This window comes from Eumetopias jubatus, unplaced genomic scaffold (genome assembly GCF_037043125.1).
Source record: "Eumetopias jubatus isolate StellerSeaLion01/CBP00866 unplaced genomic scaffold, mEumJub1_p1.0 scaffold_2, whole genome shotgun sequence".
Classification (NCBI taxonomy): Eukaryota; Metazoa; Chordata; class Mammalia; order Carnivora; family Otariidae; genus Eumetopias; species Eumetopias jubatus.
This window is the reverse complement of record NW_028274808.1, coordinates 102,733,150-102,790,676: the sequence shown is the minus strand read 5'-3', so window position 1 is coordinate 102,790,676 and position 57,527 is coordinate 102,733,150. Positions and strand designations below refer to the sequence as shown.

At 39.1% G+C, this 57,527-nt stretch overlaps 1 protein-coding gene and 1 pseudogene across 1 annotated transcript; one reads left to right on the top strand and one right to left on the bottom strand.

Annotated features, from left to right (window-relative positions):
• Nucleotides 1-20,205: 20,205 nt before the first annotated feature.
• On the top strand, nucleotides 20,206-20,861 carry LOC114208227 (V-type proton ATPase subunit e 1 pseudogene; annotated as a pseudogene).
• Nucleotides 20,862-22,564: 1,703 nt separating this feature from the next.
• Nucleotides 22,565-35,572, bottom strand: NDNF (neuron derived neurotrophic factor). Its single transcript, XM_028102354.1, has 3 exons — nucleotides 35,385-35,572; nucleotides 25,930-26,054; nucleotides 22,565-24,032 (listed from the first exon to the last, which is right to left on the bottom strand). Exons 1-3 carry the CDS (start codon nucleotides 35,570-35,572, stop codon nucleotides 22,639-22,641), a joined length of 1,707 nt encoding a protein of 568 aa, XP_027958155.1. The 3' UTR covers nucleotides 22,565-22,638.
• Nucleotides 35,573-57,527: the final 21,955 nt, after the last annotated feature.

Below are 57,527 nucleotides of genomic sequence, written 5' to 3'. Positions count from 1 at the left end.
AAGAGTTTGTAATAATTATGTAATATATGTAATATACATATATAAGATTGGGGGTTGTTGGAAAGCTTTCCTTAGTTTAAAAAAAGTGCGATCGTGTTTGGTTTCCCAAAGAAAATGCTGAGTGTGATCTCAGCAGAATTTAGCATTCTGTGCCTACAATGTCCACCTAGCCTTAAAAGTCCCACATGCCTTTTGGTAACTGATCTAGAAAATTCTTAAATTATACAGTTGACTCGTTTTTTTTTTTTTTTTCTTTTTGGGGTAATGGCTAAATGTGGCCTGTTTCTGGTCTTTTGCTATTAAGATAAGGATGCCATAAATACCCTTGAATATTTCACACGTGTACCAGTCTATTTAGAAATGGTAATGTCTTCAGAAATAGCTGGATCTGGGGAAGATGAATGCTGGAAGAGCCAACTTCTCTGCCCATCCCGGGCTTCCTTCTTTTAGGCAGGCTCTTCCCACGTCGCCTAGAGTGGCTCTGCAGGCACAACTCCCCAAGTTTAAATGCTGGCTCTCCCATTTACCAGTTGTGTGATTGTGGAAGTTACTATATTTCTCTGTTGCAGTTTCCTCATTTTAAAAATGGAAGTAAAAATAATCACCATTTTATATGATTATTTGGGGGATTAAATGAGATTATACATGCAAATTATTAATACATGTTTTATTAGGGTTCCTGGATCATAGTAAACACTGGATAAATATTAGCTATTATTATTGCTGTTTTTTTAAATGCTTATTGAACCAATCAAAGGCTAAATGCTCTGATGGAGAAAAATCAACCCAGCTAAACTATATGGATTAAGAATAGCAAAATTTCTCAAAAGAGGTGCTAGAAAGAATAAAACGGTTATATAAATACACATATATTTACATACATATGCCTAATACATCCTATCATAAAGTACAACATAAAACTAAAATCTAGGCACCTGGGTGACAGAGTTGGTTAAGTGTCCGACTCTTGGTTTTGGCTCAGGTCATGATCTCGGGATCCTGAGATCGAGCCCAGTGTCAGGCTCTGTGCTCAGTGCAGAGTCTACTTGTGATGATCTCCTCTCTCTCTCTCCAAAATAAATATTTAAAAAAAAACCCTAAAATCTGAATAAATGTGCATAGAGAATGAAAACAAATTGTCAGAAATGTAATAGTGCTTATGTTTGAATGGCTGGATATTGTTTTTTTTTTTAAACTCCTATTATGTTTTCAAAAATGTCCATGACAAATATGTACTGATTTTATAATAACATAACCAATAATCCATTCAACAAAATCTGTTGGGAGTTCCTATTGGCTAGGCTCTCATCTGGGTGTAGGGAGGTGGGCAAGAAACGAAACTCCCTGCCCAGTGGAGCTCACATCTAAAGACAACAGCACCGTTACAAATTAAAAGAGAAGCAGACCTGGATTTGAGGATAGAATTGCGGCACAGTCTTAGCTCTGCTACTTGCAGCTGTATGACCCTCAGGAAGTCACTTAACGTCTCTGAGCCCCACTATCCTCAACTAAAAGGCAGGGATAAAAGACCTATGTAACAAGGTTACACTGTACCAATATATAGGGTGTGACTAGTGTGGGGTCTTCTACACTTGTACAGTGAATACTGTCAAATTTTTTTATGACAAAATGTGTCTTTACGAAGTACTAAATGGTGCAACATTTAAATCCTTTTTATTGGACTCGCTTAGTAGTGTGAACAGCTATCTGAATGTAAAGTTGCATCTTTAATTACGCTGGATGAAGAAACTGGGTTTTAAACTATCCAAAGTCTCTTTTATTACTTAAGACTGGAAACATGAAAGAATCTCTGGGTAAAGCTCATAGCCAAAGTTTTTATTATCTAGGAAAACTGTCAGCTTTTTTTACCACTCCTGAAACACATTTCCTAATTCTGCCTAATTTGCTAAAGTTTTTATGAACTCTTCTTCATTTAGATATTGCTGCATATATAAAATGTCGCTTTTTTGCTCTGCCATTTCCTTTTCATCAAATATTATTTTTAGTGATTTCATGCAAGTAAAGCGTGCATAGAATCATTTATATTATGAATCAGAACTTTATTATTAAGTCACCTACAGCCAGTGAGCCCCGCCCCCCACCCCCTACGTGGGGCCCAGGGGATTTGACTCCTTGCCTTGACTCCTTGCCTCCCAGCGCCGCTTGGCAGGCGGGTTAGGGCTGGTTCTGTAGGCGGCCAGACAGCGAGACCTGCCAACAGCCTATACCTTTCTGTGGGTAGAGGCTCCCCGGGCTCGAGCACTGCCCCAGTGCTGTAGGAAATGAAACCGGCATAGTTACATTGTTGGATGACATCCGTGCTGTTTTCCCATAGAAATCATTACGATTTCTGTGGTTGAATTTTTTTTCAAAGGTGGCTTAATTGAATTTGTCTTTTCTCTTTCTCTTGGTCCCAGTTGCATCGTGCCCCACATGCTTCCCTTCCAACAATCAGGCTCTGGAATTCGAGAGCAGAGCAATAAAACATTTCCCTCTCAGCTTCTCCTTTCGGGTTAGATTTATACCTTCATTTAGAAGGAAAGAAGAGGATATCTTCTGTAGTGTAAACTTTTTATACTTACTTTTTCAAGCAGCCCATGCCATGAGTTATTGCTAAGATTCTAATTTCACCCACTAGTCTTGCTTGAAATCCCCCCAATCTAGATCTTAGAGACAGGAAAAACAAAACCAACAACAAAAGCTTCCAGAGGTGCTCCCCACTGGTGCCGGGAACCAGTGTGGGCTCCTGCCAGGACTATGATAGCTGGAGAGACGCCGAAGGCCCGCCGCAGAGAGCTCTGCGCGGGCTGCACCGCGCTCTGCTCTTCCTGCTCTGCAAGGGCTGGCCTCTCCGGAAGGCCTTTGCGTTAGTCCACATGTGACAAAACCCAGCAGCGGCATCCTCTCCTCTCCCCGCTGAAGCCACCCTTCTTTTGTGCTGTTTGTGGCTCGTTCTTACTTGAAAGGACGGAGGGATGTAGAGTCTCTGGTTCTGCACCAGCTCTGGCATTTATGAGTCCCCGTTGCCTTTGGCTCTGACAAGCCACGTGTTTAGTTCCACCCAGAAGCCTGCAAACAACTGGTACCTCGTAAGTTTCACACGGTTGTTACTTCTGATTACCGCCCCTCTGCACCTGGGTTAGTAGGAACTGGTCAGGACTCATTTACCGAAAGAAAATAGACTGATTAGACCTGGAATGCCACGGAAGTGCGGCTAAGAGAATAACTGATTATGGCACATTGGTAAATACTATTTCTACAGTAAAGCTCCAATGTGAGTATTTCGAATGCGCGATGTTATTGCAAGTTGGAAAAGTGGAGAGGAGTGGAAGTATGTGTGTATATATATATATATATCCCTGACCATCACTTTTCCCACCGAACTCTGAAGTTTATGCTTGCATGGAGTTTTGATGGTTAAACATCCTTCTGAAAAATAATAATGACTATCAGGTTAAAGTTTGCTAACTCGTTTTGAAATTGCGCCTGTGAGTGGAGGAGTCAAACAAAGGAAATATTGTAGAAAAAAAAAAGCCTTTGAAGACAAATCAAGGAACAGCCTCTGTAACTTGCTGTGTGACCCTGGGCAACCTGCTTAACCCTCGGAGACTATTTCTTTGACTTTAAACTGAGGATGTTCCACTAGATTAGCTGAGAGAGCCCCTCCAACATTAATTATCTATAGGAGTCTCTATCTCTTGTTTTATGACTTGCTAGAAATTACTTGGTGTGGAGGGGCAGGAGTGTTTCCATTCTGTTTCTGAATTCTTGACAAGGTATATTATTCATGTCTCATCATTTGAGCCCGTCCATAACACTGTAGATTTACAGCCCTTGTCTCAAGGCACCCATGTTACCTATATTGCAAATGTGGAGGGTCACAGAATGCTTTTAATAAGTTAGGACTGAAACAGCAGGACCATTACATAAGCTTCTCAGAACAGGGACGGGTTAAAGAAGCTAATCACAGAAGCTCAAAGTCATAACATTAAGCAGACCCCAAAGAGGGGCATTTACCCCCTTTTGCAATGTCATTTTTAGGTGGCCCTCGGTAAAGTGTAATGGTTGGACAGTACATTTAAATGGTAGGGTTGGCCAGGTCCCCATGCATAGGTTATTATTAACACATACTTTTCTCTTCTTCTATAGAAGTGATAAATTTTCCACAGTTGTTTTGTGATGGAGGCCATGGGAAGTCATTGGATTTTTACAGTTTCAAAATGGAAGTGTTTTCCGAGACTCTGCTAGCTGTGTTTTCTGGGGACTCCATTCTGGTTTATAAGTAGGCAAAAGAAGTGTGAGAGGAAAGTGTAGTAGAACTAACGTCAACACAAAGAAAAAATCTGAAGGCTAACGTTTAGTTTCAATGCAATTTTCTCTTTTGATCCTGATGTCTGCAATGGTGTCAGCAACCTCGAGCTTATTTATGGCTCCTTGGTATAATCTAGCTATGTGTGAAAGCCTGGTACCAGCCTTCCCTAAATGCCTTGGTGATAAAGGTCAGTCCAGAGCAGAGGTATGAGGGGAAGCAACTATCTTTACTCTGTTCTGTTTGACCTAGCAATAACACATCTGGCCGAAGTTAGAAGTGGGTTTCTACAATAGATGAACATTTAGAGGCAGATATATAGATGTGTATCTTATAGATTAATACATATATACTTAAATAGGCATTCAAATATGCCCTGGTAAGTTGAATTTGGAAAGAGAAGGCTGAGGTCCAAAGTAATAAAAATTCAAAGAAATGCAATGCCCCAAAACATTGTATTAAATACAATTTTTAATTGTATCTTTGGGTCTGCAATCAACGCTAATGCTCAAAACCAAGAGAAGAAAGTCAACAGCACAGAGGGAGTTTCCACATTCTTGAGTTTCTGGAACTTAGATTTTATACCTTCCAGAAAACTGACTCCCTTAAAATTTTGACTTAACATTTGTAAAATTTTCTTAAACAATACAGCCTCTACCTAAACCTGAAGATCGAGTATGAAATACAGCTGAAATAACACCCCTAAAGGTTGTTTTGTTTAGTAGCATCTTTCTTTTATCAATTGGAAATGAGGAAGAGATATTTGTTTGGGTTTCTAAATTCCATGTGCTCTGTTAAAACAACATTGCAGCCAAAAGACCCTAATGAAAGTTTCCCTGTGACAAGCCTAAACAATGATCCAAGAGGAATGAAAAACCAAACTAATGAGAAAATGATGTAAAAGGCCAGCTTTCTGCTCTCCCCACAAGGATTTTAATTACAGAGAAATCAACAGCTGTGCCAGGGGTAACACGGGAGTGCTGGCCATGCAAAATAACACCTTGGAGTGGAATGAATTTGAAGTAAATGGGCTGGAAATATTGGCTCTCCAAGCAATCAACAACAACATATGAGGGGAAACATGGAGTCTTTAATTTGGTGAAGTGTGCTGATCGCAGACTTCTCTGTAGCAGCTGACTCTGATGAGTGCTCACATACTCGTGATCCCTGATTAATGGGAAAATAATCTTTTGCTTAAACTGTCCATCACAGAGCTGGGAGAGTACAATGATGTTCAGGATCTTACAAGCCCTTGTATACTTTCTCCACTTATAAAAGTGAACGTTCCCTTGACTTTATGACTCATTGTAGAAATATATTATTCTTTATCGTCATTGACTTTTTGGGCAGCTCAGCTTAGGCAGAATATTTTAAATAAAAGTTTTCCCTCAGTTTAGAGGGCTTATATCTTTCCCCCTTGCTGTTTCTTTCTATAGGAAGGTTATAGTGAACTTAGGTAAATTACCTAAAACATGTTCTTATTAATCAGCCCACTAATGAGATGGACAGATATGCCAGTGAGTGTCTGAAATACTGTTGCGTCAACCAAAAATGTCATGGGATTTTTCAAATGGGTTCAACATAGTAAAATAATGCAAAATCCAAAGAAAAAGAGAAGTTGTTTTCAGCTTTTGTGACTAGAGAGTAACCCTGACCTTTTATTTTTACTTTAATTTTTTACATGACTACTGGAATACCCCTCATTTACTTGAAGGTTCTATTATACGTTGCAAAATGCAGGAGAATCACTCCAGTTGAGGGAACTGATTCAGCACTTTAGTTCACCAGTGCGGGGCATGGCAAGGTGTGGCCCCACTCACTCTGCACCTTCTTCTCTTGGGGTAGGCATCTGACCCTTTGTGGGGACACTGCCCAGTCCCTCAGGGTTCTCTGCTCAGGAAGGCAGCTCTGGGAAGTGGAAAGGGCCTGTGCATTCAAGTCAGAATGACTCCGAAGCTCAGCCTTATGATCTGGGCAGTTTGCTTCACCTTTCAGAGCTGCGGTTTGCTTAACAAAGCCACTTGTCCAAGGTGACCTTGTTAGTAGATGAAGGAGCTGGTATTTGAATTTAAAGCTGTCTGACGTTAGACTTGTGCTAATTTAAGCTTTATTTTCTTGGTGAAGAGGCATAGCTCACATGTAGTCAATATAGACGGGTTTAAGCATATATGGGTTTCACTAGAAGGCTTTACTTCCTTCCTGAATGCTTTGCAAAATTCTGGCTGCTACTCAAACCATAGCAAACTGGCTCCCAGCTCCCACACCTCTGGGCTCTGACTGAGCGCTCTGTGGCTGTGCCCTCCTCTGCCCCCCGAGACCCAGGCTCTGCTGTGTGCTGTGACCAAGAGAACAAGGCCAAGGTGGAGAACTTCCACATTTTCACATGTATGCACATGTCAGAGTCCAGGCCAAGGTCTCTCAGCCCCTGAAAAACAGGGCAACATTCTGTCAGTTCCTTTTACCTCCTTCTCTTGTTTTATTTCAATTATATCTTAATGATTGAGACGACTTATAAAGAACTGGATGCTTTCTTCTCCCTTTCCTCTCCATGCTAAAATATTTAGGACTCAGAAAATATTTGGGCTGGACTTTGGCTCTCTTGGCTGAACATTGCTACTGCTGGAGCCAGGAGTAAGCTCAGTGGGTATCTGCCTCAACTCGGTTGTCAAAAAGAATAGTTGAGTGTTGGCTAGACTACACTTTCTGGGAAGGCAGTGATGGTATCTGGTTTTTCCCTATTATATACCAAATACCTAGCAGGGTGTCTAGTCCATAGATGGCACTCAATAAATATTTGCTGAATGAGTGAATGAGTAAAAAAAAACAAACAAACCAGTGACTTTAGTTTTACAATGGTTTATATATTCATTTACTCATTCAGCAAGTATTCAGTAATCCGAATACAGTGGATACATCCATTTAGGAACTTAGGGATATATGTACACCTAGAACATTCTGGTGGATTCACTAGAAAACTATATTTTTCAATACTTGACCATGTTGGAATCATTTTTAAGGTTTTTCTAAGGTTAAGAGGCAACATTTACTTCTTTTAATATATTCCACTTTTTCTTTTATTTTTTTTAAAGATTTTATTTATTTATTTGACAGAGAGAGACAGCAAGAGAGGGAACACAAGCAGGGGCAGAGGGAGAGGGAGAAGCAGACTCCCCGCTGAGCAGGGAGCCCAATGCGGAGTTTGATCCCAGCACCCTGGGATCAGGACCTGAGCTGAAGGCAGACGCTTAACAACTAAGCCACCCAGGCACCCCAATATATTCCACTTTTTTTTTTAAAGATTTTATTTATTTATTTGACAGAGAGATACACAGTGAGAGAGGGAACACAAGCAGGGGGAGTGGGAGAGGGAGAAGCAGGCCTCCCGCAGAGCAAGGAGCCCAATGCAGGGCTCGATCTCAGGACCCTGGAATCATGACCCGAGCCGAAGGCAGATGCTTAACAACTGAGCCACCCAGGTGCCTCATCTATTCCACTTTTTAAAACAATTTTAGATTTACTGAAAAATTGTGAAGATAGTACAGAGGATTCCTATACACCTTCCACCCAATTGTCTTATTATTAGCATCATATATTACTATAGCACATTTGTAACTATTAATGAACCAATACTGATGCATTATTATTAACCAAAGCCCATACTTCACTGATATTTCCTTAGTTTTTACTTAATGTCCTTAGGCTCCTCCTAGCTGTGACCATTTCTCAGATTTTTCTTGTTTTTGATGATCTTGACAGTTTTGAGGAGTACTGGTAAGGCATTTTGTAGAAGGTCCCTCAGTCAGAATTTCTCTGATGAATTTCTCATGATTAGCTTGGGGCTATGGGTTTTTGGGACCCGGGAAGACTATGGAAGATGATGTCAGGTTACTTGCTATCAAGATCAGTATCACTGTCGATGTTGACCTTAATAACTCGAACCTGAAATTCATATATTGAAAACCTAATAGTTAAGCTGACGGTATTAGGAGGTGGGGCCTTTGGAAGGTGACTAGCTCTTGGGGGAAGAGCCCACATGAATGGAACTAGTGTCCTTATAAAAGAGACCCAGTATGTTAGCTCATCCCTTCCACCATGTAGGGACACATGGAGAAGTTGGCAGTCGGCAACCCCTCCTAGGGCCTTCACCAGAACCTGACCATAATGGCACCCAGATCTTGTGCTTGTAGCCTTCAGAACTGTGAGAATTAAATTTCTGTTGTTTATACACTACCCAGAATGGTGCTTTGTTATAGTAGTCCAAATAGACTAAGACAGAAACCAAGATCTGGGTGTCAGCTGTGCTTATTGCTACTGGGGTATCATTGCTTCTAGGCCCTCTCAGCTGACAAAGCATGGAAATAGATGTGTGTATGGTCATCTGTGTATCTATATTGATAAATTTTTCCCAGCTGTCTTAATTTAAACATGAGTTTATAATGGCATCTCCAACTCTATTCCATTACCACATGGATCACTCTAGCCTCCTTGTCTTCTTGCTTATTGGTAAACTCCCATTCCAACTCCCAGTCTTTCTATCTGCCATACATTTTATCTAATTGTACAATTCCAGTATACAAGCATAGCAGTGTTAGAATTAACACTTAGCCTAATGGGAAACAACTTTATCAACTGAACTATAGTGCTCACGTAGTTTCTTTTGCTCTCAGTCTTATACACATTTTCCAAAGTAGCTTAGGTCAGCAACTTTCCCCCCATTCCCTACAGTGGGATTGTTTCATACATCTGTAATACAATTAGATTCTCTGGTCAAAATCTGTATTCCATTCTGGGATTCCCTGACCTCTTAAATGATTTCTTAAAATTTGCATGCGTTTAAGTAAGGTATACTGGTAGAATATAACGAAGTAAAGATAAATAAGCAAAGTGATCAACTCACGTGATTTAAAAAACCGTATAAAAGCAAAGAAAGAAAAAGGAAGAAAGAAATGGAGTTAACATTAGAAATTAACATAACATAAAACCCAGCGGAGGTGGTCCAAGATGGTGGCAGAGGAAGATACTGAACTCACTTCCTCCCACAGACACACCAAATCAACAGTTACATATGAAATAATTCCCTGAAAAAGACTTGAAAACTAGCTGAACAGCTCCTTCACAACAAATGATAAAAGAGCCACATCAAGATGGCCAGAGAAGCAGAGAAGCTGTCTCACAAAAAACCCACCCCAATGCTGTGACCTATGATCGGGAGGAATCTCACACATCTGGAGCTTCTTCCTGAGGAGTGAGGGGTTTGTGCCTTACCTGAGACATCCATACCCTCGGGTCCTGCAAAGGAGGGACGAACCCCCAAAATGTCTGGCTCTGAGAACCAATAGAGCTCACATCTAGTAGACCCAAAGAGAACCAAGGGCTGTTGGGAACCGAAATCCTTCTCAGTTAGAGCCAGGCGGAAGGGTGATGGGGGTGGGCAAAATGCATGAAGGGGGTCAAGAGGTACAAACTTCCAGTTATAAAATAAATAAATTGTGGGGATGTAATATACCAAAAGGAATGAAAGAAAGAAACAGTTTAGAAAATTTAGAAGATTAAAAAATTTAGAAGCTTCTGCTTTCTTTGAGAAAAATAAAACAATAAATAAGCTCATGAGAAGCTTTTAAGAAAATAATAAGACATAAGTAATTTGAAAATAATAAAGTAAACTATATAGAGAGAGAATATTTAAAGACTGTAACATAATACTATGAACAGCTTTGGAGCAGGGTATTTGAAAATGTAATGACAAGTTCTATAGGAAAATATGAGTTAAAATTTTGATTGAAGAGGGAATAGGAAAACTGAGTAGAATACTATTAGTAAATAAACAGAATAAGTAGTCATAAGGTTCCAAAGGATAATAGAACCAGATGGTTCCCAGGTGTGTTTTATCAAATATTCAAGAAACCAAGAACCCCTAATATTATTCAAATTGTTTCTGAGGATAAAGAGAAAAGGAAAGCTCCCCGATTAATTTTGTGAGGCAACGATAACTTTTGTAAGAAAACCAGACAAAGGCAGTAGGAGAAAGAAAAATTAGAACGCATTCTCATTCTGGAACACAAGAGTATAAATCCAAGACAAATATTTTATGGTTATTATATTCTATACATGCTTTTTGTAAATAACTTCATATCCTCTGTGTATTTACATAAGATACATATAATTTTTTGTAAATACATATAAATCAGATGTACAATGAACCAGATGTTGGCATAAACTGTGTATTTTATCTTACCCAAAATGCAGATGTAGTAATAATTTTTATTATACACTCTTTAAAAATACTTTTCAATTCTTAGTTTAGTCCAGTATAGGTCCCTTGAGAGTAGTTTCATTTTACTTTTTTATGGTCGCTTTGTTTAATCAGAATTTGGAATGAGCATGAAATAGGAATATTAAAGCTATTTGCTCAAGCTCTTGTTAGAGAAGAGTGTGTTACCCTAAATAAGGAGGTAACTGAGGCAAGCTCGAATGACCAAAAATTGAGCTTACTTGGGAACAGCAAAGGAATTGCAATTCAGGAAATGCAAAGTGCAGTAACCTGTAAGGAGGCCATTGAAGATCTGAGGTGTGTTGTACTTACGGGCGAGGACTGCAGAGAACAGGAAGTCCAGCCAATTCTGGTCAGTAAGTTCATTGGCTTGAGAATGGGGAGAGATCCTTGTCAGATGTTTGGTGGTCAGGATATAAGTTTTGGTTTTCTGTGGGAAATCAGTCTCTCAGTTCTTAAGTTTCATTTTCCTTAGGGTACATCCTCAAGGTTTCCCATTTCACATCCTCTGGTTCCATTTTAGATTGAAATCTTTTCACAGGTGGCTTTCTATTTAACTCCCAGGTGACGGAGACGCTGTTGGCTCTCTTTCGTGCCTGCCTTATCAGTCCCCACCCTGAATGCTCCAAGAGCAGCAGACAAGGAGAAAGCCCCGAGGTGACTTGGCTGTGGTTGTCATTTGCACCCATGGCAGAACTGTTTGGCAGTAATGGTGGAAAGATAAGAGACTTCGCTTCCTCACTATTCCTTCCCCAAGTAGGAAACTGATTTTAGCTCAAGACACGTACAGAGTGAAGAGTCCTTTGAAAGGACTCCTTTCCTTGCTCTTATTGGACTAAGTGGGTTGGGGGGGGGGAGAGGTTTGTGAGAGCGATAGTCAAAGAGAAGCCAGAGGGTAACCTGCTTTTAACCCAACCTCTATGTCACATGGATTCGGGGACAATGTAGGTCGTCATTTTTACTTGCCAAATGTCAACTTGATTAGCGTGGAACAGAAACACGGATCATCCCAAACAATGTTTAATATAAATGTTAACATGAAAATCCCTTAACCTGGGCTTCAGAACATTTCCTTGGAACTCACATTTGAGTATATTTCTCTGTTTCTTAGAATTATGTGTGCGTTCACCCCTAAGCAAAATTCCATATTGTGGGGGTGAATACTCCCGCAAAGATGCTGATGAGGCGTAAGATGAAGACAAGTTCTGAGAGTTTTTACTTATGTTAAAGAAAGTTATTCTGACATCTGTTAAAAGGGTAAGACAGACTTTATTCAAGACTGTTATGATAGGTCTTAGAGACTACTGCAGTGGGGTTTTGCAGTTGGAGAGAGAGATCGAGCTAGAGTCCAGATATAACAAAGAGAAGTAGGGATTCACAGCCAAGTGGCAGGGTGGGGAAGGGGTCTGTGGATGGAAAAGGACGATAAGAGGATGGTTATTCTGGCTCAACTGACCGAATAGGACTCTTGCTGCAGGCAAGCCAAGACGATAAGATATTATCTGGGGGGTGGTGAAGAATGAAGTTTGGTGAGATATCAAGAGTATCAGATATCTGGGGTGGGGGATTCTAGCAGGATTCTTTTTTTTTTTTTTTTTTTTTGAGAGATAGAGATAGAACATGAGCGGGAAGGGTTGGGAGAAGCAGACTTCCCGTGGAGCAGGGAGCCCTATGCGGGGCCCGATCCCATGACCCTGGGATCACGACCAGAGCTGAAGGCAGGCACTTAACAACTGAGCCACCCAGGTGCCCCTCTAGCAGGATTCTCGCTAAAACTGGCCAATGCAGAACCTACCAGGAGGACCCTTAAGTCCAGGCCTTGACGGCTTTAGATGACAAGCCTCGGGAGTTAGGTCAAAGAGAGTCATTGTCACTTGTTGGGAGAGAAAGCTCATGTGTCACAGTGGACACAGGGGAGGTAGGTGCTGATTCAGCACTGAATTTGAGGATGGTTTCATATGTAACTGAGGTAGGTCAGCATAAACACCTGGTGTTTATGCTGATAACAGACTTCACACATCTGAGGGCCATGTCAGGGAAGAAGCAACGTTTTAAAAAAAAAGAATGAGTGGTCCTCTCTGGCATGGGCAGCATACAAATGGCTAACAGACACATGAAAAAATGTTCATCATCATTAATCATCAGGGAAATTCAAATTAAAACCACATTGAAATACCACCTTACACCAGTTAGAATTGCAAAAATTGACAAGGGAAGAAACAACAAACATTGGAGAGGTTGTGGAGAAAGGGGAACCCTTTTACACTGTTGGTGGGAATGAAAGTTGGTACAGCCAATTTGGAAAACAGTGTGGATGTTCCTCAAAAAGTTAAAAATAGAGCTACCCTATGACCCAGCAATTGCACTACTGGGTATTTACCCCAAAGACACAGATGTAGTGAAAAGAAGGGCCATATGCACCCCAATATTCATAGCAGCAATGTCCGCAATAGCCAAACTGTGGAAAGAGCCGAGATGCCCTTCAACAGACGAATGGATAAAGAAGATGTGGTCCATATATACAATGGAATATGACTCAGCCATCAGAAAGGATGAATACCCAACTTTTGCATCAACATGGATGGGACTGGAGGAGATTATGCTAAGTGAAAAAAGTCAAGCAGAGAAAGTCAGTTATCATATGGTTTCACTTATTTGTGGAACATAAGGAATAGTATGGAGGACATTAGAAGAAGGAAGGGAGAAATGAAGGGGGGAATCGGAGGGAGAGACGAACCATGAAAGACTATGGACTCTGAGAAACAAACTGAGGGTTCTAGAGGGGAGGGGGGTGGGGGATGGGTTAGCCCGGTGATGGGTATTAAAGAGGGTATATACTGCATAGAGCACTGGGTGTTATGCACAAACAATGAATCATGGAACACTACATCAAAAACTAATGATGTAATGTATGGTGACTAACATACCATAATAGAAAAAAAAAAAAGAATGAGATCAAGCTGACATGGAATGAGGGCCAAAGTATCAAGTTTGATGGTAAAAGCCAGTTACAAAACTGTATATTTAGTATAATTCCATATTTGAGAAAAATGAATAATAAAAATAAATATTAGTTTATGTACAGGGAAGGAGAAAGCATTGGCATGTGAACAGAATTGTTAGAAAGTAGTTTTCTTTGGGGAGTGAAGATTCAAGTTTCATGTTACGTGTTTTAGTCATGTTGAAGGGTTTTTTAATACCAAATGTTGCCTTAGGAACTAGGAGAAAATATTTTTAAAGTGGGGGAGGGGCAAGAGAGGCAACAGGGCCCTTATCCCTCCTTAGATTTGTCCAGGAAAAAGAGCACTACTAAAGAAGCCAGCCACATCAGCTAACTTACTAGCCCCAAGCGCGATACCTGAATCTTGTTATCAGCTCCTTCCTTCCCCATGCAGGGCACAGAGTTCACCAGCTTTCTGTCTGGGACTCAGGCAAAACAGCTATGTGAGCTTCTTAAATGCGAAATACATAGGAAGAATTTGTATGGGAGTAAAGATGTAAGAAAGTGTATCAGAAGAATATTAATAGCAAGTACCCAATGCACCAACAAAGCAAATCCTTAGTAGAATGAACACAAGACCAACATACTTTAAAAGTAAACGTGTGCCAGTGGATGCCATAGAAACCAAAAGGAAGGAACAAGAGTCATCCCTTCCAGCATTGGCTTTATCTATAACCCTGGATTTGACACTGGGCTCTAACCCTTATTAGCTGTATGATGTTGGGGGAGCACCTTAACTTCTCTGACATTTGGTTTGTTTCTTCATCAGTAAAATGTGGACAATAATAGTATCCACCTCATAAGGCTGTCCTGTGAATTAATGCCATAATGCCTCAGCTCAGGGCTTCTTCTATAATGAAGGCCCAGTAAGTTTCTGCCATTAATAAAACAATAACAAAAGAAGGCAAATATGTATAAAGGCAAAATTGAAACAAACTAAAAACAACCACAGACACCTGTTTATATGCTAAAACACAAAAGCGTTAAGTAAAGGTTTATTGGCATCATATTACTGACACACATTATATCATATGTAAGTATTACAGCAAATTCTGCATAATAAGGTCTATAAGCAAATACCGAGCAAGGTTGTTGTGGTATAGTATAAGACATCATTAAAGCGGAAAAACTCTGCCCAGTAAGAGGAATTTGGCAGTGTTTTGTGAATTATTTCTCTTCTGTCTCTAGCTCTCTGTATTTATCTATGTCAAAGATCATTTGTTTCTGAATGTCCAGGCCAAGCTTTAAATGTATTTTCACTTTTCCCCATTTTTATCAATCTACTCCTCATGTATTCTATTCTGATAAAATTTTGGTTCACTAATGAGCACTAGAGCTGGCAACCACACAAGTGGGAGGAGAAAGGTGCACGACTTTGGAGCCAGATGTATCCACTTTGTATCCACTTGGTGACCTTGAGCACATTCTGCAATTCCTTCCTTCTTTAGGTTACTTGTCTGTTCCGTGAGACTACAATAATGTCTTCATCTCAGAGTTGTTAGGATTAAATAACTGTATTTCCTGTGCCTGGCACTCAGTATGTGCTTAAAGGTTGTTCGTTTCCCTGCTTTTCCAAAAGGAATCTTAGACATCATCAGTCTTCTCATTTTACAAGTGAAAAAGCTCAAGTCCACAGAAGATAAAAAACAAAACAAAACAAAAAAAACCCCCACACACCCAAAGTCCTGTTTCTACTACACTCTTGCACTGTCCTTTCTCCTAGAAGCTTGTTTAACTTCAATGGAGAAGAGAAAACTCACTGGAATCAAAAAGTATTCTTTTCCTCTTTTTAATATAGGTAAGCCACCAAGAAATTTTTAAAGTGGGAGTACGTTTTATGAAAGGTAATAAGTAGACTAAGAACTGTCTTAAATCCATAGAGACATTAAAAACAGAAGTTCTGTGCTTCCAAGATTTCCATAGCAGAGCATAAGTATTCTGTATGCTTTGGCACCAAAACCCCCTGAACTGAGTATTTATCTGCACATTTCAGCTCAGGCCTCCCGGAATGCTTGCCCGTGGAATTGGCAAAGGAACGGCCGTTCAGCATTTAGAGCAGTCAAGTTTGCTCAGCACACAGCTGTATTTGAAGCACGGCTCTATGCCATTAGTCCATGGACCTTGCACAAAACACAAGCAATTTAAATGTCAATGTTGTGATCTTACCCTGCTGTCGAATCTTTGTCATCTTGTTCCATGCCTGAAGAGATCACCCGTGGATAACCTGAGAGAACCCATTATCATGTACATGATGGAAAAAAGCAAAAATTCGGCAACCTGTAATTTAGATCTTGGACTCTTTCTTTGAGAAAGAATGGCAAGCTTTCTTCAGCAGGAAGGAGATATTCAATACTACCATTTAAAAATAGCCTGCCAAAAGAGTTTGTTATTTCTTTAAAAACTGTTCTTAAAGTGCCCTTTTACCATAATAAAACTGGTTACATTTTATCTGGTTCTTTAAAAAGTATATCCATACTTGTTTGTCTCTCTCACTTGTCTCTCATACCTCTTGTCTCAGGTATCTTTCTTACTCCATCCAGAAAGAGCAGGACATATTAAATGTAGCTGCTGTGATACACGGGAACACAGCCATTGGAAATGGGCCATATTTGTGACTATACCAGTTGCTCTTAGCAAACTGCTCATGTGGCAAACTAGATCTGTTGTTAGAACCATTACATGGCTAAGCCACAAGCTGGTCACTTTGCTCTGTGGATCTGCAGATGAGCATGAAATGGGTCAGACACACAGAGAGGCCTGTGCGATATTTCTGTGGCTCTTGAGGGTAACAAGCTGCTTCTAAAAACTGCTGTTGTGCTGGCATTGTGGGACCTTTCCAGCCTGAATGTAAAAGTAGCTATTACATTAATCTTATTTAATAGGTCTGAGTTCTTAAATTTAATGGGAAGGGATGAGACCGAAGTCTAACCTCTAACCCCGCTGTGTATTAATGTACTTGGTGCTGTTTGCTATGAACAGTTTTTCTCAGAAGCAAAACCCTGTCAGTTATAATTAAGAATGGACATTTGGGGTTTTGTCAAGTATATCTTTTTAAAACAACTGCATATGGGGGACCTGCGGGGCTCAGTCGGTTCAGCGTCTGACTCTTGGTTTTGGCTCAGGTCATGATCTCAGGGTTGTGGGATCGAGCCCCGCATCGGGATCCGCGCTCAGCGCAGTCTGCTTGAGGTTTCTCTCTCTCTTCCTCTGCCTCTCCCCCCCACTTGCACTCTGTCTCTCCCTCTAGAATAAATAAAATCTTTAAAAAACTCATTTAAAAAACTGTGTATATTATTCTGTGCTGCCTTATTTACACAAGTTGGATGGGTTATACCGAGAGCTAACTATAGATAAGAAATAGATAGATTTGCTTATTTCCAAATTGTGGCAACATTAATCTTGGCAGGTATTTACACAAAAAGAGAGAGAACCAAAACATGTTGAAATTGCTGCTTAAAACTCAGTTTCTGACAATAATATCGGACTCAGAATCAAATAATATCAGACTCATCACATCTCTTATTATAAAATGATATTTTTTCCCCAGATCTTTCTGTCTAGATCTCATTACCCAGTGAGAACTGATCTGCTCCGACTTCTCTGTATTATACCTTTGTCTCAATTCAAATATTATTTCAAATTCTGAAGTCTTGGGACACAACCACATCCTGGGAGGGTGTTTGATGTGTCCTTGGCTCGTGGTCTCTAAACTTTACATTTCTGACAATTTTCAAGAAAACCTGAAGCTTACCTGAAATTCTCCCCTGTAGCCTAATGGGATGATGAGTTACATTCATCCTTATTTCTGTTTTTTTAATGAGTCTTTTCCTAGGACTCAGTGCTCCTTCTTGAACTACTTTCCTCCCCCTCTAACACTCGTGGGGTAGCTGATGCCATTGTATCTTCAGTAGTATCTGAAAAATGACAAGATGGCAATATAACTGTGCCTAAAGGCCGTGCACTCTTCAATCTTGGAACCAATCATTTGTCTGTGATGGCCATCAATAGCCTTCTATTTATTTTACACTTGGAAAACATATCTAAAAATATCTTTGAAAGAGGTAAAGGGTGGATATGAAAAGCCATTCTAAGTAACTTTATCTCTAAAGTTTGATTACTAAATTTGTTTCTCAAAGATTGGGAAGGGGGAATGTGAATAAACAGAACTGAAAATCTTTCCCAAATGACATGGTCAACACTTCCGAGGAAATGAGAATGTCAATCAGTGGATACAATTTTAATAGAGTGGATGGTGATCTAGGTCAAATTTTCCAGGTTAATTTTGCACATAAAACAGAATCCAAAATCTTAATAAAGTTAAGCTACAGGAGATCTCTTACTGTCCTTGTTCTCTCAGACCCCTTAGAGAAAGAAATTAGACAAAACCCTAATTTTCTCCATGCTCCATTTCATCTCCCTGCTCTCCTCTCTCCCACTTTCCATCTTCAAAACAACAACAAAGGCCCAAATCCCAAACCACTGTATATTTTTCCGGCTAAAATGCTCTGGGAAGAACACAATGATGAGTGTGCCCTGATGCTTCCCAGGTCCTATGGACAGATACAAACGGAGGACAGCTGAAGTCTGGCCATGGTCACTTCTCTTGGTGCTGGTGAGAGGACCTGAAGTCAAGTTCCCAGACGATTTTATCTCTATCACACCATATCGAAGTGGGGAAGGAAGTGGTTGGAGATGCTCCAAATGACCTTGTTTTTCAAGTTAGATGCTAACGTGTTTTGTTTTGCTTTGAAGCCAGCCACGGAATAGAGACAAAGAAGTATACTCTGGATGAGTCACTGCATGCTTTCTGAAGTAAAGAAATGCTTAGAATTAAGTCCTAGGGTGAACGTTAAAACGGGAGTATAGGAATCTGGGCTCTCGTCTTATTGGGCCTCAATTTTTTCATCTGTAAAATGAGGTAGTAGAAATAGATGATCTCTAAGAGGGGTTGGTAAAGTATTGGAAGAGATCCTGATTAGTTTCGGGTCCATCAAACCCTTGAATTGTATACAAAACTAAGTGCGTGTGTGTGTGTGTCTCTGTGTGTGTATGTGTGTGTGTGTGTGTGTGTTTTCACGGAATGCATCTGGACCTCCCAATCTATTAAGAATCGTTAAGCTGATTTCAAACTGTAAAGTTCATCTAAGAGATTTTTTTGTTTATTGAAGTCATTTCATTTGGCTTTTCGAGATGCCAAAATCATAATTTTTTCAAAGATACTCTGAGTAACGAAAATAAGAAATGGATATATCCTTTCCAGCACATACCCTTTAATGCATGCACATTTAGAAAATTAATCTAGACATTAATTGTAAAGTAATTTAACCAAGAAAATAATTTGCTATGATTTTTTTATAGATTCTGAATAGTTTTAGATATAGGGTTTATCATTACAATTGATTAATGATCTCATAGCCTGAAGTTTGTGTGTGCATGGAAACCTAAAACACTCTGTGTCTTTGAAAATAACTAAACAATTTTTTTCTTACACGTTTGAAGTTGTCAGTTATCAGTTACACACATATTCTTAAGAAAATCTGAAATGGCCTTTAAGAATAAGTTGCTTTGCAATAATAAATAAGACAAAAAGATTATTTCCTTTTGGAAAATGACCCACAAGTGACTCCCCTCCTCCCCCAAGAATTAGTGATCTATATTCGGTAAGTATTTTGGAATCTGGGCAATTCCATTACTTCTCTGTTTCGACTATGAGAACTTTATTTCTCTGGTCTTCAATTTCTTTTGCACCTGAAAAATAAAGATTGTGACCTTGAACTAAATGTCCTCAAAGATTCTTCCCTCTTCGATGATACTGTGACTATCCTTGGGATTCTAAACGCCCTGTTCTCAAAACAGCTATCCTAGGATTTTAATGAAGACAAGGTGGTGCTTTTATATTAGCGACTTTCTAGTTCTTTGTTAATTAAGAACAAGTTTCTCTTTCTTGACTCCAGTTCACCTGAGTGCTCCTAAAAATCTAACACATTAGTAAATGAGATCTTTATTTTTAAAAGGTTTTTTTCCCTTTCTTTATGAGTGATAGAAGTTTCACAATGTGTACTTAATTTTCCTGTAAGTTCTAAAAGGCAAATTTCACTGGGGCCATGAAAGAATTCTCAAATTTATCCAGACTATGTAGAAACCACCATCACAGCTGGCTGAAAGGTAAAAGCTTGGTTAAATTGACTTGGCCGGGTTCCCAGGGGTTCGCAGGCATTAAGCAATAGCTGAGAGTAAGTCCATCGCCTTCAGAAGCTGCAATAACTCTTTGATCCACTGCCTTTCTATTTAGCACGCTGCTCTATAATAACGTATTTGTGAGTAATAGGAGAAAGTCGATTCTCCTTCCAAATGCACCACATTTATAGCCTAGGATGTAACATCTCTGGGATGTTGTCAATTTTAAAGTTCTCCTTCCAGGTTGATTGGCTACATGGCCACTGGGCACATGTCCTTTTTTTTTCTTTTTAAACATTCTTTCTGGCATCATTACTGTTTTATATAGATACGATCAATTTTCTTTTGATTTCATAACCCAGAGGAATTGGATGGTGGATTTTTAGGGGAGATATTCTATCCTCAGGTGATCAGAGGACCTTTCAAAACGACCGCCACAGAGCTCCGGCGGCAACCATGGCGTATAACGGCCTCACGGTGCCTCTCATCGTAATGAGCGTGTTCTGGGGCTTTGTCGGCTTCTGCGTGCCCTGGTTCATTCCTAAGGGTCCCAACCGGGGAGTTATCATCGCCATGCTGGTAACCTGTTCAGTTTGCTGCTATCTCTTTTGGCTGATTGCAATTCTGGCCCAACTCAACCCTCTCTTTGGACCACAGTTGAAAAATGAAACCATCTGGTAACTCAAGTATCATTGGCCTTAAGGAGGAAGACCTGCTCTCCAGTGTGCCATCATTGAGGTCACGAAGAGAATTCCTCTAGATGCAAAATCAACTCCAAACCCAGACCACCTTCTTTGACTCACCTCTTTTGGCCGTCAGCTGCCTTAAATATTCACACCATGTTTGAGTATCTTATTCTACAATGCAGTATTTTTCCTGTCACCTTTTTTACGTTTTGACGAATTATGTGCCTACTTAACCTAAACTGTGCTGACTCTGTAAAGTGTTTATGCACTCTTCTGAGATAGAAGGTGCTATTCTTCTGAGAAATACATTGCTCTCTCCTTGGAACCTGTGAATTTGGAGATGACTCCTGCCTGGTCACAACATGGGAATCAGCAAAGTGTTTAACTGTCACAAGACAGAATCCAGTGGGGCAATCAGTAGAAGAGCATGTTCAAAGGGGCTGTCGGTCCCAAAAGAATTGCACCAAAGTATATTTTCAGGATGACTTTCTTATTTCTGCCATCTACTGGAATAAATTATTTTTCTCTGTGGAAAAAAAAAAGAAACAACCGACCACCACATACACTACCTCAGCCATAGTGATGCTACGCTCCATAGGAATGCCACTGACGCATGCCTGCCATAGGAAGGGTGGTGCCAGCATGTAGGGGACAATGCAGAGGTCAAGAGATTGCATCTGTCCCCACTGGTAGTTACAGAAGCGCTTTATATTTTCAGAATCATAGAATTCTACAAAAGACAATGTCTTATAATACCAAGTATCTTCTGATGTCATCTTATCCAAATCTGTCACCACCCAATTTATAAATGGGCAAGGGGGACAGTGGGAGTTAACAGATTTTCCTAAAGTTATATAGCTTAGGTGATTGCAAATTCTACACTCTTCTGAATCCTGATCTAATGTTCTCATGACAGTTCATGTACAGAACTGTGGAGAATGAAATTATCTAAGGGTGTTCTTTGTGCAGTCTTTGCTAAATGGTTTCCGTTATTATTTGCCTAAATTTCATCTTACGCCTGAATTACTTTGTGAAAGTTCGTGAAAAACCAAAGTATCGGATTGTTAATGTTATCAAAACAGTAGCTTCTGTCGTCTCCTCATTAGCAAATAAAGTCCTAACTGGTGGTTGCTAGATTGCTTCAGATGGACATTGAAATCGTTATCTTGCTAATATTCAAGGAGATGGAAAATACTTGGGATATCCCAATATTGTACTTAGAATAGATGCCTATTTTTAAAATAAATGTAATGTATTTTTGGCTCTTAAGAACGACTTGTTGAATCCTTATTGAGCTACAGTGTTTGGCTTAGCCTATCCTTTTAAAACAAGTCTGTTGGAACTCCTTCAACTCTCATGACACCTGGCTCCAATTCAGTGTCCAAAAGCGAACTGTAGTAACTATTTCTAATGCCACAGTAACTTTAGAGAGATGCAGCATGCTCTCTTAACCATTACAAAAAGGGTCGATTCCGGTGCCAAATTATATAAGGGCGCAGTTTTATGAACAGAATAGAAATTGAATACACCGTGGTAGCTGCTTGGGAAAATGAACAGTATATAATCTAATATCTTTAATTTTATGTACATGAATATAATGTATGTCAACTTTGTACATGAGATACATACAGTATTTAAACATTTTACTCAACAGATAAGAATTTACAATAGCAATATAACTGACTAGAGGGCTGTCCACTTAATTATATACTTAGATTAGATCTGTACTTTAACAGGAAAAGAATTTAATAGTTTACAATCATAGAAACACTGACATTTAAAACAAGACTTTATAAAATAATTTATATATATCCTAGCATCTATAGAGAGGAATGATTTGCATTTGTGGATGTGTGCAATGAATGGCATATTTTAAACTTTCATGTAGTAAAATAATTTAGAAGCAGTTCATGCAGTGGTCAAAACAAGGGATGGCAGTTCCTTCCAGATGCCCTCTCGCTTTGATAGCAACGGGCAGCAGACGCACACTAGGTACCACCGAGGCACACTAGACGCCAGGTCTTCTCAACAGTTACTCATATCAACACCAACATACACAAGTTGATATCCTTCCCCCCGTGGTCCGACGACCAGTCACCACTTCTCTCAGCCGAGGGATGAGTCAGTCTATCCTTAAAGTGATTCCATGTCTCTCCTGCAGGTCTATGGAACAGCATCTCTCCAGACGAGGTAACTAACAAAACTTCCTGGTTTTCACGACTTTGCTCTGATACTTCACTGAGTGCCCCCCGTGTCCTATGACATACACATCCAGCAGGTAAGACTTTCCGGGCAGAAGCCCTTTAATTGTTTCCGTGGTCACTGCTTTCTGTAGGTTTTGACTATGGAAATATTTACAGAGGACTTTTTCCGACTTCTTCCTTGTGTCCGGTCCTAGGCATTGGTTTTGCTCTCTTCTCTTCTGGTCCTGATTGTAGCTGTCGTCCACTTCCTTTTTGTAGATGCAGAACTTGTTCCTGTCCTGAGTGCCCAGCCACGCCACGGTGGCCGAAGAGCAGGTACGGAGCTTGTCGAAGGCTTTAATTCTTGTGTCTTCAGGAAGAGAGGGAAAAGGCTGCTTGCTGGGCCTTGTGGTAGCCAGTATCTTCAGCATCGATGCTCCTTTCTTGTGTCCTTTCAGGCGGATGAGATACTTCGCTTTGGGCTTTCCTCGAAGCTGAAACTGCCGAATGCCTTCCACATTCTGAGACAGAAGAAGTTTCCCGTCCCTCCTCACTTGGATTTGAACAGCATCCAGACAGGAGTGAATAAAGAAAGTGACTTTTTGGTGAGAAGAGACTGGCGCAAACCGTAAAAACTTCGCTCCCTTCCGTTTGACGAACACATCCGTAACTTTCCCGTCCTTTAGCTCAACCGTCTTCTGTTTTGCTTCCTCCTTGGTCCTGGCAAAGGTGCCCACGTACGCCGTACTCATGTTGCTGTTGCTGTTGGCCACGAAGACATCGAAGTAGTACTGGGTGTCGGGTTTCAGATCTGAGACGGTGAAGATGTTCTTGTTTCCGATGCAAATTTTCTGAATGTCGACCTTGGGCCTCGAGTTGACGTGCCGCCCCAGTTTTGGAGAAGGCTTTGCTAGGAAGCTGCGTTCTTTACCCGAATTCTCTGAAGGAAACCCAAAATGGGCAAAGTCAAAGGGGCTGAAGTCCAGACCGGGTTTTGGAGCCATCATGAAAGCATCATCTGCGCTCAGTTTGGCTTCTACTGCACAGAGGCTTTTGAAATTGTGCTCTTTGTTGATGACCACACAGTACTGAATGGGTTGCTTCAGCAAGGAGGCCGTGGGGCTCGGTTTCCAGGCCAGAGTGACTGTGGTGCGTCCCAGGGAGGTAACATCTACCCTTGGGTCGTAAGGTAATTCGGGGTAGGGCTGATCAGACTCTGGAGTTGTGGTGGCATAGACTTTGAAATGGGTGTCTTTCTCTGTTGAAAGAAGCTCCAACTGATATAAACCAGATGGAGAACTAGAAGATATAAAATACTCCACATCGTTGCCTTTGTAGGAGAATAATTCTGTGCCTTCCTCATTAATGATCTGCTGCCTCTGCTGCTCCAGAGGCTCTGGGTCACCTAGAAGACACGAGAAAAACACAAGCTACATGTCAGGGTACGTACTGTGGCTTGCTGATCTTAAATTCTATTTTCAAAACTATCTTCTTTATTCTCTGTTATAAAAATAATAATGTGGGGCGCCTGGGTGGCTCGGTCAGTTGAGCATCCAACTCTTGAGTTCGGCTTAGGTCATGATCTCTGGGTTGTGGGACTGAGCCCCATGTCAGGCTCCATGCTCAGCGTAGAGTCTGCTTGGGATTCTCTCTTCCTCTCCCTCTGCCCCTCTCCCCACTTGTGCTCTCTTTAAAATAAATAAATAAATAAAAATTTAAAAAATTATAATGTTCTCAGTAGATAATTGGGAAATAGAGAAAGAGAACAAGATAAAAAATCATCCATTAATATTTTGATTCATTTCCATTCAGTCCTTTACATACTTTTATGCAATTGGTGTTGTTTTTCATCTTTCTCTATAACTTAGTAACATTTATTCTCATACATATATGTTCCCAGACAAACCTCCATCTTGAATCCTGTCTTTCTCACTTAATATTATTATTATATAATAAAATAAAAATTTAAAAAAACAATATTTTCATAAATATGTAGATAATACTGTTGGTCAATTTTTGACCATTTAAGATAATGCCTATATATATATATATATATATATATATTTAAATTTAGGCTTCAGGATAGACTCCAATTACTGGAAGTTTCAGGTCAAAGACTGTAAACCTTTTAGAGATTAATCCCTACCATCAATCTGCTTATCAAAATGATTCAATCTGATTGCATTTTGATGGCCAGCCTTTTCACTACTTTTACTCCTGTTACTAGGACTGGACAGTCTTTCATTAAAATATAGAATATAAAGCACCAGTAAGAGTACCTAATTTTCAGTGTAGAGAACACATGCCTAGGAATAATAGGAGGAAAGTATTGAAACCAAAGTAATTTTTTCTGTCTTTTTATTGTTAATATCAGATATCCTATAGATGCCAGATACGTTTACAGGACTTAGTGAAGGATTGAGTAGCCAGTGTGGGAATGTACCTTGCTCAGCTTATTGCTGCAAGTTGAGTGAGGGATGTAGAATTTCATATTCCTAAACCATGAGATGAACAATCTCACACAGTTATTTATTCTCTGTCTCCCCTGATGACATACTTCCCATCTTTTCCTAGTTACAACTCTCTGTCATCTTATCCCTACAAGTAGCGCATCTTGCTGGCATCCTTTGCGTGGCACCAGTCACCGAGCCTTCACATTTAAGCTATGATGCCTTCACCCCTTAAAGGGAGCAGGTCACCCCAGGGCCTCATATGGACTCTTCTCATTTCCCTGTATCTTGGTATTTGCTTTCCACTATTGGCATCTTCTTTAAATGCCTAACATACCCCTCTTACTGACTTTCTTGTCATCCTGGCCTTTCAACAGTGCTCAATGCCTTTTTACTCCTCTTTCTGGTGCCACCCTTTACTCCCCAGAGATCTTGGCTGCATACCGGAATCACCTAGGGGGAGATTTTAATAGTCCCAGTGTCCAGATCACACTCCAGGACAATTGAGTAAGAACCTCTAAGGGTGGGATCCAGGCATCAGTAGTTTATAAAGCCCCCAGTGTTGATGCCAGTGTTTGGGTGGGATTGCAAACCACAGCTGGAGAGGCTAGTCCCAACCTTTCCATTTTCCTCACTCCTCAGGCTCCAGGTCTGCCTCCCTTAACTGTTTATTTTACCAAGATCACCGTCATTCGGTGCCATCCCCCACTTCTCTCATCCCCATTGTGAAGTCTCCGGCGTCTTCACCTATGCATCCACGCTGCTTTTTCTTACAGACCGAAGGCAGTCTATGTCATAGGTCTTTTAGCTATCCATTGAGCAGTCTGGGGCCAGACTTAGCATGCTGCTTACCGGAGCCTTCCCCGCTTGTCTCCTCTGGTAGCTCTTGGAGACTCAGCTTCCACTCTAAAGGTGCATCACAGGGAGTCACTGTGACTGATAATGGAGTATTGTCTTCTTCAACCACGAAGAAATACCTGTGGGGAAGTAGACCAATTCAGACTGAGCTCATTCGTGCTAGGACTTATAATCAAGAGTCACTGGAAAAATCACTGGTTTTGTTTTTATTCATTTAATAGACCTACTCTGACCCCTTAGGGGAAATATCACATTCCTACCCATGAAGCTCTCCTTCACACTTCTTCATTTGTCTTCAAAGCACTTATCACTACCTGACATAGTATCTATTTCTTTGTTTACCTTTTTATTTTTCCATCTCCTCTAACTAGAATGAAAGCTATAAGAGGGCAGGGCATTCAGTTCATTGATGAAGACTTAGAGACTAAAATAATTCCTAATAAATATTTGTTGGATGAATTGATGAGTATTTTAGACTTCAGCTTTTTGGGGAAAAGTCCTTAATTGTTTGCAGAGTCTAAAACTTCCTCAGTGATGGGGCCCCTGCCTACCTCACTGGCCTCTCCTCTTCTGTGCTTGAATCACATGGGGCTCCCCTAGTTTCCCAGAATCTACCCCATATTGGCACCTCTGGGATGTTGTTTCCTATGCCTGAAATGCTCCCCTTTGCCCTTACTCATATTTAAGTGTCACTTCTGAATTCAGGGCTGCGTTTTCTGACTCCTAATTCTGGGTCTGGTTCTCGTATACTCTCAGAGCATCCTGTACTTTTCACCTGGGGCACTTATTAAAATTTGTGACTATATATTTGTATTATTTGATTGTCATTTTCTCTACCAAGGCCCACTTAGAGTTCCTGTGCCATGTCATTGTATTCCCAGCACTTAGCACTGATTTCTGCATGTAGTAGGTACTTGATAAATATTTTTGAATGATCAATTACTAAATTAATGAATAGAACCCAAGAATCCTAACACCAACCCTATTGTTCCAGCTCCAGGAGACTTACACCTCAAGTCTGTTTCTATCTAAAGATACAGAATCTGAATGGCACTATCCAGCACTTCCCCCCCTCACTATTCAAATAAGAATTAAAAGAAGGAGGGTAGGAGTCAGGCAGTGGGAAGACAAAGACTCTATAAAAGTAAAAACAACTTGTTCATAAAATAATAAAGTCATCTAGACAAAATAACTATACTATTTACTGGGTAGGAAGTCTATGTATCATAAGCATCTTTCAAGACAAGATGGCTTAATTTTCAATTCAGTCTACTTTCCGGACAGTAGAATTTTGCTCCTTTGGCCAGGCTGCATGGGATATATTAACAATACACACACAACTGAACCCATCTATATTACAAAGAAATAGGTACAACAAAATATTTTGTTTGGCATCATGGAAGTAAAAAAATTTCAAAACTTCTAGGGTTAGATTTTTATGTGGGTAGCAGAGCTAACTGCTGAAGCCGAAATCAATGTGTCAGTTTATCTACTACCTTCTGTTCTCATTTCAAACAAGGAAGTAGCTTATTTCCCAAAGTAACTGTGTCTTACTAACTTAAATACAGGCCATAGGCAACCAATGACAAAACAATTCTTGCATTCCACAAGGTATTCATTATACATACAAAACAGCAGGGAGTCCCTCTAACTCAACATTTTCATATGGAAGCATTTACGATTAGGGATAAAAGATAATCTGAATAAACTTTAACAATTTGACAAACATTTGTTGGCTACCATACACAGAGCATTTGTGGAAGAGAACAGCAATCAAAAATAATAGGGCATGATCTATGTGCTCCAGATATTTACTGGCTGGTGAGGTAGACAGAAATGTAATGAATAACTAAGAAAACATGGCCCCAAATTATAATGCCAAAGCTGAGGGATAAACACTCCATGAACCATTTAGCCTTTGGAATTTATGTGTAAACATAAGAATAATTAATGAAAAAAGCTATCCACTGCTGCTACATTTTATCTGGAATTTCATCTTTAGTTGTAATATCAACAATGTCTGTGAGTGCCTCCCACTGTGTCTTTCACTCCTAGAAATGATGTTTCTATTGTTGTTGTAACTCTCAACTCAGTGTGAGGTAACATTTCATCCCAATGTAGATATCAAAGCCCCTGATCATTATTTGTGGGGGGGAAAAAGCCAAGAAAGGATAAACAAATATATATCATTTTTCAAGGTCAAAATATTTAGAACTATTATGTGTGAGCCCAATTTGTTAATGGAGTAAAGGTAAAGGAACTGTGATAGTTTTTACTACAGTTTGGTTTAATATTCTCAGAACCTAATCATATTGTTCAGAGAAATATTATTATTATTATTTTTTTTTAATTTAAGTAGGCTCCACACCCAGCATGGAGTCCAGTACAGGGCTCGAGCTCACGACCGTGAGATCAAGTCTTGAGCTGATATCAAGAGTCAGATGCTTAGGGCACCTGGGTGGCTCAGTTGGTTAAGTGACTGCCTTCGGCTCAGGTCATGATCCTGGAGTCCCAGGATCGAGTCCCACATCGGGCTCCCTGCTCAGCAGGGAGTCTGCTTCTCCCTCTGACCTTCTTCCCTCTCGTGCTCTCTATCTCTCATTCTCTCTCTCTCAAATAAATAAATAAAATCTTAAAAAAAAAAAAGAGTCGGATGCTTAACCAACTGAGCCACACAGGCACCCCAGAAATATTATCCTTATAATGCAATAAACCCTTGAGGAATCATATGTATTCATTTAATTTCATATTTTTTTAGCTATTTAAGCCCTGTTTTATTGAGATACAGTTGGAATATATTAGTTTCAAATGTACAAAATAATGATTTATGTATACATTGAAATGATCATCACTGTGAGTCTACTTCCCCCTTGTAACCATATAAAATTACATAATACGCAAAATAATATTGACTGTAGTCACCATGCTGTACATTACATCCCCTCATTTTCTTTGGATAGATACACAGAGGTGGAATTGCTGGATCATATGATAGTTCTAATTATAGATTTTTGAGGGACCTATTACTGTTTTCCATAATGGCTGTACTAATTTATACTTCCACCAACAGTGCCCAAGGGTTCCTGTTTCTCCACATTCTTGCCAATCTTTGTTATCTCTTGTCTTTTTGATAATAGTCATTCCAACAGGTGTGAGGTGGCATCTCATTATGGTTTTGATTGCATTTCCCTGATGATGAGTGATGTTGAGCATTTTTTCATGTACCTATTGGCCATCTGGATGTCTTTTTTGGAAAAAGGTCTATTCATATCCTCTGCCCATTTTTAAATCAGGTTAGTTGTGTTTTTATTTATTCTTTTTATTTATTTTTAAAGATTTTATTTATTTATTTGTCAGAGAAAGAGAGAGAAAGAGCACAAGCAGGAGGAGTGGAAGGCAGAAGGAGAAGCAGGCTCCCCTCTGAGCAGGGAGCCCGATGCGGGACCCGATCCTAGGACCCTGGGATCATGACCTGAGCCGAAGGCAGCTGCTTAACCAACTGAGCCACCCAGGCGTCCCAGCTGTGTTTTTATTTTTAAGTTGTATGCATTCTTTATATATTTTGGATTTTAACACCTTATTAGATATGTGATTTGCAAATATCTTCTCCCATTCAGTAGGTTGTCTTTTTATTTTGTTAATGATTTCCTTCACTATGCAGAAGTTTTTAGTTTGATGTGTTTATTTATTTTTGCTTCTGTTGTCCTTGCCTTTGGAGCCAGATCCAAAACCAACCAACCAACCAACCAACCGACAAACCCAAACAAACAGAGAAAAAAAAGAACCCAAAACATTGTTAAGACCAATGTTAAGGAGCTTACTGCCTATGTTTAGATTAGTGATCCAGTTTCATTCTTGGGCACGTGGCTATCCAGTTTTCCCAACAGCATTTTTTTAAATAAACTGTCCTTTTCCCATTGTATATTCTTGGCTCCTTTGTGATGAATTAATTGACCAGGTATTCATAGTTTATTTCTGGGCTGTCTATTCTGTTCCATGGATCTATGTATCTGTTTTTATGCCAATACCGTACTGTTTTGATTACTATACCTTTGTAGTATGGTTTGAAATCAGGAAAAATAATACCTCCAGTTTTGTCCTTCTTTCTTAAGATTGCTTTGGTTTTCAGGGTCTTTGTGGTTCCATACAGCTTTTAGAATGATTTGTTCTAGTTCTGTGAAAAATGCCATTGGAGTTTTGATAGGGATTTCACTGAATCTATAGATTGCCTTGGGTAGTATGGACATTTTGACAATATTAATTCTTCCAATTCATGAACACAGAATATCTTTCCATTTATTTGTGTCTTCTTTAATCTCTTTCATCAGTGTCAGTTTTCAGTATACAGGTCTTTTTCATCCTTGGTTAAATTTATTCCTAGGTATTCTATTATTTTTGATGCAATTGTAAACAGGATCGTTTTTATTATTTTATTTGAACACCTATTATATCATTTTGTTCCTAATTGCTTAGGCTAGGACTCCCAATACCATGTTACACATCAGTAGCAAGTGTGGGCATCCTTGTCTTGTCCTTGATCTTAGAGGATAAGCTTTCTTCTTTTCACTGTTGAGTGTGATATTAGCTGTAGGCTTGTCATATATGGCCTTTACCAAGTGGGGGTACATTCCCTCTATACCTGCTTTGTGGAAAATTTTTATCATAAATAGATGTTGAATTTACCAAATGCTTTTCCTGCATCTGTTGAGGTGATTATATGATTTTTATCCTTCATTTGGTTAATGTGGTATCACACTTATTGATTTGTGGATCTTTAATCATCCTTGCATCCCTGGAATAAATCTCACTTAATGGTGGTGTATGATTTTTTAATGTATGATTTGAATTGGTCTGCTAATATTTTGTTGAGGGGTTTTGCATCTATGTTCATTAGGGATATTGGTCTGTAATTTTCTTTCTTTCTTTCTTTCTTTCTTTCTTTCTTTCTTTCTTTCTTTCTTTCTTTCTTTCTTTCTTTCTTTCTTTCTCTCTCTCTCTCTCTCTCTCTCTCTCTCTCTCTTTCTTTCTTTCTTTCTTTCTTTTTTTTGTGGTGTCCTTATATCTGGTTTCAGTATCAGGGTAGTGTTGGCCTCATAAAATGAGTCTGGAAGTGTTCCATCCTCTGCAATTTTCTGAAATATTTAGAGGAGGATAGGTATTAGATCTTCTTTGAATGTTTAGTAGAATTCATCAGTGAAGCCATCTTGTCCTGGACTTTTGTTTGTTGGGACTAGCAATCTTGCTAATAATTGGTCTATTCTGATTTTCTACTCCTCATGATTCAGTCTTAAGGATTATATGTTTCTGGGGATTTGTCCATTTTTTTACTAGTTTGTCCAATTTATTGGCATATAATTCTTCATATTAGTCTCATATCTTTTTGGTATCAACTGTAACTTACTTTCTTTCATTTCTGATTTTATTTGAGTTCTCTCTTTTTGTATTAGTGAGTAGAGCTAAAAGTTTATCACTTTTGTTTATCTTTTCAAAGAACAAGCTCTTAGTTTCATTGGAATCTTTTCTGTTGTCTCTTTAGTCTCTATTTTATTTATTTCCACTCATGTTTATTATTTTCTTCCTTCTTTTAACTTTGGGATTCATTTATTCTATTTCTCTAGTTTCTTTAGGTATAAAATTATTTATTTGAGTTTTTTTATTTCTTGAGGTAGTCCTGTATTACTAAGAACTTCCCTCTTAGACCTGCTTTTGCTGCGTCCCATAAATTTTGGTGTGTGACTTTTCCACTTTCATTTGTCTCAAGGTATTTTTTTATTTTTTCATTGACCTACTGGTTGTTCAATAGCATGTTTTTAAATCTCCACATATTTGTGATTTTTCCAGTTTTCTGTTTGTGATTGATTTCTAGTTTCAAACAATTATGGTCTAAAAAGATGTTAGATGTAATTTCAGCCTTCATGAATTTACTGAGACTTTTTTGTGGCCTAACATGTGATCTATCCTGGAGAATGTTCTGTATGCACTTGAGAAGAATGTATATTCTGCTGCTTATGGATGGAATGTTCTGTATATATCTAGTAAATGGTCTAATGTGTCATTTAAGGCCAGTGTTTCCATATTGATATTGATATTCTGTCTGGATGAGCCATCCATTGATGAATATGGGGTACTAAGTCCCCCTACTATAATTGTATTGCTCTCAACTTCTCCCTTTAGGTCTGTTAATATTTGTTTATATGTTTAGGTGCTCTTATCTCTATTGGGTATATAAATATTTACAAATGTTTAAAAAGTTAAAAAATATATTTACAAATGTTTCATCTTCTCGCTGGATTGACCCCTGTATCATTATGTAATGCCCATCTTTGTCTTTTATTATAGTCTTTTGTTTTAAAGTCTATTTTTTTCTGATATAAGCATAACTACCCCAACTGTTTTTTGGTTTCTATTTGCATGGAACACTTTTTCCCATCCCTTTACTTTCAGTCTCTGTGTGTCCTTACATCTAAAGTGAGTCTCTTGTAGGGACCATATAGATTTAAATCCATTCAGCCACTCCATGTCTTTTGATTGGAGAATTTAGTCCATTTATGTTTAAAGTAATTATAGGTAGGTGTATACTGCCATTTTTTGTTGTTGTTGTTTTTCATTGTTTTCTGGCTTTTTTGTAGTTCCCTTCTGTTCTTTCTCTTTCTCTTGCTTTCTTCCCTTCTGGTTTGATGGCTTTCTTTAGTGTTATGTTTAAATTCCAGTTTCATTATCTTTTTTGTATATGCCATAGGTTTTTGCTTTGTGGTCACCATGAGACTTACAAATATAAGCCTATGTATATATACCAGTCTATTTTAAGTTGGTAACAAGTATGAACACATTCTGAAACTCTACATTTTTACTTCCCAGTCCCACATTTTATGCTTTTGATGTCACATTTTACATCATTTTGTGTATATACCCTAACTAATTGTTGTAGTTTTAGTTATTCTTTCACTACTTTTGTCTTTTAATCTTCATGCTAGCCTTAGAAGTGATTAGTTCACTACCTTTAATATATATTTACCTTTAGCAGGGAAATTTTTACTTTCATATGGTTTCTTGGTACTAGTCAGTGCCCCTTCTTTTCGTCTTAAAGACATCTCTTTAACATTTCTGGTAAGGCTGGTTTAGTGGTGGTGAACTCCTTTGGTTTTTGCTTGTCTGGAAAAGTCTTTATCTCTCTTCAATTCTGAAAATCTTGCTGGGTGAGTAGTCGTGGTTGGAAGTTTTTTGCTTGCAGCACTTTGAATATATCATGTCACTCTCTTCTGGCCTGCAAAGTTTCTGCTGAAAAATCTGCTGATCATCTTGTGGAGGTTCCTTTGTAACAAGTTTTCCTCTTGGTTTTAAGATTTTCTCTTTATCTTTGAATTTTGACATTTTAATGTGACATATCTTAGTGTGGATCTCTTTAGGTTCATCTTATTTTGAACTCTAGGTTTCCTGGACATGGATATATGTTTTATTCTCCAGGTTAGGGTAGTTTTCAACCATTATATTTTCAAATAAGTTTTCTGTTGCTTTCTCTCTTTTCTCTTTCTGGGACCTCTAATATGCAAATATTGTTCCACCTGATGTTGTCCTATAGGTTTCTTAAATAATCTTCATTTTTTCAGATTATTTTTTCTTTTTTCTGCTCTGTTTGGTTGAGTTGCACTGCCCTGTCTTCTGGGTTACTGATCCTTTCTTGTGCTTTATCTAGTCTGTTGTTGAACCCCTATAGTGTATATTTCAGTTCAGTTACTGTATTTTTAAGATCTATGACTTCTGTCTGGTACTACTTTCTTATATTATCTATCTCTTTGCTGAAATTCCCTCTGTGTTCATCCACTCATCTCCCAAGATTGCTGAGCATCCTTATGACCACTACTTTGAACTCTTTATCAGGTAAATTACTTATCTCTGTTTCATTAAGGTTTTTTTTTCTTTTTCTTTTATTTTTCCTCCCTGGGGTTTCATCTTATTCTTCATTTGGAACATATTCCTCTATTTTATTTTTGTTTGTTTGTTTGTTTTTCATTTTGTTCAAGTCTCTGTGTTGGTTTCTATGCATTAGGTGAAAGAACTATCTCTCCCTGTCTTAAAGGATTGATCACAGGACAACTGGGGTGTCTCAGTCTTAGTCTTTGCAGTATCCTGGTGGTGGTAGCCTGCCAAGAACTGTCTCCCTGATTATTTTAATCCCACGGGGCTCAGAAATGTAATCACCCTGGTCGGTCACCAGACCCAGGAATTCAAGGGGCATCCCCTGTGTGGCCTGTGCACATATGCTGGCTTTGGTTGGGCTGTGGTAGAGTGCCAGGCTGGGGCAAGTCCACCTGTCAGGTTTAACAATGTGGTAAACAGGTTTACCAGTTAGTGGTGCTAACAAGGTAGAGGGAGAAGGCAAAAATGATACTTGCCAACACCTCCATGCCTCAAAAGAGTTCCAAGAGACCCCTGCCCTTCCAGCAGACACTTTTAGATTAGCCAGTGAATCTCCTTTGTATGTAGTCTAGGCATTTTTCAACTTATTATGTTTGCACTGGGTCCTGGGGTGAGTAAATCTGTGCATATGCCCTTAAAGAGTGGAGTCTTAGGGAGCGCCTGGGTGGCTCAATTTGTTGAGTGTCCTACTCATGGTTTCAGCTCAGGTCATGATCTCAGGGTTGTGAGACTGAGACCCGTGTTGGGCTCCACGCTCAGTGGGGAGTCTGCTTGAGATTCTTTCCCTCTGCCCCTCCCCCTGCTCTCTAAAATAAATAAATAAACCTTTTTAAAAAAAAGAGTGGAGGCTTAGTTTCTCATAGCCTTTTGGGTCTCCTAGATATAAGCCAGATGTTTTGGGGATTTGTCTCTCTGGTGCAGGTCCCAAGGGTTGGGGTGTCTGATGTGAGGCTCAAACCCCTTGCTCCTCAGGGATGTGCTCTGTATTTGTCAGAGTCTTTCTGTTTGTGAATTGCCACACTAGGGGTAGGGTTTTTTGCAAGATCATGCCTTTGCCTCTCCTGTCCATCTCTATGTGGCCTTTTTATCCTTTGTGTGGAGGAACTGTTCAGCTAGTTTTCAGATCTTCTTCAGAGAGAATTGTTCTATATGTAGCTGCAGTTTTGTTGTGTCAATAGGAGGAGGTGAGCTCAGGGTCTTCTTATGCCTGTTTTGAACCCTGTTCTTGATTAATTTCACCTTAATCCTACAGAACCCTTCTTAGAAATTTCCTGCTATCCCAAAGATAAGAAAATAATCACTCTAAAATGTAAGAACTACAAACACTGCTCTCTCCATCCCAAAGGAGATCACAATCAGCAAGGATCAAATAGCCTCTACTTAATGATTAAAAGTTGTGTTGTCATTTTCTTTTCTTAGAGAAAATAGGCAATATTATTCAGAAGTTGATTGTAAATTATCTAATCTAAGTCTAAATGGTTACTTTGCTTTTAATGAACTTATTGATAAAGAAGGTACTGTAGAGGGAATACCTTTTGGGTGTGTCTCTAAAGAGATAACTGCTAATTTCAGCTCCATCTGGAATTACTGATGAATCATGAAAAAATGCTTTGTCCCGGATCTGCATCTGAAAAAGTTCCTCATCTCGAGTGGGTAACTTCTGAGTCCTTGAGCTGAGTGGTAATAGCAGCCACAGCAGACACCAGTGGAGAGGCACCATCCTGGGGCAACAGAAATGATTGCTTACATTAGTTCTGCAGGTAGACACTTGGGCAAGTTGCAAACTTTCTAAAGGGTTAAGAATATTTTAGTTTTGACAGAAAGTTAGAGTTGTAGTGTGTATTTTGGATACATACATGATCTTGAAGACAACCTTCCTGTTTTGTTTTGTCTTTTCCCGAAGTATTTCATGGAATTGATAACAAATTCGCTAGAATTTCAGATATGAAAAAGATTTTGAAATGAAAGGACTCTTGGTGCATTAACTTCTCTGGATATTCAGAGAGAAAATCTCCACTTCACTATGGTAGAAGCCAATATGGTTCTTGTAGAAATGGGTATACAAATGTCTCAACGGTTGAACCATACCATAAAAAGACACACGACTCACTGAGAGTCCATTACCATTGCACAATTATTTTTATTCTTCCTTGAAATTTGACTAAGGATTATACATGTATAGTATTATTCTTGTTTCCAAGATCAGATTTTCATAAACCAGAGGTTTTAAGAGATGATAAACTTAATTTTGTTATAGGTTAAGCAATTTGTCCAAAATCAAAAGATAAATTATTTGCTGATGTCTAATTATTATTCATTAGTAGACTCTTCAACACAACATTTAAATGTAAACCTTTGCCATATTAGAAGTGGGCTTGGATTCCCTCTCTCGGATCAAGTGAGACCGTTGGAAAGTTGTATAGTTAGGTCATTTGTCTTAACCTCCAGCAGAGTTGTATATTTACTACTCCAGCAGAGTATTTTCACTGAGTTACATTTTGGCATTCAAACTGACTTTCATCAAAGATCCTATAGGTAATTATGGATCACTCTCTACTGCACGCTGCTGTGGGGATATTGTCAAGGACACCATCTTCGACATGTCTCAGTGTCCCTAACAGGAAGCCTCGTGTAGGCAAGTTCTTTTGATGTCAAGTACTGGCGAAAGGCTTTCTTTTCTCTGTGGACTTGGTGCCTTTCTCCCTCACAAAAAGAACTCTGTAAGAAGTTGTTTTCCCTTATCTCTTTGACAACATACATCAGGGATTTCAAGCATTAGGGAAACATAGTGTGTTTACACTTAAGTGCTTTAAATAGTGAGAAAGTTGAATGAAAATATTTGCAATAATTTGAAATGAAGTGAAAGCCAGTTTTATTTCTAAAGAGTCATTACTACAGCTATGAGATCACCTCCACTTAAACCATCATTTAACTTTAATTTTATCTTTCTTGGAGTGCTATCAAAAATAGATTCATATAACTAAAAATATTTTTTGAAGGGAATAAGCTTTTCTTTTTTTATGAGAATGTGAGAAGTAATTTTCTCACAGTGAGCTTACCCAAAAAGTAAATTTAACTTCTTTTTTCAAAAAGTTTTTTTTTTTTGCCATGTGTTTTGCAGTTTTCCATATAAGATATCTATAGTAATTGAGAGTTGCTATGTGCAAAACAAGGTGCTAAATTCAATAGCTGCATTATTGCCTTTAGTCCTCACAATAACCTGGTGAAGTAGGTACTCTTCTCATGTAAGAGTAAATCACCACTTATGTAAGCGGTGAAAGGATATAAATCCAGGTGGATCTGACTGCAGAGCCCAAACGTTTGTCCTCTGTAATATCTCTCAAGAAAGCCATCATAATTTCTTACAAGGGGCTCTTATTTCTCATCCTTACTTCTCAATTGTATTGTAATTGAATGAAAACTTGACTTGAGAGCTAAGAAATCTGACTTTTTAGTTGCAGCACTAACTAGATGTTTAATCTAAGGCACTACAGTTACCCATTCCAGATGGACCTCAATTTTCTGAAGGGTTAAGGTAATGATCTCTAAACTTTGAAAACAAATGATGATTCTGAGACTGAATCCTCAACTCCTCCTCCCAACTAGCAATTTAGGAATAAGACCAGGCCTTCTTAAGTTTCATTAAGTAATATGAACCTCACATATCCAGATAATTGCCAGGATGGAATCGAAGGGAAGTTGGGGATGGAAAGCGGGAGCTCATATTAGTTACGAATAGCAGATGAAGCTTATAAGTATAAAAGATGGCTAGATGGATCAAAATCAAAACTCAATGAACCCATTTGAAACAAACATGGACATGGTTGACCAAACAGAATGGGACCTCTACTCACAAACCTTAATCCCTCCCCTCTGATGCCCTCCTCCTGTAGCTAACAGAAGTGAACAATTTGATATGCTAGAATTTGCTTGGCTGCCCCTGTTAAGAAATAATTATTATTTCAGCATAATGGAATATATCCAGTTTACTTTGTAGTGGCATCCCCGAAACTTTGCCTCCTGAGAGCAGAAGCCAGACAATAAACTTGGTCTCTAGAAATGGTTAGAATTTGGCTTTCCATACTTATTAGGAACTTAGAGCAAACGTGCGATGGCAGCCCTTGAGTATGAGATACTCAGGTGTATTTGCTCTAGAACCACTCTCAGGCAGCTTGACCTCATTAGGCACTAAGTTTGCCCAGAAAGTTGTCAGTTGCACAGTACCACAGTATGAATGAACAGGACAGGCTGCCCAATGCCCCAGGATATTTGGGATATTTAGGTCAGTTCCAGAGTTAGGGAGGTAGCTAGTTATGATTGGTGGGAATCTTCCCAGCTTCCTTAGCCATCCATGGGAAGAATTTTCTCTTTATTAAATCAGTGAGTGATAAGAAATGAATTTTGAGTTAAAAACAACAATATTAGTAAGTTTTATTTTATACATGCTGCACTCTTCTAAATGCTTTATATATATATATATATATATATATATATATATATAATCTCATGTAATGCTAGCAACAACTCTATGATGTAGGTGCTATTATTTTCTCATTTCAAAAATGATCAAACTGAGGCTTGGACAGGTAAGATCACATAGTGAATACAATATGATGTAAGAAATACAAACTATTTTTCACGAGTAAGTTAAAAAATATGGAAAATAGGATTATTGCATATTTGCCACATCAGCTACTTTTTCACTTATAAATAAATAAATGAATAGCAGTGAACAGCTTCAGATGGTAGGATTCTACAAAGTAAGTGTAGAGAGATAATTCTCCATGGGTCTCTGTGCTTGTTTTTGCACATCTTGGGAGCAGAGGAGTTCACTGCCTTTGCTCCAGATTATCTTCTCAAGGATGTCTGTGCAACGAAAAGCCTTGGAAGATAAAGTTTCCTAAGCCAAGAGCAGACATGATCACTATACCATGGAAGATCTGGGCTCCCCAAGTTCAGGGTTCCTCTCATTAAAAAACAAACAAACAAACAAAAAAACCTATTTGGGGCTGGTGCTATCTGGCCCTCTTTTCATCTGTGGGAATTGGGGGTCAGGGAGCCAGTGGGGGAAAATGTTAATACTGTGGATTGTGCTATGGATGGCTCTGAGTTGCTCTGAGTACTGCTTTTGTCTCTGACCCGGGAGTCTCATGCCATCTAGCATTGATGATGCTGTGTATGACAGGCTAACTTGTTAGCTTACAAGCAGAGTAAAATCTCAAACTCTTCACAGTTCTTGACACTCCATCTTACTTGCTAAATTATTTTACTGGCTTATCTACTTTACTGGCTCAGGCAGAAGTTTTTATTTAGATTACCACCAACAGGGAGTAGACTCAACTCTATTTTTTGCTTTCTTTATAAAAAAAAAAAAATCATTATTTCTCCAGCTAAAATTCTATCAGGTCAGCTTTTTGTTTCTGAAACAATTTTCACCATTTTAATTGCCATATATTATGGGCAAAACAGACACTTTTTGGAAAAGTGTTTAAAATTAGTATGATCTTTTTTTCTTTTCTTTTTTTTCCTTTGTATCTCTATAAGAAGACGGATGTTAGCTAAGCCTATTCTGGTAATCATTTCATAATCTATATAAATCAAACTATCATGTGTGCACCTTAAATTTACACAGTGATATGTGACAACTGTTGTTCAAAGAAACTGGAAAAAATTAGTATGATCCCAAAGCACAAGTCTTTATATTCTATAGGATTATCTCTTTCAAAATGTTATTTAATAACATTCATCTGTTGTTGGGGAAAAGCATACTCAGTTATTAGGAAAAGTTAACCATTTGATCAATTTGATCAGGTTACAGGCAGAATTATTTTAAACAAAATGTATTTAAAAGAAGCATCAAAGATAGCTAATCAAAAAACTATTATGCAGACAGACTGTATATATTTTTACAACTTCTATTTACTGATTCAGGTTTCAAGTGTCACTTAGATATTGTTTAAAGGATTGTTTTAAGATGCTATAGATTTTTTTCCTCTACCAATAAAATACTCTCTCTGACACTCAGCTTAAGAATTAGTCATTTTAAATAAACAACTAAAAATACATTCCTCTTAAGAATAAGACTTGGGTAAGCTAGTCTATAAGAACTGACTTTTCTTCTAAGATTACAAAAGTGCCCTCTAATGGCGTAACTTTTCCTCTCATTTATTTTTGTTACTTCTAGGTATCCAGAGCTTATCTAGATTTAAAGTTTAAGTTAAATAACATTTCTCAGAATTTCTCTTTCAGCATTATTTCTTTTGTCACGGGCGTCTGGTAGTAATCTCGGCAACCTATCTGTATAGCAAGAAACCACGCTATCTTTATATAATCAAGGGTCTAGTTCCAACAGAAGTAAGAAGTTGCTAGGATGATTCCAAATATTTTTATTTTTCTAAGCAGACCAATCAACTTGGTCCCATAATTATTCACAGCCCAGAAAAACTAGCTGGTGTTATCCTATTACTGAGAAGATTGACTTTGTTTCAATTAAAAAGAGGGTTTTAGAGGGGAGGGGGTAGGGGGATGGGTTAGCCTGCTGATGGGTATTAAGGAGGGCACGTATTGCATGGATCACTGGGTGTTATACGCAAACAATGAATCATGGAATGCTACATCAAAAACTAATGATGTAATGTATGGTGATTAACATAATAATAATAAAAGAAAAAAGTTCTAATGGATCAAGTAATATAGATTCTAATCTAAAACTCTGACGTTGTTGATGTTGTCAGAGGCATATTCATATTTGGCACACACTTTCAGATCCTGCCAAGACTGAAGTGAGAAAAGAAAAATGATCTAATGATTTGATATACCTTGACCTTTAGTCTAGATTATGAGTAATCTAGGTTATTGGATAGTTTTATTCTTTGGAAAGCCCATGTACCCTAGATTAAAAGGAGAGATTGTTTTTGAAATATAATTGCCCAAAGATTAACCATGAGTTCTCTACTTACAAAGTCAGAGAGAGGTGTGGGCGCTATAAAGTAAATAACTCTAAATATAATTAATTTATATGGGGCACACACACACACACAGACACTTAAGGTCAAACTATTTGGAAACATTATATGAGCCCAGTGAGCTGATGTTAGAGTAAAGGTAAATGAGCAGTCGTTCCAAAAGAAGAACTTTTACGGATAAGAAATTATTTTTATATTTGCTGCCCCCTCTCTGGCCAGTGGGTAAAAGCTACAGATCAAGAAGAGTGGACAGTGGTATTCTTTGGGCTGTTTTAGGGATGAGGACCAAGGTTGCTTCTCCCACTCCTCTCCTCCATCTTCTCTGCAGGGCTTTCTGCTCCCCCAGTCCACAGAGGGACAGGGGGAACAGTAGAGAGCCCAGGAAATGAACTCAAGACTGGTTCTGAAGGAAACGCCAATGAAGAGATATGAAGCATTTATGTTGTTTCCTAAGGGGTAAGGGGTAGAGCATATGATGGATAACTGAAAACCTGCAGCTCATTCTAAGACTTTATTTTCAGCAATCATTCAAACATTTTATTCTATCGAGGTTTTAGTGCAGTGAAAATAAATCGTCAAACTGACCTGGCATATCCTTTTACCACAAACCTGTGGTAATGTTTGAGAACTGTAAAATAGTCTAATGGTAAGCAGGAAAAAAAAAAAAAAACATTAAAGGAAGCTCAAATAATTTGCCAATGTATCAGCTAAACACCCAGGATGACCTCTATCACCACAAAAACACAGTATGCTTAAGAGCAATAAAACTTGCCCCGGGGGTGTCTGCAGCAACTTCACTACTGTCATTTGGCAAGATTTGTCTTTCATTACCTAAGACTGGCCAATTAACCATCTTGGTTAATCCACTGGGTCACTTAGTGAACATAAGAATTTATTATTTGAAATTGTGTAAGCAATGATTATAAATAAATAAATTGCGTTATTTTTTCATTCCTTTTAAAAAGTATATTAGGTGTACTTGACCACAGTCTTAATTGGTAATCTCATCTTAAGAGTAGGGAAAGACTTCAAGCCACTAAAATGCTCCCCTTTATATTTATAGACCACTGTTTAGCTGTATTATCTCACTCATGTAAGGAATTTGCAAGTGTAGTCAATAAAAAGTTGTTTCAGGTTTTCAGGGACTGTCCAAGCTCTCTGAGTAGAAGGTGTCATGCACGTATTAAAGACACGGTGGCCTTGCTCCGCGCTGTAGCCTCCTCAGAAGAGCAGCCAAGAGCTCAGCCCCCCTGCGAGTGGTATGCTCAAAGCTAATGCCTCTGTCCTGGCACCACCAACCACCGAGGGCCGGCACGTCCCTTGCAAAAACATGTGACATATTGGCAAAAAATGTCCTCAAGGTCTTACAGATATTAAACGTTGCAAAGCTCTGTAAGATCAGATTCATCTGTATAAACAGGCCATGCCAAGCGACCGATTAAAGAAAAAAAAGTCTCCATACTGTCATTAAGATTCACTTAAAAAACGAGTCAGTGCACCCAATACATGTAGGCCACAAACATGAAATAAATTTACAATCGCCAGAAAGAAGGATGGGCATTCTGAATTTACTTGCGGCAAATGCATCTGGAGTAAATGAAATCTAATGTTTAGTTACAGGGAGTGGGAAGTGCATGATTATAATTGAGTGAGGATGACTTCAAGAAGTGGTGGGCCTCAGAGATTTCTGTTCTTTTCCTTTCCTTTTTAAGTGCAAATATTTAGTCTCTCAACTTCTATTTTTAAACTCAAGGGCATTTGTTTTTGTTTGAATCATCCACGCCACATCTGATAATAAATCTGAAGCATTTAATGTAGCTGTAAGGAAAAAAATGTAGCATTCACTGGGGGCCCAGCCCCCGTGTCTGGCACAGCCTGCTCTGTGAGCGAGGGGGTCTGTCTGTGCTCTTTAAGAGCACGATGCCCAGCATGGACACACAGCTGCCCTCCAGGCTGACATTTAGCAGTGAAAAAAAGCTGAATTCCCAGGAGTCGTCCTGTTCTGTTGTCTTTTGCAAACAATGAAAATTGCAAACATGAAAAATATTAAAAACAATAACTGAAATTAGTCGGTCATTCTTATCCATACAGAAACATCCTCTGCTGTGGTTGAAAACTGGAGGGAAATAGGGCATCTTGTGGTTTGGGGTGTTTCTATATTAGCCAAGGGGAAGATGAAGCCAGCGGGAGGAAAGGCCCGCCTCTAAGGAGTGTTCTCTGGCACGTGCTAGGTGAGCTCTTGCTCTGCCATGACTGCAGGGCCCAGCTGCAATGTGCTAACCCCAACAGAGCCAGAGCCAGAGTTAGGCACACGATCCACCGGCTAAAGCTCTCTAAATGCAGTCTGTCATTACATAGTGGAATGATTATTAAGAGTTTTAGGAGTTCATTATGTCAATAATCTATGGATTAGGGACCCTCACGTGCATTTCCATGACAATGATCCCAACCTCCTCTACCACTTCTCTAAATGATTGCCAACTTTCATTCTGGAAGGAAATTAAATTAGTATGAAAAAGCAACGTAAAATTAAAACATGCCAAAGATCTGAATAAAGTTTCCATTCTCTCATCTCCTCCCCTCTGATCCTCATGACGTGTAGTTCACAGCAGGGCCGAGGCTAGGGCATTCTAATTGTAAAAGATGGTCATGCCTATAGAATAAACTTGAAAGGGGATCAGATTTTAGAGTAAGTGATCCTGTATTCTCACCATCACTAATGCCAACAAAAAGAATAATGAACAAGAGAAATGGCCAAAATAAGTGTACTATAGATAAGAGTAGTCTTTGATCCAGGAAGCCAGACCCATTTTACTAAACGAAGGAGTAGATCTCCTAAAAGGCATCTGATTGGTGATTAGAAGATATGATAAATTCAAAAGCGACAGAGAAGATAATACAAAGTAAAACTGGAACAAAAGGCGGAATATCTTCCTCCTATCAAACTTTGCTCTGCTTGTGCAAGTGAGATAGCTGGAATAATTTCCACTATCTTAGGAGAAGCTAATGATTCCTGGAATAATGAAAGATCCTAAGGGGGGAATAATATGCTTGGTTGCTTTTCTTACTGTAGTTTGGCAACTAAGCCTTATTTCCTGTTGATCTGCAACAAAATGAAAATGACTTCCTGTGCAATGCTCCCCAAAGCAGTTAACAAACTGAACACCCCATCCTCGGCTGAAATTTAGCTAAGATGTAACATGACAACATGCCAGGAGCATCTAGCAATAGCACCTATCAGCCCAGAAGATAAGACATGAATTGTCATGGGCAACAAATACTGAGTCCCTGCTGTGTGTAATACACTAAAAGCACAAAGTCATTTCATATAGATTCAGACTGTTCTGCTGCTTAAATTGAATTAAGTGAACATTAATTCCAGATAAAAGTACCCTGCAATGTAAGATACCAACAGGAAACCAACAGGAAACAGGTGGCTCATATAATAAGTGCTTAACAGAGGTGGAGTGAAGACAGAGCAAAACTCAGAGAGAGAGAGAGAGAGAGTGTAGGATAAGGGGAGAAGAGCTAGATGCGGGGAAAGGAGATAGATGGAGGTGGGAGCCCAGGGGCTGAAGCACAGAGACAGAACTGCATCAGTCAGAGTTAACAAACAAATGTTAATTGAGCACTTCCTTTGTGCAAGACACTGAACAATGTGCCAGTCATATAAGACGTCCTCTCTTCTTGAGGTATTTATGGTCTAGAAAGAAGTGAGGAAGAAAATACTTCTAGACGTAGGTAAAGCGAGATCAGTAGGGAACTAATTGTAAAGGTTCATAAAAGCAAAATGTCCCCTTATAAAGGCTGGGAAAACTTAGAAAGCTAAAAGGTGATTATCTAATGGTTTACCATCTATGTTTCTTAGCAACTGCTGCGATTCCTGGGAAGAATTCTGAAGAGGGGCCCTACAGTTCTGCATCACGTCCTAAGACCACAGGGAAAGACGATGGGACAAGAACAAGTATTTCCTCAAGACAGGCTACTTTTTCCAGAGTACTATTTGCAAAACTTCTCTTTTCCACACAGAATTTCCCTCTCCTGCACCCCCAAGGTTAGGAAGCATGGTTCAGTGGGAAAATCACAGATTGAGTTAGGACACTTCCACTGCAGGCATGAGAACTATCCACATTGGTGGCTTATTGGCCCAGATGTTCTCCTCGGTGCCCTGCAGTTGTGAACCCTTGAGAGTCTAGGTTAGCGCATCACACCTCTTAGGGAAGCTGGCAACGTGAGGCAGTAACTAAGTTTCACAGAGATGCACACTATGACCTGGGTTCCTCTCTAATTCTAAGACAAAAGAAGAACAGGCTAAAGACTGAAGTGAAGAAAAAGCAACCTACTTTTATGGAAATCTGTCCATCCATTTCATGTACTGAGTAGTTACTGCTGTACGTTAGCCTTGGGAGAGGGTTTACCACAACTGCGGTAACAGCCCTTAGAAGAGTATTAATGTGAATTTCTATTAGTGAGTAAGCCCACTTCCAATTCCTTTGGAAATAATCATTAGGACAGTAGAGGTGAGTTGTTGTAGACTCACTGGAGGTTAAGACGATAGCATGTCAATTTTGAATTTGATATTTTACAGTTATTTTAACCAGGAAGGGAACTTTTCAGTAAGATACTCCATAGACTTCTTAGGACACCAAAACAAAATAAGATTGAAAGAGCTAAAAATCAAGAGAACAGGAATTTTCCAAGCACTGACTCCATATTCCGAACTGAAGTAGGTAACATGAGGACCCAAAAGACATATCCTTGGAATTTATAACTTACTTATAAAAACAAAACTTACATATCCAAGCAGCAGAATCCAATAATGTCAGTATATTCACTCATTCATTATTTTTTTACTCAACATATCTGTCATGAGTCCTTGCTACATGCCAGACACTCTTCTAGGGACACTGATAATCTCATGAAGCCATGTTCTAGTGGGGGTGACAGCGCATACACAGAAACATCAATAACCAAACACTACTAGTGGCTGGCATTCACTGCTCCATAGAGAATTAAAATAGGCCTGCATGAGAGAAAGCGATGGCTGCTTTAGGTGGAATATTTAGAGAAGGTTTCTTGGAAGAAATGACATTTCCTCTGAGATACGAACCAGAGGAAGCGCTTCCAGTGAAATAAATGTCAGAGGAAAGAGCATCCTGGGCAGAGAGACAGCTGTGGTGCAAAGGCCTGAAGTTGGCACTAGACATGAGTACGGATGAAGGAACAACTATCAGTGTGGAACAAAGTGGGCAGAAGGGAGAGCGGAAGGCAAAGGGCAGGTCACATACAGTTCTGCAAACTATATTAAGGAGTTTGGATTCTATTCTGAGTATGAGGAAAAGCCTTTAAGAAGCTCAGGATCAGGACCCTTGGGTGGATCAGCGGATTAAGCATCTGCCTTCAGCTCAGGTGATGATCCCAGGGGTCCTGGGATCGAGTCCCGCATCGGGCTCCCTGCTCAGCGGGGAGCCTGCTTCTCCCTCTGCCTGCCGCTCCCCCTGCTTGTGTGCGCGCTCTCTCTGACAAATAAATAAATAAATAAAATCTTAAAAAAAAAAAAAGAGCTCAGGATCATGATCCAATCCATGTTTTTTAGGAATAACTCTATTTTGTAGAAAATGATGTTAGGGAAGAGATAACTATAAAAGCAAAAACCAACCTCATCTTTGTAAAAGCAACAAGATCAGAAGAAGGCCACAGCAGACACGGTGATGGTTTAAACCTGTGGGGGAGACAGAGAGTAATGGAAAGATGGGCTGTGTCTTACAGTCACCGTCACCAGAATGGGCAGGTGAGTTGGAGGCAGGAAGTGAGGAAAAGATAAGAATCAAAGATAACACCTTGATTATAGGAACGTAGGTGCAATAAAATAACAAAACGTTGGAAGAAATCAGAGAGAAATGAAATCAGTCGGGCAGAATTTCCAGATGGCATCAAATAATTCATGAATGGCTGATCATCTTAGATGCAGTTTTTAAAAGCTAATTCTTATACTGGATAAGGTATTAGAAAAGACAAAAACAGGAGACACTGTCTTGTTGTTAATAAGAAACATAAGGGAGCACCGGCCAAGGTGGGAAGTAGCAAGATGTGCGGGTTGAAAAACCAAAAATCTTGAGGGGATCCGCTGGATGCAGGGAAGGTGGATGAGACATACTGGGGGAAGGCAACAAGTATATGTGCGCGCGCACACACACACTCACACACTCACACTCACACACACTCACACACACACTCACACACACACTCGCACACCAGAGCTGCTGCTTTGAATTTAGATGTCCAATGAAGGGTGCATATCATCCGAGGCTAACTAATTTATCAAAAGTTCTGGTAAGAGGTTGTTCATGGTCAGTGAGGAGGAAGCTAAGAGAAACAGATATGGAAGTTAAGAAAAAAATGTGACCAAAAAAACACTGCAAGTTGGCATGTAACCAGACCTCTTCCTAGGCTATGTCCAGATGGACAGGCTCAATAAAACTTAGGACTCTTCCTAAGAGCCCACATCTGCCAACGCCATCTCACGGATCCTATTGGGCACTTTTCCGCAGAACGCCGCCGTCCATGGAGGACGAACTGCAAACACAAGAGGCTGATAGGAGAATGAGGGGAACTGCGCAGGCAGGCGGTGAGCTCAGTGACAGGCAGGAAAAAGCAGGCTGGAGAAAGCCAACAGGTCAGTGGTGGGGTCATTAGGACAGACACCAAACTTTGAAGTGTAATACTCCAAAGGAGAAAAGTCAGCAATCTTTTCCGGACATTCTGTAATACACATAGCAAGGGTTTACTAAATACCAATTGACTGGTGGACCAAACTGAGTGATCACATCTTCTGAACGGAGATCATTACAAGTTTTGTGTGCTGGTGACAGCAAGGATAAAACAACAAGGGTAAAACTGTAGCGGGAACAAAAAGATTCCACAGATAATCAAGCTCTTCACTCATCCATCAGCAACAACCTTACATTTTTATGTATTTTCCCTCTATCTCAGGTAATACATACCACCTTCTCAAAAGAACTTCAAAATTTAAAAAGCTTTTTCCGTTCTACTTACCATATGAACAAAACCAGTTACTTTAATTATTCAGGCGCAGTGATATTCCTGTTCTGATGACAAACCTGGTCTCAAAAATTGCTTTGGTAATTCTGCCAGCTATGTCTGCTGAACACATGGGCTGAATCTTCCATAATGAGGTTTTGATCAAAGAAATCTTTATAACCCAGCTTCTAGTGATGTAATAAAAAGCAATACTCATCAACAAGGCAGTGACAAGAGGAATTTTTTTTCAAAGAGCCAGCATGATGGAATTGCAGAATTCATTGGCTGATGCAACAAATGTTTATTGGGCACTTACTCTGTGCCAAGCACCGCCTGAGATACTGGGAGCATGGCCTTGGACAAGATGTGTGATGTCCATGTGCTTGCAAAGCTTGCACTTTGGTAGGTAAGGGAGAGGATGAGCAAGCAAACATCAACATATAACCATTCCAGAGAGCAGCAGCATGGGCTGCTGAAGAGGTTGGAGGGGAGCCACGCGAGGAAGGTTGCGGGTAGGGAAACCTTCTAGGCTGAGTGGTCATGGAAGGCCTCTCTGAGGATGTGACATTTCAGCAGCGACTTGAATGGAGAGGAGTAAATCATGGAGACTGAGGGGGGAAGGACCTATTTGGTCTGCTGCAAGTTATGTCCAGGCATCTTGCCCCACCTGTGCCTTAACCATAACCCTCAGCCACTAAAGGGGACACAATCGCAAGCCACAGAGACCAGAAGACAGCCCTGACTCACGGAGGCAGCTGAAATCACATCTGGTGAGGAAGGAATGGCCAGTGTTAAATCCAGGAATGCAGGGATGGGCGGTGACACCAGATGTTTTAAGGCCTGTTATCAGATGAAAGAGGGATTACAAGCAGTCTGGCTGGCCCAGCTAGTCCCAGCGGCTGGCATGGGACTATAAGGAAGGAGTTTGGGACTAAGTAAAATAAAAGACTCAGCTGACAAAGCCGTTAAACTGAACAGAGCAGTTTAAAAAGTAGAAGGTGTTCTGACAGAGGAAGGAGGTTCCTGACTTTCTGGAGTAAGACACCAAAAGAAAAAAAAAAAAAGCTACAGGAAGAATCTGTAGGAAGATTCTTAATAGGATTGCAGCCACGTGGTATTTACTTAGACGGTTTGCTATCTGAGCTCTCTCTGTACACTGTCAGTAAGTGAACTAGTGTTTATTAGTTGCCTATTGCAAGTTCCCTGGGGACATCAGAGGTGGATAAGGCAGAATCAAGGTCCTCCAGTGAGACCAGAGACCTTGATTCTTATGGCACTTTCTTATCTCACTTGAATTATAGCTATTTTTAATATTTTTTCTTGTCCTTAAAAAAAAGCTCTTCATAAGGCTTTCATAACATGAGTTTACTCAAATAAGTGCCCCTTAGAAAAGATTTTTTACTCATCTTTCTATCTCTTATATAGACTTCTGTAGTTCTTAAAGTAGGCACTAAATAAATATTTGCTTAATTATACTGATTTCAAGAAGTTTATTGCAAAGAGTAAGGTGGTCTGAAATCTCTCTCATCAGATTCTGGGCTATGCAAGGAAGTTGGGGGTGGTTGTTTGCCAAGGCCTCAAGGCTGATTCTTAGCTCCAGACCCATTTTTCCTCCTGATGCCCAGGATTGAACACTCAAAGGGGTGAAGTGGCTCAGCACTGGCCTCACCAAGCCAGACTTGGGCTGCAGTGGGAATCTGGGCCCTATTCCTTCCTCTGCCAGAACACTTCTATACCCTCGAGTCCATGGGCAGATTAAGTAACTGAGACCACTCCTGAGCTGCCTTGGTTTCTTCCTGTGTTTGTTGACTGAAATGGAAGAGTAGTTCTCGGCAAGGCTGCCGAAGGGTCATCGGATGCTGCATGAAAACCAGCACACGTGAGTTTTACCTCAGCAGCACTGTCCTGCCAGGTGCCACACTAGGAACCTCAACATTATCCACTTGTTTTCAATCTCCATCCCCCGCTAACCAACAAATCCTGCCAGCCTCCCTGCTGCATATTCCCTCAAATTGGTTCTCTCTTCTCTATCCAAACTGCCAGTCCCTCAAATGATCCACTTACCGCTTCTCATACCCACAGCCATTTCCCACGTCTCTCCTTGATCATTTTGCACAGTACTGACATCATTATCTTTATAACCAAAAATGTTTCCTTCTTCTGCTGACAAAAATAAAAAAGTCAGATGGTTTCCTGTGACCCGGAGGATGAAGTGCATGCACATAAGGTCCTTGCCCTCACTACTCGCTCTACCAAGCTCATTTCCTACAACTCCCCACACTTGGCTTCCCCTTCCCAGCATGTGCCTGCCACCCGCCCTGGGCACTGGGCGGCCTCCTTTGTAAGGTTGTCTCTGCTGCTTCTCTGGGCCGCAGACTCCTACTCATTCTTCACGACTTACACATCTACAACCACAGGGCAACTTAGCTGTGCACTTTTCTACTGTGCATCTTTCTATTGCAGACCTTTTCAACTTCTGTTTGTGCATGTTCTTGAGATGCCCAGGTTCTGCAGAAAGGAAATGCTCTCTTTACAGCAGGTATAATGCTGATCATGGAACCTAAACACCAAGCAGATGTTCATGGCATTTTGTGGGTAACAAATGAAATCGAAAATAGTAAGATTGATTATTATTGCTGAGTTATGGAATTTGTTTTGCAAGAGATATTATAAGCTAAATAGGAAATAAGTTATGGATGCTTTTGACAATTTTATGGGTATACTTTGTAAAACCTAAATACTTGGGAAGTATTTCTTTAATCTTTTGAGGTGGACCTCATGGAAACCTGTTGGCTGGTTGCTATTAGATGGGTGGTATGTGCTGGATGGTCCAGGAACCTGGTAGAAGGATGCATTTTTTTCTGTCCTTAAAAACACAGACATGTCCTAGTAAGAATAACATAGTGCATTACTCAGGAGGACCTCTTTCCTCTGAAAACATGTAGAATATGGTTTGGTTGGGATACATTCTGATCAGAGAATAGAACAAATACTATGGACCAGTGCTTCTCAAACCTGAATGTGCAGTTAGGACCCAGCTTTCCTGTTAAGTTGCAGATTCTAATTCAAAAGGTGTGGGGTGGGCCCTGTCACTTGGCCTCTCTAACAAGCTCTGCAGTGATGTGGATATTGATATTTCATGGGCTGCACATTGAGTAGCTCTGTCTCTTCCAATCACATGACTGATTATCTGGTAATGGTGGCACTATGATTTTCTTCTCCAGTATTTTCACTGTTCTCACTTTTTAAAAAATATTTCTTTTTAAGTAACCTCTATTTGAACTTACAACCCCAAGATCAAGAGTTGCATACTCTACCGACTGAGCCAGCCAGGCACCCCTCCCCTCATTATTTGAACTTTCTGATTTCTAATTTTTACCCATTACCAAATGTTAATGTTTTCAACATCTGTTCAGCATGGATGACATGGAGATTATACACATCCTTTCCTCCTTTTACTTTGAGTACTATTATTACATCCACACAATTTCACAGCTTTTGAGGAAGAAGAAGAAGAAGAAGAAGAAGAAGAAGAAGAAGAAGAAGAAGAAGAAGAAAAGAAGAAGAAGAAGAAGAAGAAGAAGAAGAAGAAGAAGAAGAAGAAGAAAGAAGAAGAAGAGGAAGAGGAAGAGGAGGAGGAGGAGGAGGAGGAGGAGGAAGAGGAAGAGGAAGAGGAAGAAGAAGAAGAAGAAGAAGAAGAAGAAGAAGAAGAAGAAGAAGAAGAAGAAGAAGAAGAAGAAGATGATGACGGCGACAATGATGACAGGCAGGTATTTTGCTCTGGGGAATATGTTTATATTAAAGCCCAATAATGGCCTAGTGGAATTTTTAGGAGATGGTGCCAAGATTCTAATTTGTTCATATACTTAATGGAGTTGGCAAATACTAAGAAATAAGATGCTGTCAAGAAGAAATCATTATTACTATAGAATAATAACTACCATAGACTAAGAATTGGCATTTGATTCCATGGATCCAATCCCATATTTTCCCAAATACCTGATGGTCCTGAGCTTTGCCTCTTCCCCTGCCCCCCACCCTGGCACATATTTTGATAAGACAGCAGTAAAGGCGGTCTGCTGTTGAAGAGTTTTTGAGGTGGCCTCCAGGGCCAACGCACAGGACAAGATCAAGGTTCTGATTTAAAAATAACTATAATCAGGATAATATAATCCAAAAATAGAAGAGTGAGAAAGATGTACCAGGAACCTTAAATAGTTAAAATAGTTAAACCCTAAATTATTCTTATTTCCAGAAAAAAGAAAAAAGTGGGGGGCACACAAGTATGCAGTTGTCGTGTTCTTGTAAAAAGCAGTAAGTTAAAATAACAGTTTTCAAATATGTATTTCTTCTGTGATCCCTCTTACAAAATCCAAGGCCAAAAACAAACTATAAACGTAGAGCCCTGTCTTTGGAGAGATGAGATAATACTCTCCAAGGACACTGGTTCGTGACAATCTCGCAGTTGAGAGAACCTCAAAGAGAGGGTGGTTAACATATCACCTCTTTTCTTTCTGTAGCTCATTCTGTGGTCTCATGTCTCCAAGTTTGGGAACAGTTAAAAGGCTGCCAAAGTAAAACAGAAAATGATCGCTGGACTTCGAGTAAGAAGATCTGAGTCAAAGAAGTTCTGACTAAACCATTATTGGCTTTTGTACTTTGAGCAAGTCTCTTCATCTCTTTTGGTCTCCGTTTCCTCATCTACACAAAGGAGACAATTATTCCCAGAGTTGTTTAGAGGTTTAAGATAGTGGATGTGAATGCCCTTTTTAAATAAAAAGAGGTCCTATTTAGCTATAAATAGTATGAAGCAGCTTCTCTAACTAGTTGCAAAATTTTATTCAACAACAAAAGATACATGTTTTGACCTGCTCTTTAAACAGGTATCAGAAGGTGTCTCAGCATGGGGTTATTCTATCTGAATTTACCTAATCTATCAGGTTAAAGATTCTTATTTCATCAAAGACTGACAGAGGAAAGGCCAAGATGTTGAGTTTTTAAAAATAATCACATAAACAGTAGGAAATTCTTAATATTCTTTTTGTTAGCCTTGATAGACCATATCTGAGGGCATCAATATTGTTTAACAAACAAAGATGGATTCAATGGATTCAAAGGTGAGTGTGCTCGGGCTTTTTAGGGACTAGACCTAGCAAAGGATTTCAGACGCACGTGTTGGGATTAGAGAGCTGAGGATCAGGCTCAGTTCCTGGGATGTTCTGCATTATTATTTCTGGCTTAAGAGATGATTAAAGAACAGGGCACTCAAAAGGCAGATAATGCAGGCAGACCCCACGGTCACTTTTAATGAAGAGTTTATAGTAAATTATGGTGATATAACACAAACACATAAGTCTACAACAATCAGAGAGATGACAAACCACAAAATGCTGGACCACAATTATTTCACCCCTTCCTCACCTCTCCCCAAAAGTAAGATATACAGTTAGGTGTGCTTTTTCTTCTTTAAAAAAATTTTTTAAGGGACGCATTAGGGAAAGGCTGCAATGGTGAATGTTGGGGGTCAACAGTGATCAGTGGTCATTACACAACATAGAGCCTGCCCAGAGAAAAAGATGTTTCAAAACTGCCTCTTTGTTGTCATTGCTTTGTAAGTGTGAATAAAACTTTAAGTATAGGTATTTTTTTCAATTAGAGACTGAACTTGCTGGCTGAAGTGTTAATATGTGTGTGTGTATAAATATTTTCACTGTTGGAGCTTACTTATTCCTCATTACGTTTTAAAGGGCTTTAAATATCTAGGATATTTGGAATATCCTATCATATGCATCCATAATAACCCTCATTACTCCACTGAAATGTATAACTTCACGCAATTTGGGGGGAAATAATTCATTAAAAAATTTTTAAAACAGATCTAACTTCAAATCTTATCTCTTAAAATGCCGCTGTATTATTAGTAGAATACTGGAATGACTGTAGAGGTGAATTATTATGAATTACCACTAATTTAAAAAGGGATTCTGCAGATTATTTTTTCAGTATTGCACCTTAATACACACTGATTTAAAAGTGGAAAAGTGTAATCATCTTCCTTTACAAAATTACCTAGTAGGTTAACTATTACCAAAACCAGTGAACATTTAGCACATAAGCTGTCTACGATTAAGGTCTTGTGAATTTAGACTAAATTAATGATATTTTTGAAACACTAAATTGTAACCAAAAAAAAAAAAAAAATCCAAGCAAATTGTGTCCTTGCAAATTAACTTGGATACTAATCTCAATTTAAAACTTTTAGACATTTCCATCAATTTTGCTTCTGGAACCAGAGTCCCCACTTTATTTTAAAAGTTTGTGAGTATAGGTAAATCTCTTAACTGAAACTGAGTCTCAGATTTCTCAGCAGTAGTATCTTCCTCACTGGGTTCCTGTGAAGATTAAGGGAAATGATGGATGTGGCAGTACCTTGTAAACAACTGAGGGTTTTACAAAGTTATAATATTGTTAATAAGTAGGGTAATTTCCATTCATGTTGTGAAATTCAAAGCACAGAAACAACTTGAACATAAGTTAATAGCTGGCAACTTTACTGAGAGACAATAAAATTTTAAATAAAAATTTCAAAATGTAACACAATATATATTTTTACAAGAGCATTAAGCAGGTTAGATTTTTTTTTTTTTAAGTCTTAGAGTACTGAATTTTTCAGAACACAATGGAGTGTATTATCTGTTGACTGGTAACAGAGGAATTATCAAATGCTTATACATATAACTAAGAATACTTGAAGATAACAGTGACTAATTTATTTGAGGGATCTTTCAGCTTTCTGTTTAAAACCTCTGGCTCTGTAATGTGTTGTTTCCAAATCTTTTAGAATTGGGATTTAATGTACATATAACTTAAGGCATTCTATACTGTGATGAGTATCACAGTTGATTATATTGGATGAACTCCTATACTGCACATCTTTTTTCAGGTTAACTTGTGGGTAGGGCTGACTTCTTGTCAGAGCTGATTAGAATGTCATTATTTTCACTGTTATTTTTACTTCACAGAAGCTGTCACCTCTATCATTATTGATTTTTCAATGACCATCCAATATGCTGAGTAAGAGTGCCTTTGTCAATAGATATATTACATAATGTTAAAAAACTTCTTTTCCTTCTTTATATATAAAAGTAAGTGTAAATAGAGTTTTGATATTTTCTCCTTTCATTACAAGGAGACATCTTGTGAGGCAAAGAGGACACTCCCTCTTAGAGACCACTGCTTTACAAGATCAACACTATCAAAAGCTAAATACCTGTTCAGTATCTCAACTGTTTTAAAAGTGTTCTGTTTCTTTCATTTTACTGAAAAGATAAGTTTTTAAATACAAATAGTCACTAGACCAAATCTTGCAAAGAGAATCTCAAATGTCCTTACCAATTCCTTAACATCAAGAGTCCGTATCTTAAGTTCACATCCAGGTAGAAGGAAGATGAGTTACTTATATTGTGGGCCCAGTATACAATGAAAATTTGTGGGGCTCAGTGCAAGACCTCTTGTTCAAAAATTAAGAATTTCAAGATGGGGACAGAGGAGCATTCAACTAAGCACAGGGGCCCTTCCAGGTGTGGCTTATGAAGCGGGCCCTGGGTATAACTTATACTAGAGTATAAGAAACTGAGAAGCAATGATCAAAGGAAGAGAAAAAAAGAGCAGGTGTACTCTGAAGTTAGGCTGTCCAATGAAGAAGGAGCTAAGAGATCCAAAGATCAGCATCTCCCGTCTCTAAAATTCTGTCTTCAGCTAGCCTTCCCATCTGGCTTTGTCTAGCTATTAACATCTTTTTAAGATGTGAACTGATAGCTGCTTACCCTGTTTCCCATCCTAGGGGTATTTTCATATTTATAGCGGACACTGAAAAACAAAATTACTTTAAAAGTGAAAAATCATCTTTTCACATATAGTGTTTTAGTACCCCGAGAGGCCCTGGTAACATTTGGGGGCAGGGTGGCTTCCCCAATATCTCAGGCCATCTCCTATGGGACCTGCCTGCTTGCCTGCCACTGGGATCATCAGAGGGTCAAATCCTTGTCTTCTATTGAAGGGACAGTTTCATTTTCCATTAAAAAAAAGGTTATATATTTTCATAGCACATTTTAGCAAACTTCGAAGGATCACCCCTAGAACTAAAATATCTGAGCCTTGGGGAGGCCAAAAGATAAATGATTGCTGTTTTTTCTCAGTTTGCCAGGTGTTTTAGCTACCACTGCTGTTTCTGGTCTCTGTCACCACTGCTGGCAACAGATCTCTCTTCAGTTACAGGATCCAGTTACTTCTGAATCAATCCCAATTTGAAGTTTTTGATAGTATCAGTGAATTTCAGTGAATGCTGTGATTTAATATGAATAGCAACATATGAATAATATTTAGACTTCAACCAAGACTATCTACTAGCGTATCCTTATGAGCGAAATGTATTTATTATCTGTCTTTAAATGTATTTTAAACAAGATAACCAAAAAGGATCAAGTACATTTATGCTTATGTGAGTTGGGTTTTTGTTTTGTTTTGTTTTGTTTTGGTATGACTCTGATAATTTAATCAGAAACACATTTTATTACAGAAATAAAATGCATAATGTTACATTTGGCAATGCCCGTGAGCTTCGAGTACACATGACCTGAACAAAAGCGAGTAATCAAAGCCATCTCCTAGGTTCGTATGGATTGCTGAGGTTTATTTTTCACTTGGACGTGCTGTGAATTGTAACCATCTATACTCCAGGAGCCACCTAACATGTGCAGCACCCAAGTCAGAGAAATTAACCCTAAATAAATTAATCCCTTTCACACTAGCTTTTCCCTTTTAAACATAATATTTTCAAGTAAGTATCACAACGTCGCCCCTCATTTAGTTTGTCAACTCTCTGGACACGGTATTCTCAATCTTCGCAAATAAACACTTGCTCGTAGTTTCTGTGTTATAACTTCAACAACAGTCATGGTGATTTCAAAAACAAGCTATTACCCTTCACAAATCTTTCTAATTGTGGGTTCAAGTTTTACTATTTCTTTCAGAAAAATGATAAAATTCAGTCTCATTTTACCTAGATCTGTATGCTTAAGGACAATTGCCTCAGAGAACAAGATCTATGTAGTTATGATGATTTTCTAGTTATGGATAAAAACACGCATTTGAATGTAGTCCATATTTTTTGGCTATGTCTTTAGAGTGTGGAATATATGTCCTCCGAGCACACAGCTGGAGGAAGACAGTGTTGCCTCGCTTTCATGTTAGGGAGAAGACAGAAACTTGCCTGGTTACCATATACTCCAGTCAGTCACCACTATTTGTGGTATTGGCAGTAATCATTCCAATTAGAAAACAGACATGAATGCATGTTGCTAACTCAATTTTTGTTATTTGGTTATTATATTTAAAACCTCCACACTGCAGAGGCAGTGTCTAAGAGGTCCGTTCGATTTCTAATCATGTGTAATCATATTTTTATTGCATGCATTCCTTCCAAACTTTATATAACCCATTGTTTCTAAAATTTTTTTCTTTTTTTTTTTCATAACTATATAGAAGCAATTCTTTCAAAAGAATAGCAGCAAATTCTTTGAAAGGAACAATTAAGGGACATTGGAAAAGTTAACTATATACGTTCTGCCATATTTTTCTTTTTTAAAAAGATTCATTCAGAGTTTTCAC

Bases quoted from the DNA above. Each gene is read 5' to 3' on its own strand.
- NDNF (XM_028102354.1), bottom strand. From the start codon at position 35,572: ATGGTGCCTCTCCACTGGTGTCTGCTGTGGCTGCTATTACCACTCAGC. The intron at 26,055-35,384 runs GTATTCCCTCTA...ACTTCCCCACAG, and splicing joins TTTAGAGACACACCCAAAAG to GTATTTCTTCGTGGTTGAAG. The intron at 24,033-25,929 runs GTAAGCAGCATG...CGTGTCTTCTAG, and splicing joins GACAAGCGGGGAAGGCTCCG to GTGACCCAGAGCCTCTGGAG.